This window comes from Rana temporaria, chromosome 4, assembly GCF_905171775.1.
Source record: "Rana temporaria chromosome 4, aRanTem1.1, whole genome shotgun sequence".
In the NCBI taxonomy this organism is placed as follows: domain Eukaryota; kingdom Metazoa; phylum Chordata; class Amphibia; order Anura; family Ranidae; genus Rana; species Rana temporaria.
The window spans coordinates 424,505,096-424,577,184 of NC_053492.1; the positions used below are offsets into that span (position 1 = coordinate 424,505,096).

The 72,089-nt window shown below is 45.8% G+C and overlaps 1 protein-coding gene across 1 annotated transcript; it reads right to left on the reverse strand.

The window, feature by feature from the left end:
* Window positions 1-21,798: 21,798 nt before the first annotated feature.
* FBXO28 (F-box protein 28) lies at window positions 21,799-59,889 on the reverse strand. The gene is made up of 5 exons (XM_040351389.1): window positions 59,695-59,889; window positions 44,754-44,863; window positions 35,594-35,732; window positions 25,215-25,410; window positions 21,799-22,778 (listed from the first exon to the last, which is right to left on the reverse strand). The coding sequence occupies exons 1-5, from the start codon at window positions 59,854-59,856 to the stop codon at window positions 22,387-22,389; spliced, it is 999 nt and encodes a 332-aa protein (XP_040207323.1). The 5' UTR covers window positions 59,857-59,889; the 3' UTR covers window positions 21,799-22,386.
* Between the last annotated feature and the right edge of the window lie 12,200 nt (window positions 59,890-72,089).

Sequence of the window (72,089 nt, forward strand, 5' to 3'; positions counted from 1 at the left end):
GTCTGATCCCTGATAAATCTGATCCCTGATGAGTCTGATCCCTGATGAGTCTGATCCCTGATGAGTCTGATCCCTGATGAGTCTGATCCCTGATGAGTCTGATCCCTGATGAGTCTGATCCCTGATGAGTCTGATCCCTGATGAGTCTGATCCCTGATGAGTCTGTCTCTGATGAGTCTGTCCCTGATGTTTTTCCTGGAGAGCAGTGGCTTCTTTGCTGCCCTTCTTGACACCAGGCCATCCTCCAAAAGTGAGATGCCCTCACACCTGCCTTCTGCCAATCCTGAGCAAGCTCTGCACTGGCGGTGCCCCGATCGCGCAGCTGAATAAACTGTAGGAGACGGGCTTGGCGCTTGCTGGACTTTCTTAGGTGACCTAAAACCTTCACAAATGCAGTGGACATGTTTGCTATGGGATTAAGTTCATTTTCATGGCAAAGAGGGACTTTGCAATTAATTGCAACTCATCTGATCACTCTTCATAACATTCTGGAGTATATGCAAATTGCCATCATAAAAAGTGAGGCAGCAGATTGTGAAAATGAATATTTGTGTCATTCTCAAAACATTTGGCCACAGCTGTACTCTTTTCAGAAAGGCAGTGTGCCAGGACAATACAAAATCATACAACAAACAAATGGTGCCAAAAGCACCATTGCTATTAGGAATAAATGGCACGGCAGAACCACAACATACAACACAGATGTTACACCTTTTGGGCTATAAACAAAAAAAAATAATTTACTTTCTGCTATAAAACATATCGAATAAAAAAAATAAGTAAAAAAAAAAAAAAAAAATCGAAATCCCTTCATCAGTTTAGGCCACTATTAGGTCGATTCAGGTACGGCCGTGCAATGTTAAGACGGCGTAGCCTAGCGTGTTTACACTACGCCGCCTTAAGTAAGAGAGGCAAGTACATGATTCTCAAAGCACTTACCTCCTTACTTAGGGCGGCGTAGTGTAATCGCGGCGGGCGTAAGGGCGCCTAATTCAAATTGGTTGGAGGGGGGCGTGTTTTATGGTAATGAGGCTTGATCTCATGTTTTTTTACATTTTTTGCTACTGCGCATGCGCCGTGCGCCTACATTTCCCAGTGCGCATTGCGGCTAAGTACGCCGTACGGGCCTATTGATTTCAACGTGGACGTAAACGACGTAACCCCCGATTCGTGGACGACTTACGCAAACGACGTAAAAAATTCGAACCTCGCGGCGGGAACAGCGGCCATACTTTAACATTGTTATTCCACCTCATAGGATATTGCCGCCTAAGGCCTTACGGAAACGACGTAATTCGACTGCGGCGGCCGGGCGTACGTTCGTGAATCGGCGTACAAGCTCATTTACATAATCTACGCCGGCCGCAATGGAAGCGCCACCTAGCGGCCATCCGAAAAATTGCAATCTAAGATAGGACGGCGCAAGCCAGCCTATCTTAGATATGTTTAAGCGTATCTCTGTTTGAGCATACGCTTAAACATACGGCGGCGTAGATTCGGAGTTAGGTCGGCTTCTCTACTGATAAGCCGGCCTAACTCTTTCTGAATCTACCTACATATATTCTGCTACATATTTTTGGTAAAAAAATTCCAAATAAGTGTATATTTATTGGTTTCCGCAAAAGTTATAGCGTCTACCATCTATTGGATTTTTTTTATATATATACTAGCAATGGTAGTGATCAGTGACTTACAGTGGGACTGGAATATTGTGGCGGACATATCAGATGCTGACTGGCACTTTTTTGGTGACCAGTGACACCAATACAGTGATCAGTGTACTAATGACACTGACAGGAAGGGGTAAACATCAGGGGTGATCAAAGGGTTAAATGTGTGCCTAACAAGTGCTTACTGACTGTGTGGGAGGTGATTCTACTAACAGATCCCTGTTCCTTCTTATCAGGAACACAGGATCAATGTCTTCCCTACTGACAGAACGGCAATCTGCCTTGTTTACATAGGCAGATTGTCGTTCTACCTCTGTATTATGTAATAGGCGGGCGGCGACGGACATCAAGCCTGCTGTACCCATGGCTTGGCTCCCGCTGTGTAACACCACAGCAGGAGTGGGTCACTAGCCACACACATGCGGGCCCCAGACCCGTAAATGTCGGATCACATACTAGGTACATGATCTGGCACAGAGCGACCGCCTTGCCCCAGTAAATGTACGGTGGGCGATCCGCAAACGGTTAAAGTGACTGTAACCTCAGGCATAAAATATAAACATGGCATATTTCTCTATGGCAGTGGTCTCCAAACTGCAGCCCGAGAGATGGGTGTGGCCCCTTTGCGTGATTTTATGCAGCCCTTGGGGTAATATTTCATCCTCTGACACCAACATCCCCAATCTGACACCCATGGAGGCGCACGATTCCATCCAAAGGCAACAACGATGGGGCAAAGTTCCTCCCAATGACACCAATGATGGGGCATAGTCCCTCCCAATGACACCAACGATGGGGCATAGTCCCTTGCAATGACACCAACGATGGGGCATAGTCCCTCCCAATGACACCAACGATGGGGCATAGTCCCTCCCAATGACACCATTGATGGGGCATTGTCCCTCCCAATGACACCAACGATGGGGCATAGTCCCTCCCAATGACACCAACGATGGGGCATAGTCCCTCCCAATGACACCAACGATGGGGCATAGTCCCTTCCAATGACACCAACGATGGGGCATAGTCCCTTCCAATGACACCAACGATGGGGCATAGTCCCTTCCAATGACACCAACGATGGGGCATAGTCCCTCCCAATGACACCAACGACGTTAAGACCCCTGATATCTCACCAAAGCCCCCCAACAGGGCTGATAAAAAAAAAATGCAATAAATAAAGACAATTAATTGTAAAAAAAAAACACACTGACACCATCATGTAAATCCCGGATCCTGTACAATCCTGGTGTTCACAAATGTCTGACACAATCAGGCCCTGCTGCAGCTGCTCTCCTTGTGACTTGCTGGAAAGTAATGGCCCATACACACGATCCGAATATCGTACGACTTTTTTTGCTTAATAGTCGCAAGTAAAATGAAATAGGTTATTAAAGTCACGAAAATTCTCGTACGACAGAAAAAAATCCACACAGTAATGCAAGGCTTTCTCCCTGGTGTGAAGAAAGCCTCTTGAGGGGGGGAGGGGGCGAGCAGGAGTGTCAGGACGCTCTCTACTTTGCAGATAGAGAAAGGAGCTGTGTGTTAGTGGGCGTCCTGACACTCCTGCCCACCCCCTCCCCCCTCAAGAGGCTTTCTCTACACCAGGGAGAAAGCCTTGCATTACTGTGTGGAGTTACAGACAGAAGAACAGGAAGTGAGGATTTCTCAGAAGAAATAAGGACATTTAAAAGCAAAATGGAAAGATGAGGTAAGTGAAGGAGGACTGCAATAAGGTAAAGGAAGCTATTTAGGGACTTTTTTTTTTTACCTTTACAACCCCTTTAAGGCCATAAAGCCAGAGGCCAAAACTAAAATATATTTACAGGCTGTGGAAATAATTATTGCTGTGTACACAAGAGTCTTGGCCAGAGGAGGTTTTGCTCCCAGAATATTTCACAAGAGCAATAATCTCAGTTTATACAATGCTTGCTTTGATTGTTTAGGCACCCGGCTATGAAGGAATGTAAATATGGGCTCTTCAGCTCCTGAGGATATTCATCATACTGAAGGTGAACTGGCTACAAACTGTCACTCCAGAAAAAAAAGCATCTTTTTAAAAGAATATTCCACTTTTGTAAAAAAAAAAAAAATGCACCTATTCATTTTTTTGCATTGCAGCCACAAGTTAATACTAGGGTTGTCCCGATACCGATACTAGTATCGGTATCGGGACCGATACCAAGCATTTGCCCGAGTACTTGTACTCGGGCAAATGCTCCCGATGCTTCACCCGATACCGCTGTATAGATTTTAAAGTAATTTCTCCGCTTCTCACTTCACCCCCCCCCCGTGGCTTTCAGCTGCTTTAAAATCAGCGGTGATCGGTGCTTGTAACTGCCCCACACACGATCACCGCTGACTGTCCCATGTCCTCCTCCAGCCCCCCCTCCGTTTTGCTGCAGTCTCTCTCCCTCCATGTCCCCCTCGGTGTTTGCGTCTCCCTCCGTGTCCCCCTCTGTGTTTGCCTCTCCCCCGTGTTCCCCTTGGTGTTTGCGTCTCACTCCGTGTTCCCTTAGTGTTTGCTTCTCCCCCGTGTTCCCCTCGGTGTTTGCGTCTCACTCCGTGTTCCCCTTAGTGTTTGCTTCTCCCCCATGTCCCCCTCGGTGTTTCTCTCCCCCTCCGTACTCCTCCTCCGCAGACTGTCCCGTGTCCTCCTCCAGCCCCCCTCTGTTTTGCTGCAGTCTCTCTCCCTCCGTGTCCCCCTCGGTGTTTGCTTCTCCCTCCGTGTCCCCCTCTGTGTTTGCCTCTCCCCCGTGTTCCCCTCGGTGTTTGCGTCTCACTCCGTGTTCCCCTCAGTGTTTGCTTCTCCCCCGTGTCCCCCTCGGTGTTTCTCTCCCCCTCCGTACTCCTCCTCCACCCCCTGGAACTGTCAGGATGGAGAGCGGAGGTAGGAGCCGGTAAATCCGGCTCCTTACTGTTCCGAATGGACAGAGTCCGTGATCACGGACTCTGACCATTCACATAACTGAAACATCGTAAACTGTGATTACAATGTTTCAGTTTATGAATGAAGAGAAGCGGCTGTCTTCTCTCCATTCATTTTCAGCACAGCTGAGGCTGCTGAGAAAGGGACTGGGGAATCTGTGTCCCTAGTCCCTTTCTCTGTCTTAAAGGGGAGATGTCAGAGGTCTGTTAAGACCCCTGATATCTCGCCAAAGCCCCCCAACAGGGCTGATTAAAAAAAAATGCAAAAAAATTGCAATAAATAATTTAAAAAATAAAATGTAAATAATATAAAAAAATTAAAAAAAAAACACTGACAATCCACTACCCCCCCCTAAAAAAAAAAAAAAAAAAAAATATCACTGTAAAAAATAAAAAGAAATCACTGTAAAAAAAAAAAAAATACTGTCACATGACATTAAAAAAAAGTATCGGTATTCGGTATCGGCGAGTACTTGAAAAAAAGTATCAGTACTTGTACTTGGTCTCAAAAAAGTGGTATCGGGACAACCCTAGAATACCATTGGAACAAGATAATCAGTATTATTTTATTTACCTGTCAGTGGTCAGAAAGTTATGGCCGATTGTATAATTGGCTTAGAGACAATTATTTTTATTAGCAGAAGCCGTCACATTAAAGGCCTATTCACACCATTTGGACAACCTTGCACCGTGCAATCTGCCTTGTTTACAATGGGATCAGATCAGACCGCTGTGTTGCAGTCGTGTGCATTGCATGGAGTAACCTACCCCCACCCCTTCCACCCACCACCATCACCTCCTGAAGAAAAAAAAAACAGTTCCACAATCATTGGCAGTTTGGCATTGGAAAAGTCACTTTAACTCCCTCTCCCTCCCCCACACACACACAAAAGAAAAGGCTAAAAATCATTTCACCACTTCACTTGCTGCAATTCCCTCTGCATATACATTGCTCAAAAAAAGGAACACTTTGAAAACATATCAGATCTCAACGGGCAAAAATCTCACGCTGGATATCTATACTGATATGGACTGGGCAATGTGTTAGGTATGAAAGGATGGCACATCATTTGATGGAAATGAAAATTATCCACCTACAGAGGGCTGAATTCAAAGACACCCCAAAAATCAAAGTGAAAAAATTATGCAGCAAGCTAGTCCATTTTGCTGAAATTTCATTGCAGCAACTCAAAATGGTCCTAAGTAGATTGTATGGCCCCCCAAGTGGTTGTATGCATGCCTGACAACATCAGAGCATGGTCCTAATGAGAGGACAGATGGTGTCGTGGGGTATTTCCTCCCAGATCTGGACCAGGGCATCGCTGAGCTCCTGAACAGACTGAGGTGCAACCTGGCGACCAGGGGTCAAGTCCTGGGGAAAAAAGTGTGGGAACTCCCACCCAAGATCCACTCCTCCACCAAAAATGATACGCTCATATGCATAATTACTAAACGCATGTTTTTTTTATATGGATTCATCGGGTAGTGTGCGTGTATTCCGTCACTTCCTTGATGCCGCAATGTCTCCTGGGAGCTTTTGTGATTGTTCCCAGGAGACATTACGGAGGTCTGCCGCGAGTTATCGCGGGATTTAGAAAGAACGTGCTTAAAGTTATTTCTAAATCCCGCGATAACTTACGGCAGACATCCGCAATGTCTCCTGGGAACAATGACAAAAGCTCCCAGGAGACATTGCGGCATCGAGGAAGTGACGGAATACCCGCACACTACCCGATGAATCCACATACAGGAAGCTGCCAGTAACATAAAGGATTACTAAGGTTCGCCTGCCCCTGACAGTGACTCGAGCTGGGCATCGCCGCTTAGTGAAGGATTGGCTCGGGCGGCTCGACTGCTCTCGGGTGCTCTAGTCCTGCAAAGGGAACTGCGTTCCTGCTGTGAAAAAAGTGCAGGGACGCCGTTCCCACGTGTTCCCGCAGGACTTGAGCCCTGCTGGCGACACCGAATGGACCTAAACATAATGTCCCAGAGGCAGGTCCGTCTTAATAGCATCATGGGCCCCTGGGCAAATAAATGCTCTGGGGCCCCTACAACGATGAAAGTGCAGGTAAACAGACATCAAGTAGGTAGGAGACAGACTGCCTCCCCTATGTATCTATCACTCAGTGCCATCATGGGGCACCCAATTTCGGGGAAGCATGGGCTCAAAGTGCAGGGGCCCCCCATGCAGCTGGGGCCCCTGTGCAGTACCCAGGTGTGCCCTCTCATTAAGACAGCCCTGCCCAGAGGTGTTCCTTTGTAATTAGTTCAGGTGAGCCTGGGGGCCATTCAATGGTATCAATTTCTTCATCCTCCAGGAACTGGCTGCATGCTCTCACCACATGAGGCCGGGCATTGTCGTGCACCAGGAGGAACCCAGGACCCACTGCACCAGCGTAGGGTCTGACAATGGGTCCAAGGATTTCATCCTGATACCTAATGGCAGTCAGGGTGCCATTGTGTAGCCTGTAGAGGTCTGTGTGTCCCTCCATGGATATGCCTCCCCAGACCATCACTGACCCACCACCAAACCGGTCATGTTGAACAATGATACAGGCAGCAAGTTCTCCGCGGCTTATCCATACCCTTTCACCTCTGATTTCATCTGTGAAAAGCATGGGGCACCAGTGGCAGACCTGCCAATTCTGGTGTTCAATGGAAAATGCCAATTGAGCTCCACAGTGTCTGGCAGTGAGCACAGAGCACACTAAAGGATGTCGGGCCCTCGGGCCACCCCCATGAAGTCTGTTTCTGATTGTTTGGTCAGAGACATTCACACCAGTGGCCTGGAGGTCATTTTGTAGGGCCCTGGCAGAGCTCATCCTGTTCCTCCTTGCACAAAGGAGCAGATACCAGTCCTGCTGATGGGTTAAGGACCTTCTACGGCTCTCCTAGAGTACCTGCCTGTCTCCTGGAATCTCCTCCATGCTCTTGAGACTTTGCTGGGAGACACGGCAAACCTTCTGGCAATGACACGTATTGATGTGCCATCCTGGAGGAGTTGGACTGTCTGTGCAACCTTTATAGGGTCTTAGTATCGCCTCGTGCTACCAGTAGTGACACTGACCCTAGCCAAATGCAAAACTAGTGAAAAACAGTCAGAAAAGAAAGATGAGTAGGGAAAAAAAATGTCAGACACCTCCACCTGCAAAAACATTCCTGTTTTGAAGGTCGTCTCATTGTTGCCCATCTAGTGCACCTGTTGTTAATTTCAATTAACAGCAAAGCAGCTGAAACTGATTAACAACCCTCTCTGTATATACCCCTCCCCCTCTGTATACACCCCTCCCCCCTCTGTATACACCCCTCCCCCTCTGCTACTTAACTGACCAGATCAATATCCCAGGAGATCTGATTCAAAAGTGTTCCTTTCATTTTTTTGAGCAGTGTACAAACATTCATCCCATTCACAACGGACTAAGGCTGGTCATACATTATACAATTTTCTTCTATAGATTTCCTTTAGCTTTACCAAAACTATATAATATGAAGTCAAATCTAAGCGCTTGCAATGTGTGTGTAATCAGGCAGACCCTTGTACCACAAAGTTGAAGGTAAATCTAAAGAAAATTGAATAAAAAAAATTGTATGGTGTATGGCCAGCTTTAGGGGATCTTCATCCATTGGGAATGGGCTGAATATGTGTTAGCATTGTAATAATTGTGATTGATTCACAGGGCATAGAGCCACTGTAGAATACATATCGGCCTAAACTGAGAAAAAATTTGCTTTTAAATAAAAAAAAATAGTGATATTTATTATAGCAAAAAAGTACAAAACAATGGCCCGGATTCACAAAGCACTTGCGCCGACGTGACTCGAGATACGCCGCGTAAGTGCAAATATGCGCCGTCGTATCTATGCGCCGGACTCAGAAACTAAGATACGCCTGGAAATAGGCTTCATCCGACCAACGTAACTTGCCTACGTCGGCGTAGAGTGGGCGCATATTTACGCTGGACGTATTTGGCGCTCCCATTGATTTCCTATTCACATATGCAAATGAGGGAGATACGTCGATTCACGAACGTACGTCCGTCCGACGCAGAGCGCGTAAAGTCCTACGTCCGGCGTAAAGTTATGCCCCATAAAGGAGGTGTAACTCAGCAGCATCTATGCAAAGGGCTGCACCAGGGAACACAAGCCGGCGTATTTTACGTAATTTACGTAGGACGTGAATATGTTACGGTCACGCCGTAGGCAGTGATCTGACGTATCTTAGGCAGTTGTTCCGACGTGATTGTGAGCATGCACACTGAGATGCGCCCACAGGACGGCGCCTGCACAGTTGGCGATACGTATCTGTCTGGCGCTCGGCCCATCATTTGCATGGGATCACGCCTCATTGGCATGGCTCACGCCCACTTCCACATACGCCAACTTACGCCTGAGAAACCCAGCGCAGATTTGGGAGGAAGTGCTTTGTGAATTCAGTGCTTGCCTCTCTGCGCTGCATCGGCGTAGTGTAAATGAGATACGCTACAGCGGCATAAATATGCGCCAGTGTCTGTGAATCCGGGCCATTGTGTTTATTCCAAAATGTTCACTCTTTTTTCGTTTATAGCGCAAAAAATCAAAACCGCAGAGATGATCAAATACCACCAAAAGAAAGCTCTATTTGTGAGGAAAAAAGGACGTCAATTTTGTTTGAGTGCAACGTCGCACGACCGCGCAATTGTCAGTTAAAGAGACACAGTGCCGTATCGCAAAAAGTGGCCCGGTCTTTGAGCAGCCAAATTGTCCGGGGCTGAAGTGGTTAAGAAGACAAATACAAAATGATATGTAAACCTTGCAAAGACACAACAACTGAAAGTTAAATATTTGATTTGTACATGGATCCAATCAAGACTGATTCATCAGGTTAGATTTCAATGTTTGCTTGGGCTTTGTAAAAGGCTGGGTCACTTGCCAGGATTGGGTATTCACAGTACGCAAATTTTCTTACATTTCCCTCTGAGGATCGCGTGACAGTTGTATTGAGCAGACAGTTGTTTGCATAGGCAGAATACATTTGCATACAAAATATACATTTTATAAGAACTTCACCAAATGGATGAAAAGACCAGTCCATCTAGATTGGGTAAAAATAGCAGAAAAGCACCTTTTCAAAATTGAGATGACAGAAAGGCAACAAATTGAGATGATAGATAAATAAAAAGTCCTTTTCTCTCTCCTTGCTTTGAGTGACAGGTTATTTCCATATCTAGCTTGGACATGTTTATCATATGTTATGTTTATCATAATATGAGGTGATCCACAGGTCACTGTATATTACCAGGATGTGTTATGTGGGGGAGGGGTGGATTTCTCACTTTTTATACTGTGGATCACCTCATATTTGGATAAACATAACATATGATAAACATGTCCAAGCTAGATATGTAAATAACCTGTCACTCAAAGCAAGAAGAGAGGAAAGGACTTTTTATTTAGACAGGTTTTTATCTGGAAGTCTGTTAATTTTCACTGAACAATAAAAGAGGATTGCTCAGAGCTGGATTAACTCTGTGTGGCAAGACTGGCACATATAATAGGAAATCGTGTACTCTACATTGTGACTTAAAAAAAAAAAATTGGGGTTTACATCCACTTTAAAGCAGTTCTGAAGGCAAAAGACGGTCCAACCCAGTGCTAGCAAGGTGTACCTAATAAAGTGGCCGGTGAGTGTGTGTAAAGTGCTGTGGAAATTGTCGTTGCAATAGAAGTACCTGTAATAAATGTGTGTAATCTGCACATGTAGTTAATTTTCTCCTAACTACAAGGTCATCTCCAGCAAATAGACTCACTTTTCAAGGAATGCAACAGGCAATGTAATGAATCACCACTCACCAGGGCTCGACTCCGATAGCTCCACAGACGTCTGACCTTCCAGGCAAACTCAGTCTATTTTATACTTGCAGTCAGATACAAATGGTGCGTGCCAAATACACAGGCAAACCTCCGATTGGTTCGAACAATCCTCTTCTTCTGGTCGAACATATAATGTAATCAGTACTGCGGTATTTGTGGATCTCTGTGGCAGCGTTACTTGGTTTGCAAGTGTTGTCTCGCAAAACTCAAGCTAATGGGGTGCGCAGTACCAAATTTGGCCAGAGCTGCGGGGGCGCCGGTGACACTCGGAAGGGTTTGGAGCCGTTCGAAAATACTCCAATTCCGAGTGTTTCCAAGCCTTTCCGCGATCAGCCGAGCTGTCCCAGAGTATTTCCAAGGCTCTCTGGCACCCCCCCCCCCAACTATGGCCACATGCGGTATTGCATGCCATAGAAGTCAATGCGGAACTAATTATTTTAGTTTCCATTGACTTCTATGGGGGAACTCGCTTTGATATGCAAGTGTTTTGGATTACAAGCATTCTCCTGGAACGGAATATGCTTGTTAATCCAAGATTCCACTGTATTTGTTTTCTATTACTTTAGTTTTCTTACTATTGTTTGTGATAGTATAGTACATTTTTTAAACTAACTGGAGATCTCGGTACCGGCAGCAGCTGCTGCCACAGCCGAGATATCCATCTTTAGCGTGAGCGGTCCTGTAAACTATAACGGTGGTCTCCGCGGCGGATTCGCCACAAGATCACCGTTATCACCGGAGCCATCAGTAGCGGCGGAGGCGATCGGGTCCTTTCACGTGCTGGGTGGGGATGCGAGTGAGGGCAAGATGGCCCCCACCCGTCCCCATAGCATAGCAGGGCGGAAGCGACGTCAAAACGTCAGTTCCGCCCATGCTTCTTAAAGCAACATTTTTTAAAGGTCATTTTTTTCAAATGACAAAATTTTCCTTTTTTGTTGCATTTTAGTCTAAATATGAGATCGGAGGTCTTTTTGACCCCAGATCTCATATTTAAGAGGACCTGTCATGCTTTTTTTCTATTACAAGGGATGTTTACATTGCTTATAATAGGAATAAAAGTGATAAAAAAAATTTCTTCAGTGTAAAAAATTTTAATAAATAAAACACAAAAAACATTTTTTTAAAGCGCCCCGTCCCGACGAGCTCACGCGCAGAAGCAAACGCATACGTGCGTAGCGCCCGCATATGAAAACAGTGTTCAAACCACACAAGTGAGGTGTTAGAGCGAGAGCAATAATTCTAGCCCTGGACAAAAGATGCAACCTATAGAATTTTTTAACTACTTGCCGACCTCCTTATGTAGATATACGTCAGCAGAATGGCACGGACAGGCACATGTACGTACCCGTACGTCCTCTGCTTGACGTGGGTCAGGGGTCCGATCGGGACCCCCCCCCCCCCCCCCGGTACATGCGGCGGTCGGTAAGCCTCGGGGAGCGATCCGGGACGACGGCGGGGCTATTCGTTTATAGCCACCCCGTCGCCATCGCTCCCCGGAGCGAAAGAACAGGGAGAGCCGTATGTAAACACGGCTTCCCCGTGCTTCACTATGGCGGCGCATCGATCGAGTCATCCCTTTTATTTAGGGAGACTCGATCGATGTCAGTCCTACAGCCACACCCCCCTACAGTAGTAAACACACACACAGTGAACCCTAAATGTTACAGCGCCCCCTGTGTTTAACTCCCAAACTGCAACTGTCATTTTCACAATAAACAATGCAATTTAAATTTAAATAAAAATGACAATGGTCCCAAAAATGTGTCAAAATTGTCCGAAGTGTCCGCCATAATGTCGCAGTCACGAAAAAAAAAAATCGCTGATCGCCGCCATTAGTAGTAAAAAAAATAAAAATGCAATAAAACTATCCCCTATTTTGTAAACGCTATAAATTTCGCGCAAACCAACCGATAAACGATTATTGCGATTTTTTTTTTACCAAAAATAGGTAGAAGAATACGTATAGGCCTAAACTGAGAAAAAAAAAATGTATATATGTTTTTGGGGGATATTTATTATAGCAAAAAGTAAAAAATATACTTTTTTTCAAAATTGTCGCTCTATTTTTGTTTATAGCGCAAAAACTAAAAACCGCAGATGTGATCAAATACCACAGCATAAACGTTGCCTATCGAGATTTTTAAGGGTAAAAGTTTGACGCAATTCCACGAGCGGGCGCAATTTTTAAGCGTGACATGTTGGGTATCATTTTACTCGGCGTAACATTATCTTTCACAATATATAAAAAAAATTGGGCCAAATTTATTGTTGTCTTATTTTTTTAATTAAAAAAATTGTTTTTTTTCCAAAAAAAAGTGCGCTTGCAAGACCGCTGCGCTAATACGGTGTGACAAAAAGTATTGCAATGACCGCCATTTTATTCTCTAGGACGTTAGAAAAATATATAATGTTTTGGGGTTTTAAGTAATTTTCTAGCAAAAAAAAATGTTTTAGTCTTGTAAATGCCAAATCAGAAAAACACCCAAGGTCCTTAAGTGGTTAATGCCATACAGCGCATGTGCAGAATAAGAATTCTGCAAAATCTCACAGCTTGGATACAGGATCTCCCTGAAGGCACTAGTGCCAATACCTTCCCATGGGTACCTGTGAAGCTGGGGCCACCTCACTGGTGCCTTCAGGGGAACAATAAAGTAGCTGAAAAAAAAAAAAGAAGAAAAAAAAACCTCAAAAAAGTAAAAGTCAAAAATGTTTTTTTTTTTTTTTTTAGATGATTTCACATCAACAAAGAGCTGCATGCTGATCTGATTTTTAGCAATGGGGGGGATTAAAGATCCACTTTTTGGGAAGGTTGGTGCTAGAGAGAGGGTATGTATTGCAGCGTTCCTTTATTTTATATATAACACCACTTGGGGCCCCATTTTTATTTGGAGTTAGGCTTTAACATTAAGACCCCTTTCACACTGGGGCATTTTTCATGCGCTTTAGCGGTAAAAAAAAGCGCCTGAAAGAAGCTGCATCTGCAATACAATATGTGAAAGCCCGAGTGCTTTCACACTGAGGCACTGCGCTGGCAGGGCGTCCAAAAAAATCCTGCAAGCAGCTTCTTTGCAGCGTTGAATACACCGCCCCTTCCCATTGAGGGAGCATTTATTTTATTTATTTTTAACGCCAAAGCGTCTGAAAAACGCCCCAGTGTGAAAGGGATCTTAGCGGCGCTTTACCAGCGTTTTTTGGGCGCTGGCAGTGTGAAAGGGCTCTGAAATCACATTGGGATTGTAGATTAGGTTTCTTTCAGGCGCTTTACAGGCTTTTTTTTTTTTTTAATGCCAAAACGCCTGAAAAACTTCCCAGTGTGAAAGGGGTCTTAGCATGAAAATGTGTCTATCAGGTTCTAAACATTCATCTAATGGCCCTTTATGTCTGGACTAAATGGTTGACTTTTTTTCTTCCTGGATTTTACAGTCAGGTTGACAAAAAATAAAAACCACCATGTAGTTTAACCAAGAAAATTTCTGTGCCACTTACTTGCGAACCCCTATTTAGCAGGCTTGCAGATAACGAGGACCTTCCCTGATGGTCTAGTCAGCATCCACTTCCTATACCTAATTCTAAAAACAGGACATTGGAGGCAGGTTCAGCTTTGTCCCCAGAAATCTCGCAGAGGTGATGGCAATGACAATAAGATCCATAAAGACATGAATGAGTGAGTTTGGGGGTGGAGAAACTTGACTGGCCTGTACAGAGTCCTGACTTTAACACAATAGAACACCTTTGGTATGACAGAACAGAGACTACAAGCCAGGCCTTCTCATTCACATCAGTGCCCGACCTCACAAATGCACTTCTGGTAGAATGGGAATGTTTGACCATAGACATGCTTCTAAACCTTGTGGACAGCCTTCCCAGAAGAGTTGAAGCGGTTATAGATGCAAAGGGTGGGCCAACTCAATACTGAACCCTACAGACTAAGACTAAGATGCCATTAAATTGTATGTGCGTGTAAGGCCAGGTTCACACCTATGCGAATTGAGTGCGGCTTAAACCGCATCCAATACGCAGAACATTTCTAAATACATTGTTTTCAATGAGGCTGGTTCACATATGTGCGATGCATTCGCACTGCGCAATGCAGTAAAACCGTGTGCGTCTTTTAGGCATTGCGGTGCGGCTCAGGTGCAAATTCAAGCCCATTATCTTCTATGGGTACGCATCTAATTCGCAGATGTGTTCAGTTCTCTTCAGGAATTTCTCTCATTCAGCTCAATACACTTCTCCCCCACTTTCCTCTCACCCGCAACTTCTCCCAGGTCTCCAAATTCGCATCTAAAATGTTGCTAATCTGCTTAACACTTCTCTTATCTCTCTGCAGAAATTCACACCGCACTAGTGTGATTCCGGCCTAAAAGGCAGGCGTCTCAATACTTTTGGTAATATAGCGCATCTTGGATAGGCACAGTGAAACCTGGGAAGTGGAATTCTTCATAAAGAGCACATAAAACAGACATGTCAATCACAAAATGGGAAGAAAAAAAAAAAAGGTATATTATATTTATTTATACGGATATTTATATATACTGTGTATACACAATTCAAGTCTAAGTGATGTTTTACAAAGACTGGCTTTTCAGACATCGGTAATGATAAACCAGTGCCCAGCGTCGAACTCAAATAAAGAGACGGGGTCACAAATACAATTCCTTCATTGTTTCGCTCCATGTAGAACCAGAGAAAGAATTTGAAAACCTCTAACAGTCCGACGTCTGGGTGTTACGGACCCGCTAACAGGAAAAGTAGGCACTGAGGAGTTAGGTTACCAGTAAGAAACGGAAAACATAAAACACTTAAAAAGGCCAAGCATATCAATACAAAGTATAAACCAGTGTCCCACCTTCTCTATGTAACCTGGTCAGGACATGCTTGGAAGGTAACAAGCCATTTGTAATGTAGTGGAGCTGCCGTCAGCAATGTGGGGGAGGGGGTGATTGGGGAAAAGTAAAGTGCACCTGTCATCTAGCTTCATTCATCACCTGACATGATTTAGACTCTTCTTACAGGCTCTTTGATGTACAGCAGGGATATGCAATTAGCGGACCTCCAGCTGTTGCAGAACTACAAGTCCCATGAGGCATAGCAAGACTGACAGCCACAAGCATGACACCCAGAGGCATGATGGGACATGTAGTTTTGCAACAGCTGGAGGTCCGCTAATTGCATATCCCTGATGTACAGGGTCAAATGTGAGGCAGACATTTTTTGATCCAAATAATTGCAACAAGCATGCTAGGAACGAGCGACATTACAAAGCACAGAACGACCCCATACACACCATCAGATTTTCTGCAGATTTACCAAAACCATGCTGTGCAAGGGTCTGCCTGATTGCATACCGTGCAATTGACGGCCGGCTATGGTGCGTCACGCTTCCCGAAGATAGCCGAAATAGGACTTGGCTCTTCACGGCGCCTGCACAGTCAGCTCCTAGTCTGTGCGCAGGCGCCGTGAAGAGCCGAGACCTACTCCGGCTATTTTCGGGAAGCGTGACGCGCCATAGCCGGCCGTCAATCATCTTCCCTCTGCATAGGAACGCCCATTCCCCGCGGGGAGTCTGAAACTTCACTACGGGATTAAACCGAGTACGGCGCCAAAAAAATAAAGGCATACTGTAGCTCACGCTAGTATGCTGCATTTCATGGTATAAACTTGTTTCTTAGGGTGAACCACCGCTTTAACTCCACTTCACGCCACATTAAAAATATGAAGGATCGGTTGTTGCAGAAGATTTGGGACTATGCCATTACACCACATCAGAACACAAAGGCACAAATGCAGGTAGCAGACCGACGGCACAAAGGTTGCCATATTACTGCAATAGTAGCATTTGGAACCCCAAATGGGTGATTTTCACAAGGTGCAATTTATCAGCATTATAATAAATTTGAACCCAACTGGTAGGTTGGTGAAAACTGTACTCAAGGATTATAAAATGTTACATCTGGCATGCAAAACCTTATGTGCTGTGCGCCACTTAGGCCTCTGACCACTTAACATCATCAGTCAAGGTCTGGTCACAATACAGTCACATATAAAAACACTCATTGGCATTTCCCCTTAAAAGGGGTTCTGAGCCCCCCCTTTTTTTGTAGCATAATCATGGGGATGGCTCTAAATGGGAAAAAAGTGACCGCCTAGACGGGTCCATTAATTTAACCATAGGGGCATTCCAGACATTCAAAAACATGGTTTGTACTGGAGTGGGTCGCTTCTACAAGGAACCTGACTAGTCTGTAACAAGGTCTGCCCTTAAATGTGACCACGGCAAATGTCGACGGAGCTGAGGTTAAAAAGTTTCTAATCATGCTATTTAAAGTAAAACTAGGAGGCAAAACATCCCCCCCCCCCCCATTTCAGATGAAATAAGGGAGGGTTATAACCAGTGTCAGATTATTGCCACGTGTGTTCCCCATTTGGGAGATTTCCATTTATTTCCCTTCCCAAACAGGAAGAAGTGATAGGAAATCCCTGCAAATTAAAGGAATTCCAGGGTGGCACCAGAACTAGTGTCCCCATTGGGAAGATTACCCTCTAGTACACAGGTGTCAAACACAAGGCCCGCGGGCCGAAACCGGCCCTCAAAGCAATTTCATGTGGCCCTCGCACCTCTCCTGCAGGAAAGCTCCAGACCCTGTACTTTTTGCTTTCAAGCAATGCATCCATCTTCCCAGCAGCAGCATAAGGAAAGGGGGGTGCACTGTGATGCAAGGGAGAGTGGGGGACTCAACTCCTGACAGTGGGGTGGCTCTTGACATCTAATGTAAAGGGGAGGGGATACGCTACACATCTAATCTTACAGATACAACCGGCCCTTTCGAGGGCAATCATAATGCTGATGCAGCCCACAATGAAATTAAAGTGGAGGTTCACCCTTTAAAAAAATTTCTGACATCACACAAAGTCGCGCCATCCTACCGACAGAATGCCTGTGTTTTTTTTTTTTCTTTTCTCAACACATACCTCTTAATCCCGATTTTCACCTCACGGCAATCCCGCGGGAGTTCCCAAGCACTGCCTGTGATTGACAGGCTTCCGAACGGCGCATACTGCGCGTCACAGGTTGCCGAGAGAACCCGAACGTCGGTGCGCAGGCGCCGTATAGAGCCGCACTGACGTTCGGGTTTTTTCGGCAACCTGTGACGCGCAGTATGCGCCGTTCGGAAGCCTGTCAATCACAGGCAGTGCTTGGGAACGCCCACTCCCGCGGGATTGCCATGAGGTGAAAATCGGGATTAAGAGGTATGTGCTGAGAAAAAAAAAACACTGGCATTCTGTCGGTAGGATGGCGCGACTCTGATGTCAGAATTTTTTTTGAGGGTGAACCTCCACTTTAAGTTCGACACCCTTGCTCTAGTACTTTTCTGAGAACAACCCAAAATGTGGGTAGTAAGCAGGTCAAATAGAAAGGTTAAATCTCCCCAACAGGGACACAGATAGCAATAAAAACCTGAAAACGTCCAGCATATCAAGGCCTTATTCGGAGCTAAAAAAAAACAAAAACGCTTATACAGGCGGCACATTTTTTCAGCCTGTAAAAGCACCTCTATGTAAGCCTGCGTGTCCATGTACACATTAGGTGTATTAGAAAAGAAGACGGCAGCCAGGGAAAAAAAGGCCACGACAAAAAGGTGCGTTTGAGAGGAACGCTCCAGAATACATTATTCTTCTAGCCAGTAGAATGCATGTACACACATGCATGTGAAATACACAGCTTTTAGTGCATCTTTTCTGCCAGGAGGGGATTTTTCAGTTGCCCTGTGGGCATGAGGGCGAATTTGGAGCAAAGTTTGCATGATATAACTTTAGGCCAATGATCATTCTTCAACAAAGATTCAGATACTATTTGACGATCCGTGATGTGCTGACCAATATGTGCATTTGATCCGTGCAACACGCACAAGCACAGGTCATGCGACAATTGGCAGAAAACAGGTTCTCTGGTAACAGGGGCCTACAAAATCCTGATTTTGAATGGCTGTTTCTCTCATCAATAGGCTGAGTGATAAACCCTCGCTCCCCCCAAGGGGCTCCCTATTTGGAGGTAGTGGGGTGTCACTCTATGACACCCTTCCCTCAAAACAATACTAAAACAAGAAATTTAGACAACAAACCCATTAAAAGGGCCAAGCCAACCCAAGTCAAATGGATCTTTGGAGGAAGCACTCACCTAGTCAGACTTGCCCGCTCTGACCCCAAAGACAACGGTAATGCGGAGCCAAGGAACATTGCCTAACTTTTTCTTCTTAAATCAAACCAAAACTCAACAGGCTTGGCTGGAGGATCATTTTAGATACATGGGCAAATCTGTGGAGTTTCATTAAGAATTACAGTTAAGCAGCTAAAGACACAGGTGTGTATAGCTTTACCCACCAAGGAATTTCCATCTACCGTAGAACACACACTTTTTTTCCCCTTAAAATCAGGGGAAAATTGTGGGTGCGCGTTATACGCCCATCTCTGAGGGAAGAGGAGCGAGTGCTGAATTACATAGAGCCGCAATCTCCTTCCGGTGTACACGGCGCTCCGTCACGCACAGCCACGCTTCCTGGCCCAGCATTGGACCACTGTACTGTATCATATAAGCAGGGGCAGAAGGCGTGGCTGTGAGTGACGGAGCACCGGGTACACAGGAAGGAGATTGCGGCTCTATGTAATTCAGCGGCGCTCGCTCCTCTTCTTCCCTCGGAGACAGCAGGGATAATCCAACACTGGTGGCAAAGGTAAGACTGCAGATGGGCACTGAACAGGCTGCATTTTGGTAACTTTATAGGCTGCAGATGGGCACTAAGCAGGCTGCAGAGGGCCACAGATCAGGCTGCACTAAAGCTGAAGATGAGCACTAACCATTATTTTGCTTCAAAGTGATTAAAAAAACAAAAACATTTTTCCTGAAACTTCCCTCTTAAATTGGGGTGCGTGTTATACGCCGGCGCGTGTTATACACCGATAAATACGGTAGCTACTTTTGAGATTCACTCTGCCCTGCCAGTGAGCACGGCCGGGTCCATGACCTCACTCTTCTCAAATGCAGATAAAGAAACAGAGCTTGGGCAAAGACTGACCCCAGCTTATAATTAGCAAGCTCTCTGTGTTACATCAACAACTCTGTGTAATGCAGTAGAAGTTGCCTGTCTTGAAGTGCTGTCCTTCCAAAGTTGGCCCCACAGTACAGGGGAGTACAGGAGGCCAATGTAAAGACAGACTGAGGTACCTTCTAAAAATGTTAAAGGATTGGTCTTTCAATATAACTTGCTTAAATTCTATTATATCTGTCTAGGATTCTGCTTTACATTGCAGAGTAGTGACAGACCCCAGCAAGCTTGTCAGTTTATAGATTTGATTATTTTCATGGACACAAAGAAGGAGTGAGCTTACTTTGAAAGAAAAATCAATCACACAGCAAAACACCTGCATGAGAAACCACAGATGGAAGCTTATCAAGCTAAAAACAAGGTTTGTGAGCGGTGGTGCAGAACCCTAGTTAGCCAAAGCAACTGGTGGACAGCAGGAGAGGTCTGGTGGGGTGGGGGGAGAATACCACTTCTTACGGATCACAAATGAGGGTCGGTACTTGTAAGGCATGAGGAGACCCTTCAGCTCAAAACATACTTCTACAATAGAGAAGCTCTTTGGGTGGTATGGACCCACTATTCTGTTGTTTAAGGCAATGGTTCCCAACCCTGTCCTCAAGTACCCCTAACAAGCCATGTTTTGGGAATTTCTCTTTTGCCATTGACCGATTTAAAGCACCTGTGCAAGATAAAGATTCATCCCCATTAAGAACGTCTGCTGATGACGAAACGCGTCAGACGGCGTACACTGACGTCACCGCGCTCAACAGAAGGAGAAGGGCTCCTTTAGTGATGGCTGGCATTTGTTTTATACGCTTTAAAACACTACTTGTTTGCAAGTACGTTTCTTTTTAGCTTTTAATAAATTTTTACGGAATCACACTATGGTCCGTTTCTTTCCATCCCTTTTTACCGAGGACCTTTTTCTATGAGCAAGTGAGCTTACCTTTGGATATCTGCCCATTAGATTCCCTATCAGTCCGTGGATGAAGTTTATATCTATATGCTTATGAATCTGGTTGTTCCGGTAAGCGGCTTTGTTGGGGGGTACTTGAGGACAAGGTTGAGAACCACTTGTCTGAGAGAATCACTGCCTTAATGCCTCTGCTGGGTGATAAAGGGATGAACCACAGGCGGATTGTCCTTTTTCTCCATATTTACCCATTACTGTAATCAATGAACTAGTGCTGTGCTTCTTTGGGACACTACTTTGATTGCAATACCAAAATCAGCCAGTCCAGTTGCAGACTGGCAGCTTACAGCGGGGGTTTCTTACAGATTTAAACTGCTTTGTGCAAGAATCCCTTTAAAGGCTGGCGTCTTGATGAAAAAGTTTTCCCGGCGGATAAGGACCCCCCTATACTGCGCAGGCGTCAACTGAGCCTCCGAAAATAGCCGAACATGTATAGCTGACAGCCTAGATAGCACCTGCGCACACCATGGTGGTGCTACACTTCCGACATCCAGGCTCATTCCTTACCATCCCCGTGGACATGGAGCATGTTAAAAAAAGAGCCAAGCGAGGACGTGAGGCCGACTAGCCACTTACAGCGAGGTCCACGTCGCCCTGGACCTGTTGCAATAACCATTTACATCAACATTGCAAAAGCACCCGCCCCTTGCAGAGTAGCACTAGCATTGCGCAGGAGCCGTATAGAGCTGACTCTTAGCTCTACACGTTCGGCTATTTTCGGAGCTCAGTCCACGCTTGTGCAGTACAGGGGGGTCCTTATCCGCCGGGGGGAACTTATTCGGCAGAACACCGGCTCCAGCCAAAAGTTTGCTTTCAGTAGTGCAAGGAACAGAATCTCCGGCAGGTTTTTAACACTGTGTTCGCACTGTGGTTACTTGCCCTTACTTCCTGTCCAAGTGACTGATGTCATAACAGGAAGTGAGGCAAAACCACAACAAAGACACATAGCTTTGAAACTTGACACACATTAACCCTTTCCCTAACTGAAGTGGACCTGAACCTTAAAAGTAAAAAATGTTTTATCCTATAGGAACATCTAGAAATGTTGTGCCCAAGCAACACCCTGAAAAAAAAAAAAATCTACCCTTTGTCTTGAATTCCTCCAGGTAAGCAAGTGTGCCTAGAGACTCATAGCTGTATATCTGTTGTGGGAGAACATCTAAGGCACTCCTGCCTCTGACTGCTAGACTCACCAGATTCAAAGTAAGATATGGTGTGGACACTACTGTGCTGTTCATTGTTCTCCTTGCTGGAGAGGAAGCTGTACCTGAAGACCTGATCATTACATCACCAGTTATCAAGGGGACAGCTCAGACATGAGGAAGCAAAGCCCTGCTCCTCTACCAAGCCAGGAATGGGGAAAAGATCAGATGCAAAGGGGCCACAAGCAACACTGGTTACTAGTCCTTTGCGCTCTGCTTGGGATTTTTGGACATAGCTTCCAAGGTACAGGTCCACATTGTTTCATCAAAACTAAACACAGAAGGTAACATTTTAGCTGGAGCTAGACTGAAGAAACATAAATAGCTGTAAAGCAAAATGAAGGACTCTCATTAAATATGGTAATGTCAGTCACTATATATAAAGCGTGTGGCTAGTGTTAAGAATAGTGAAGTGACATCTTCAGTTTCTGCAGTGTGTAAATCCTTTGAAAGAGGGGGGGGGGGGGGTGTAATATATTTCTGCTGTAACCTACCTCCCACTGGCTGCAAAATACCCAATTAAACTATAGCATAGCCTGCAAGGTGCTTGTTTTGTAGTGGCATTTAACCGCATGGAAGGGAAAAAGTGAAACCTATACCAAACACTGCTGATCGGTTACACCTTGGTTGCCAACCAGGGCCCAGTTTAAAAACCATGCCGCTAAACAGTCCAGTCGTGTTCACTTCCTGGTTCGAAGGCGCTTTGATTTCCTAGGACAGTCCGCAACTTCAGCTGCTTTCTTCCTTTTTTGCGGGGAGTCCTCCCGCGGGCTCGTTCCAGGGTTGCCTACAGCCCTATCCACGACCTCGCGCAGTTTGTGCTCCAGTTCAGCAAGTCGCACGTTCTGCTCTCCTATGATTTGGGTCTGTTCTAGCAGTTTCTGGTCCTGGTCTTGTAGCTGTTTCTGCTGCTCCTGTACCTTGGTGCGTAGCTCAGACAACTCCCGCCTGAGGACCGTCATACCAGCTCCGTTGGATTTAACCTGCTGTGCCAGTTTTGTCACCTCCTGTCTTGAGGGATTTTGCTTGGAGAGCAGCTGAATCGTGCTCAGTGTCGTAGAGGGGCCTGGAACTGCAGAAGTTACAGAAAACAGATGTTAATTGGTTATGAGGAATTATCAATCTCCTACCAATAAAACTTCACCTAATTAACGCACCGGTAGTTGGAAATGGTTTTATTTCTATGGGTCTCCTCAGCTGGAAGATTTAAGGAAGGAATCATTCTATATAACAGCTCCTGTTACCCTGGAGGTAAGGCTGGTCATACATTATATATATATTTCTTTTATTCGATTTCCTTTAGATTTATCTTCAGCTATGTTTAGCAAGGGCCTGTCTGATAGAGCTGCACAATTAATCGTTAATAAATAGTGATCTTGATTCAACCCCGACATCTCCAAAGCCGATTCTTTCATATGGAGAGACTCATCTGCTCACTCAGCTGTCAAAAGAAAATATCTGGGCAGTCTGCCAAGTTTTTAACAGGAAACATTGTAACCAATGCTTTCTTCTTCTGTGTGTCTAAAGAAATCTAGGCAGTCTGCCAAGTTTTTAACATGAAACATTGTAACCAACTTCTGTCTTCGATCAAACTTCTGTGTGTAAATGCAGATAGTTTAACCACTAGTCCAAATCTTTTTCCGACGCTTGTTTCTTAGGCCCCTTTCACACGGTCGGACCGTTCAGGTCCGCCTGTCAGTTTGGATGGCGAACCTGAACGTCCTCTCCATGCATGCCTACGGAGCGTCGGATGTCAGCGGAGACATGTAAGATGACGTGCAGAGTTGCCAATATTAAACAGAAATTAGCCTGTAGTCCTGGAAAAAAATATTCCGCATCAGAAAAAAGGCATTTTTTAATTATGAACAGTTTGGAGTAATTTAGATGGGACACATTTTGCCCTACCTCCTGCATCAAGTCATACAACCTTAGCATTAAAATAGACAAAGCTGAAAGGGGTTGTAAAGGTATAATTTTTTTTTCCCTAAATAGCTTCCTTTACCTTAGTGCAGTCCTCCTTCACTTACCTCATCCTTCCATTTTGCTTTCAAATGTTTTTATTTCTTCTGAGAAATCCTCACTTCCTGTTCTTTTGTCTGTAACTCCACACAGTAATGCGAGGCTTTCTCCCTGGTGTGGAGTGTCGTGCTGGCCCCCTCCCTTGAACTACAGGAGAATCAGGACACTATGTTGCAGATAGAGAAAGGAGCTGTGTGTTAGTGGGCGTCCTGACTCTCCTGTAATCCAAGGGAGGGGGCGAGCACGACACTCCACACCAGGGAGAAAGCCTTGCATTACTGTGTGGAGTTACAGACAGAAGAACAGGAAGTGAGGATTTCTCAGAAGAAATAAGGACATTTAAAAGCAAAAATCGAAGGATAAGGTAAGTGAAGGAGGACTGCACTAAGGTAAAGAAAGCTATTTAGGGAAAAAAAGAAAAAAAAAATTACCTTTACAACCCCTTGAACTCCAGGCAAACTAAAAAAAAAAAAAAAAAAAAGGGGCAGATGAAATTGCAGGAGCCGGCATCATCAGATGTTTTTTTACCTTAATGCATAGATTGCCTTAAAAGCGGGGGTTCACCCTAATTTTTTTTAGAATGGCGAGTTTTTAGAATGACAATTGGGTGTTGTTTTTTTAAAATTGTTGCCGTACATACCGTTTTATAGATATATGTTCACTGCAGCTTCCGGATATAATCTGCGGGACTGGGCGTTCCTAATTGATTGACATTGCTTCCGACCGTCACATACAGCGCGTCACAAGTTGCCGAGTAGCCGAACGACGCTGCGCAGGCGCCTTGAGCCGACTCGCAGTCCGGCTTCTTTCGGCAACTCGTGACGCGCTGTATGCGACGGTCGGAAGCATGTCAATCAATTAGGAACGCCCAGTCATATATATATATATATATATATATATATATATATATATATATATATATATATATATATATATATATATATATATATATATATATATATATATATATATATATATATATATATATATATATATATATATATAAATAATCGGCATGTACGGCAACAATTAAAAAAAAAAAAACACCCGATTGTCATTCTAAAAACTTGCCTGAATGTAATGTTAAAAAAAATTTTTTGGGCGAACCCCCGCTTTAAGTTCTCCCAGTAGTCCCTATGTTTTCTTGATATGACCTTACCTGAGCTGGTTCTAGGTGTTCTGGACCTACCTTGAGTTGATGTACTTTTGACTGTTTTATGACACTTTCACTGCATCAGAGCTGCCCTACTACAGTATTTTTACGAATATATACACAGTTTGTTAACCCTTGTCGGTCGTTAAAAAAAAAGGGGAAGGAAGAATTTGGATTCGCTATTTCAAAAAAATAAATAAAATAAAAAAACAAACAAAAAAAAAAAAAAAAGAACCCACCCTCAATGGCTGATGGCTGTCAAACCAGGGTGGACCCTCTGCCCCATTAAAACCCAAATTCCTCTCTCTGCTATTCAATCACAAAAAGACACAGTACCTGGAGGAGAGCCCATAAGTCGACCTGAAACTTCAGAACCCGGCAACTTCTTTTTAAGTATGGGAACTATCTTCTCGTCAAAATATTCCATTGCCATTGACGAAATATCCCGCAATTCCTGCAGAACCTCGTGAGCCCTCTGAGGGGATCTCGTAGAATTGACATACCGCAGCACACTGTATATTTCATCGATAACCTGAAAGGAGAACATACATCATTAGCGATGATTAGAGTTCCACGTTTTCTGCTGGTATAATGTGAGCAGACTGGCTAGTATGACATAAGAAATGCTAGAACTGACCTCTACTTAGTTGCCACTGCAGTGCAAGGACTCATACACACTGCATCAGAGGACATGGCTTTAAGCTTGCAGTACTGGACTCGTCCTCTAAACGACCATTAAAAAATAAACCAATGGCTCAGTGACAAAACTGACAGGTAGTCACAAATCTTTGTGTTGACTCCTGCTGTTTATTATATGCTTTTGGGCCCCAGCATCAGGAGCAGCATTTGGCAGAGGTGAGTGAGCCCTCTTTTGCCTCCTAAGTGTACACTTAAGCAGAGACTTACTAAAGCTGGAGTGTGCAAGATCTTGTGCAGCTCAGCACAGGAACCAATTAGCTTCCAGGTTGTTTTGCCAAAGCTTAATTGAACAAACTGAAGTTAGAAGCTGATTGGCTGCACCAGATTCCAGAGTACACCAATTTTAGTAAATCTATCTCTTAGGCTTTGGACAAATAGGGGGAGATTTACTAAAACTGGAGAGCGCAAAATCTGATGAAGCTGTGCATGGTAGCCAGTGTCTACCTTAGCCCAGGTTCACACTGGGTACGATTTGCGAAATATGTGAAATCGCATCTCAAATCGGCGGCATTTGCCGGCAATGACACCGTCCTAATCAGTGCGACGCCGCATCTGTGGCGCTGCACCAATTTCAAAAAGTAGTTCCTGTACTACTTTTTGCGAAACCTGCACAGATGTCTCTTAAATCGCGGCTGAAATCGGGACTGTCAGCGGGAGTAAAATCGTGCGAGTTCAGCTGAACTCGCACGGCTTCACTCCCGCAGCCCAGTGTGAACCAGGGCTGAAGCTTGTTCAATTAAGCTTTGCCGAGAAAAATCTGGAAGCCAATTGGTTTCTATGCCGAGCTGCACCAGATTTTGCACTCCAGTTTTAGTAAATCAACTCCTTAAAATATACCTAAAAGACTAAACTTTTTTTCCCTTTTAGTTTTGGATAGAGTAAAGAGGTTGTCTGTGCCCCCCACTGAGATTCACCCTCTATTTCTCACGTTTACCGTTATCGAAAGTAAAGTAAAAAGCTTTGGCCCTACTTCTCTTTTAAAGGGACCTGTAGTGAGTAAAATACAGCATGCGGTTTAAAATGCCAAATTTCCGAACTGCAAGAAATATTGCAATGAAAATAAGAAGCACTGACCACATATGGTTATTAGAAACAATTTTTCCTTCAGGATAGCAATCGTAGCTTAAAGCGGATGTGCCACGGGAAAAATATATTAAAAGCCAGCAGCTACAAATACTGCAGCTGCTGACTTTTAATATAAGGACACTTACCTGTCCTGGAGTCCAGCGGTGATCGCAGCAGATGACGAGCCGATCGCTCGTCACCCTGCTGCTCCCCCCTCCATCCTCGGTGAGGGAACCAGGAAGTGAAGCGCTCCGGCTTCACTGCCCGGTTCCCTACGGCGCATGCGCGAGTCGCGCTGCGCCCGCCGATTGGCTCCCGCTGTGTGCTGGGAGCCGAGTGTTCCCAGCATACAACGGGGGGACGGACGGGAAGGAAGGAAAAAACCCGTCCTTTGCCCGTATCGTAGGGCCGGAAGTGGGTTCAGACACCTGTCTGTAGACAGGTATCTGCACCCCCCTCCCCCCTGAAAGGTGTCAAATGTGACACCGGAGGGGGGAGGGTTCCGATCAGCGGGACTCCACTTTAGAGTGGAGATCCGCTTTAACAAGCTGTGCTTCAAGAGTGACACCTAGTGGTCATTAAAGTAAACAGCTAGTTATTACTAAAATACTGTCAAATTGACAGGAGGCGCCACCTGCTGTTCACAGTGAAGAGCCAGATGTGTTTGATAAACTCCTTGATCATATTGTTTCAGAGAAGAGTGATCATCTCATTTTGTTTCACCGCTATGAACACACCAATTAAAAGAACACTAAAGGCAAAATTGTTTTTGTTTAAAAATAACAAACATGTTATACTTACCTCCGCTGTGCAGCTCGTTTTGCACAGAATGGCCCCGTTCCGTGTCTTCTGGGGTCCCTCAGCGGCTGTCTCGGCTCCTCCTCGCAAAAGCTTTCCACGTTCATGCGAGCTCCCTCGCATGGTGGAAAGCTTTTGCGAGCGCGCTCCCGTGATACAGCGGAAGCCATAGCCGCCGACTATCACTCGGCCCCGCTCCCCGGCCCGCAGCGTCATCCGCTGTGATTGACAGCAGCGCCAGCCAATGACTGCGCTGCTTTCAATCCGCCCAGCCTAGCCAATCAACGGCCATGCTGGGAACCGGATAGGAAGACGAGAACGCGCACAAGACTTTCGAGTGGAGAGGCAAGTAAAACCCACAGGAAGATGTGCCCATTGCTGGGCCTTTTAAATGAACAACGACAAGCAAGTCATCATAACACTGTTTACCTTAAAGCAGCTTAATCACTATATATAAATAAATAAAATAAAAAAGCCTGCACAGGAAAGGCTTAAAACTGAACTCAGGCCGTACCTTAAAGTGTAAGTCCACCCTAAAACAAAAACCCCTGCATCTACAGACATCCACAATCTAACACCAACCTATCTAACCCTGTAAAGAAGAAAAAGAGATTTTTAATACAGCTTACCTGTAAAATCTTTTTCTTGGAGTACATCACGGGACACAGAGCGGCATTCATTACTATATGGGTTATATGGAGTACCTTCAGGTGTAGACACTGGCAATCTCAAACAGGAAATGCCCCTCCCTATATAACCCCCTCCCATAGGAGGAGTACCTCAGTTTTGTAGCAAGCAGTATGCCTCCCAAAATGGTCCTCAAAAAAGAGGGGTGGGAGCTCTGTGTCCCGTGATGTACTCCAAGAAAAAGATTTTACAGGTAAGCTGTATTAAAAATCTCTTTTTCTTTATCGTACATCACGGGACACAGAGCGGCATTCATTACTATATGGGATGTCCCAAAGCAATGCTTACAATGAGGGGAGGGAGAACATCTCCAAGACAAAAGGATTTAATTTAGAGATATACTCAAATCATAATAAATCCAACTTAGTTGAGAAAAATAATTTTAAATTTTAAATTTAACTCAAAAAAGAGGAGCCCCCGGAATCCGAGGGTCTCAAACTGCAGCCTGCAGCACTGCCTGCCCGAAGGCAGTATCAGTATTCCTTCTTACGTCCAACTTGTAGAATTTTGTAAACGTGTGGACAGAAGACCGGGTTGCCGCCTTGCAAACTTGAGCCATAGAGATCTGGTGGTGTGCTGCCCAGGAGGCGCCCATGGCTCTAGTAGAATGAGCCTTTAATGATACTGGAGGAGGCAACCCTTTCAAGCCGTAGGCCTGAGTGATTAATTGCTTAATCCACCTAGAAATGGTGGACTTTGCAGCTGCCTGCCCCTTCTTGGGCCCCTCCGGTAGAATGAACAGCACATCTGTTTTCCGGATCTTCTTTGTAGCTTTAAGATAGGCCTTCATGGCCCTGACAATATCCAAGGTATGCAGCAACCCTTCCTTTCTGGAAGTAGGTTTAGGGAAGAAGGATGGTAATACCAAATCCTGGTTTAAATGAAAACTGGATATGACCTTCGGTAGGAAGGAAGGATGAGGGCGGAGAACGACCCTGTCCTTATGAAAAACAAGATATGGTTCCTTACAGGATAAGGCCGCTAGCTCCGAAACTCTTCTTGCGGAAACTATGGCAACCAAAAATACTAACTTCCTTGTCAGTAGAACCAAAGGAATTTCAGCCAACGGCTCAAACGGTTGTTTCTGTAAACTTGACAGAACAAGATTTAAATCCCACGGACAAAGCGGGGATTTAACTGGAGGTCTAATACGTAAGACCCCTTGAAGGAAGGTCTTAACCAGCGAGTGGGTGGCCAGCGGCCGCTGAAACCACACTGACAGAGCAGAAATCTGTCCTTTGATTGTGCTTAATGCCAATCCTTTATCCACTCCTAGCTGGAGAAAACTTAATACTCTATCGATGGTAAATTTGCGAGAAAAGCCATCGCTTGGACTCACACCAGCCTACATAGGCCTTCCAGACCCTGTAATAAATCACCCTAGAGACCGGTTTCCTGGCTCTGATTAGGGTAGAGACTACTTTCTGAGACAGACCTCTACCCCTGAGAATCAGGGATTCAGCTTCCAGGCCGTCAAATTTAGATGCCGTAAGGCAGGGTGGAGGATCGGACCTTGCGATAGCAGGTCTGGCCGTAGAGGAAGAGTCCAAGGGTCTCCCACTACCATCTTTAGGATGAGTGAGTACCATGCCCTTCTGGGCCATGCTGGAGCTACCAGGATGACTGGTATGTGTTCCACCCGGATCCTGCGCAGCAGGCGGGGTAGTAACTGGAGCGGGGGAAACGCATAAAGAAGTTTGAACTGATGCCAAGGGCAAACCAACGCATCGGTTCCGCAGGCCATCGGATCCCTTGAGCGGGATATGAACCTGTCTAGTTTCTTGTTGAGTCTCGATGCCATGATATCCACGTCCGGCACTCCCCATCTTTGGCAGAGTGCTTGAAAGACTTGTGGATGCAGAGACCATTCCCCCGGCCATAGAGTCTGGCGGCTTAAGAAGTCAGCCTGAAAGTTGTCCACTCCTGGAATGAATATTGCCGATATGCAGGGCACATGCGCCTCTGCCCATAGGAGAATCAAGCTCACCTCTCTCTGAGCGGCTTGACTCCTGGTTCCCCCTTGGTGATTTATGTATGCCACGGCCGTGGCATTGTCTGATTGAATTCTCACCGGGAACCCCTGCAATTTTGACGTCCAAGCCCTGAGGGCTAGTCGAGCAGCTCTGAGCTCCAAGATGTTGATGGGCAACTGCTTCTCTGGCTTTGCCCAAGTACCTTGGCGAGTGCAACCATCCAAAATTGCTCCCCAGCCCGTCAGGCTGGCGTCTGTGGTCACTATCTTCCAAGCCACTGGGCTGAAAGACTTCCCCTTCAGTAGATTCTGAGGGTCTAACCACCAACACAGACTTTGTCGGACTCTTGATAAGAGCGGCAACGGGATATCCAAGGCCTGTGGCCTTCTGCTCCATGCTGACAGGATGGCTGCCTGTAGGATGCGAGTGTGGCTCTGGGCGTATGGTACCGCCTCGAACGTGGCCACCATCTTGCCTAGTAACCTCATACATAGGCGAATAGTCGGTTCTTTCTTGCTTAGAACCAGTAGGATTAATTCCTTGATGGCTTTTACCTTCCTCAGAGGTAGGAACACTCCTTGTTGTTCTGTGTCTAATCTCATGCCGAGATATTCCAACTGCCTTGTGGGCTGGAAAGCTGACTTTTCTCGATTTAGGACCCAGCCGAACCTCTCGAGGTATTGGACCGTGAGGGCCACTGCTCGCTCCAAGCCGGGAGACGAGTGGTCTATGACTAGGAGGTCGTCCAGGTATGCTAGGATCGTGACCCCTTGGATCCTTAGCTTGGCTAGGATCGGAGCTAGGACCTTCGTGAACACCCGGGGGGCCGTAGCCAACCCGAAGGGAAGCGCCACGAATTGGAAGTGACGCGAAGCCACCATGAAGCGTAGATATCTTTGATGTGGCTGATAAATTGGAACATGAAGGTAGGCATCCTTTATGTCTATGGACGCCATGAAGTCGTCCTTCTGGAGTGTGGCAGCTGCTGACCGCACGGATTCCATCCGAAATGAGCGGATCTTTAGATATGCATTTACCATCTTTAGGTCCAAAATTGGCCTGACATCTCCATTGGGGATGATGAATAGGTTGGAGTAGAAACCCAGCCCCTGTTTCAGGACTGGCCGGAATCCGAGGCGGATCGTTTGGAATCCTCGACTCCTGGAAATGAGGAGGAGGAAACCTTAGGAAATCTAATTTGTAGCCTGTGGCCACGGAAGACCGTACCCACTCGTCGGGAATGCTGGCTTCCCAAATCTCTGAAAAGAGTCGCAGCCTTCCCCCCACCTTCGTGGGTGGGGGCGCCCCTTCATAAGGTTGGCTTGGGGGCTGGTTTTGCTGGTTTGCGAAACCACTGCCTTTTGCCTCTAACAGCCTGTCCTTGTGATTTGCTGTTGAAGCCGAAGTTTGCTTTTGCAGGAGGCCGTCGATACTGCTTGGCATTAGAGGGCCCCTGCCCAGGGGAATACTGTCGTTTAAACGCAGGCCCCTGAACCTTCTTCTTAGTTGGCAAGAGAGTACTCTTGCCGTTTGAAATGGTCTGAATGTATTTATCTAGGTCTTCTCCGAAGAGTCGTCCTCCATGGAAGGGGAACCCTACCAGGAGCTTCTTGCATGGGGGCTCAGCCTCCCAGCTTTTTAACCATAAGAGTCTTCTCATATGGATAAGGGATAACGATAAACGTGACGCTTGCTGGATAGAATCCTTGATTGCGTCTACCGTAAAACATATGGCCTTAGGGACATCCGAAAATTCTTCTGCCTGCTGGGCAGGAATAAGTTTAAGCATCTGCTTAAATTGATCCGATAATGCTTGAGCGACCCCAATCGCAGCCACAGCTGGCTGTACTACTGCCCCTGCAGTAGTGAAGGAGTTCTTAAGTAGTGCTTCCAAGCGCTTATCAACTGGATCCTTGAACACCTGTATGTTTTCTACAGGGCATGTTAACGATTTGTTAACACATGAGATGGCTGCGTCCACTGCAGGAGTAGCCCATCTTTTGGAAAAATTTTCTTCCATAGGATATAGGACAGAGAACTTCTTAGGTGGTAAGAAGATCTTATCTGGCTTGTTCCAATCTTGGAACAAAACTCCCTCTAATAGAGGATGGATCGGAAACACAGCATTGCTTTGAGGCGCCCTCAGTGAGCCCAAAGCTGAAACCGTCGATACCTGGAGATCTGGTACTGGCAAGTTGAATGCCCTATGGACCAAGTCCGACAATCCTTGAATCCACCAGCTCTCCCTCAGGGAGACTGCCCCAGACTCCTCTGTATCCGGATCTTCGATCCCTGAACCTACTTGGTCCTTGTCCAAGAGGTCGTCCAATTCCCCTGAGGAAAGGACCTCCTCTTCTGAGGGTCCGCGCTCGGGCGACGGAGATCTATTCCGCTTACTGCCCCGCATAGCTGCGGCTATCATTTTACCCATGCTTTTCTGCATCTCTTTTAAAGAGGTGAGTAATACCTCCTCGTGACCATCTTAGGGTTGGACTGACCCGCGTCAGCTCCAGCCCCAGATCCCGATGGCCCCAAGGCTCCCTGTGGGGAAAGCAGCGGCATAGCATTGTCCGAGACCTCAGACTCTCTGGGGGAATCCCCACCTCTTGTACCCTTGTTTTTTGATGCCATGGTACAATACCGAGGTACACCTGCTACTTATTGGTACCTGGGACTTATAAATAGTTAAATGCCCAAACACCTGTTTGGGGGATAAAAAATGCTTCCTCTCCCCTAGATGACACTTTTTTTTTTTTTTTTTTTTTTTTTTTCAAAAAAAAATCTTTTTTTTTTTTTTTTTTTTTTTCAAATCTAGGAAAGAAAAAACATTCTGTCCCCCTGAGTAGTATTGCAAGAAAAACTATGAGATGGAAAAGAAACAGCCTATTCCTAGGCTTGAAAACAGTCTTTCTGAAGACTGCAATATTCTTTCTGGCCACTGTGTGTCCTCGGCGCCCCGTGCTTGCCGTTCTGGTCTTTCCTCCTCAGTTCCAAAGTATTGAATGAGCTATATGGAACAAACAAGGAAGGGCCGCCCCTTCCTTAAGCCACTGACCCGCCCTTCCCCCCCAGCAATCTCAAACAGGAAATGCCCCTCCCGACAGGGGGGGGGTGGGGTTGGGAGGAAGGGACCTCTCTGCTCCAGCAAACTGCAGCCTGGAACCATGAGGAGGTGGGCGTTTTGCCTGCTTTGCAGGCCGTGAGGAGGAAGACTGAATGGAGCATCGCCTGGAGGCTTGCAGGTAAGCACAGCTCTCTGACACACACATATACTTTTATATCACAGGCCCCACTCAATGCTTTTCCAACACTACAAGGGAGGTCACATCTTATGGGGAATAATACATATAGAGCCATCCTATCTTTATGATATGTGACTAGTTTGCCAGATGCAGTGCATAACTTTAGGCATGTCCCCTGTGACCCCCCAGAAAAAACCTGCTAAGAACCAAGTTCCGCAAGTTTTCCCCTCACTTACCTGCTCCATGCCGCAGGACTTTGCCAAGCAAGAGGCCCAATCTTCCCCCATCTCGGTGGGGATGTCTAGACCTTCAGGCCCTGGGTTCCTATGAAGGATCCACTGTCCTGGGCCCATATAGCACTCTGGCAACAGAAACATTAGGCACCCAAAGGTTTCTAAGTTCTGGGCCCAGGGTCCAGCTCTCTAAAAAGAAAAGCATTATGGGCTATACCCCAAGGGTTTGGGGTCCGGTTACTGACCACTTTAGCGCTGAGGCTTTTTTGGACAGAACCGGTTAGCTCACCTAATCCCAAGGATGTGGAGGCAAGCTAAACCATGACTAACACCTAAGACACTGGCGGAAAAACTGAGGTACTCCTCCTATGGGAGGGGGTTATATAGGGAGGGGCATTTCCTGTTTGAGATTGCCAGTGTCTACACCTGAAGGTACTCCATATAACCCATATAGTAATGAATGCCGCTCTGTGTCCCGTGATGTACGATAAAGAAAATCGGTCTATACACCCTATTTTGAAGCAGATACAATCTCCAGCGGTGGAAGCTCTGCAGAGGACATGGTTGTGAAATTAATAGGGAGTGATGTCACCCAGAAAAGTTACTAAGGGAATGCGGATCGCCTTGGGGGCACTCGAAAAGGAGGAGCCAGGAGCACCACCAGGGGAGCCCAGAAGAGCAGGATCAGGGCCCCTCTGTGGAAACCCACAGAGGAGGCAAGCATGACATGTTTGTTATTTTAAAAAAAAAAAAAAAAAAACCTTTACAACCCCTTTAACTCAGACCCTGCAACTTTCATGAGTGGCCCCACTCAGAATTGCAAAGCCTTTCCTCCTGCACATCCAAGGCCCCATTCATTCCAGTGGGACAGCAGTGCTCACGATGTCCTCAGAATCAGCCGATTGTGGCTAAAAGCCAATTTAAGAGCTAGTAGGGAACATGCAGGGAAATACGCATTTGCAGCACAGCGATGTCTTCACTGACATTTTTATAAGATACGGTTTAGGTTTGCAATGGCATGTGGTAAACAAAATGGAATTATATCCTTTCTAAATATCAAAACTGAACTCACAAAAATACAAGTCATTTGGCAAATCCCATATTTGCATTTTAGCTCTTTACCTGCAGTTCAGCTTTAAAGTGTTACTAAACCCAAAACTCTGCATTCACTATACAGCGAGGGAAAAAGTATTTGACCCCCCTGGCAATTTTGTACATTTGCCCACTGACAAAAATATCAGTCTATAATTTAATGGTAGGTTTATTTTAACAGTGAGAGACAGAACAAATATCTAGAAAAATGCATAAAAAAAAAAAAAAAAAAAAAAAAAAAAACTTATAAATTGATTTGCATTTTAATGAGTGAAATAAATATTTGATCCCTTCACAAAAGGTGACTTGGTACTTGATGGCAAAACCCTTGTTGGCAATCACAGAGATCAGACGTTTTTTGTAGTTGGTCTCCATGTTTACACACATCTCAGGAGGGATTTTGTCCCACTCCTTTTTGTAGATCTTCTCCAAGTCATTAAAGGGATTGTAAAGTCTCTTTTTTCCCTTAAAAATAACAAACATGTTATACTTACCTGCTCTGCTGCAGTGGATTTGCACAGAACAGCCCCGATCTTCCTCTTTTCGGGTCCCTTTTTTTGTGATTCTGACCCCTCCCTCTTGTTCAAGACCCCAACAGCAAGCAGCTTGCTATGGGGGCACCCAAGTCGATTGACAAATCCCTGTGTCCATTCAGACAGAGCCGTGACCCAGCCACGCCCCGTCCCCCTTCTGCATATACAGACTGATTTTATTGTTGTGGGTTTAGTAACACTTTAATTCCTTAGGGCAGTTTTGAGCACTATGGACAGCTGTACTATTCACTTCATATTCATCTGTGGATTTCTGCAATAAAAAAGCCAAATAACTCATTTTTGTTCTACAAAATTGTAGAATTTGACTGTCTTGCAAACAAAACAGTTGTAATGTGTTTATACAGAAATTGATTTATATAGCCAACTCCTCACCTTTCCAGGAATAAAACAACAAAGATTAGAGTCCACATATTTCATAAACGTCATGTTGAGTAAAGAAAGCCTAGTTTCAACCGCAGCCAGGATGTCAGCATGGCGTGCCAGTGAGTGATTCCGCCTCTCCGATTCCCTCCTGTGCAAAAGGTTACATGGTACAATCAGACGTAAATACGCAAGACTGAGGGGATCAATAGAATGGTCAAGGTGCCTTTTAGAGGTGCACAATTAATCGTAAGAAAATCGCGATCTTTATTCACCCCCCTGCGATCTCCAGGCTGGATGACCCGCGATTTTCGGGTGTGGCCATAGAAAGTCCCCAGCTTCGGCCTAGCTCTGGAGTGGCGGCCATCTTGGTACACCTGACGGCCGCTGTCTCGTCATCAAGTGACGTTTCGTCACTGCCATCTTGCTTCACCCCACACTCCTGCACAGTAATGAGTGAGAAGGGGGCAAGCGGACATCTCGTTACACCCAACAGGTATTTTCAACACAAAACGGAGCTTATGTGGTTAAAGTATATGTAAATCTGACAAACTGTTTACATGTTACAAGTTTAAAGGCCGCAGCAAACCTTACATGCTTGCTAATGTGACAGCACACCTGATTTTCACATTTAACTAAATGTGAAAATCAGAGGGGTGTTCTTTCACATGAACAACCATGTAAGGTCAGGAAGTTTGCTGCGGCTTTTAAAATTTAACATGTAAACAGTCAGTCAGATTTATATAAACTGTATTTAACCACATAAGCTTCGTTTTGTGTTGAAAATAACTTTAAAATAAATAAAATTGAGAATCGTGATCTTCATTCTATACAAAAGAATCGCGATTCTCATTTTTCACAGAATCGTGCAGCTCTATTGCCTTTACAGTTGAACTCCAGGTAGATACAAGATGACAAATTTGCCGCTCTGTAAAGATTCATTCTTTATAAAGAAAGCAGCGTAATTACCTGAATTTGACTTTGTATCACCATCTTGTAATCCCTGTATGGCAGAGTATAGGAGGGAGAAGCAGTACAAGAGGGCCTTCAGTTCATGTATGACATGAAGCATGCTGATCGAAGGAGAAAGCAGAATGAGATGAGCCCATCACCGTGCTGCTTCTCCCTTCACTGTCCAGTCCTAGTTGGTTAAATGATACTGGCCATGACTGAAGGTGAAAGACTAAGGACATCTAGTGGTGGAAAAGGAATACTACAGAGGACAGATTGAACAACAGTACAGTAAAGCAGAAACTAGTACTTTTTTTTTTCTATTCATTACAATATTCGGGAGTTAGTTACCTCCAAATAATATTTCAGATTTTATTAAAAAAAAATTCCCTCCCCCCAACATACACAGACATATACAAAAAACAAACAAAAAAAAAACACACACACACACACACACACACACACACACACACACACACCATATAGGAAGTCAAAAACAGCCACAAAATACACAAGAAGAAAAAATAAAACAAAACAAACACACCACCATTACAACAAAGCTCTAACCCTCAGAGGTACAGTGGGTAAAAATTAAATGCATTAAGGTGAAAAAACATCCGACGGTAGCGCCCCCCCCCCGAACTGCTTTTTTACTTGCCTCACCCCTCGAAAGTCCCGCGCGCGTCCCTGTGATCCTCTTCGGTTCCCAGCCTGGCCGTTGATTGGCTAGGCTGGACGGATTGATAGCAGAGCAGCCATTGGCTGGCGCTGCTGTCAATCACATCCGATGACGCGGCGCGCCGGACCATGCGATACATTCGGCGGCTATGCCTGCCGCTGTATCACGGGAGCGCGCCCGCAAAAGCTTTCCACCATGCAAGCTCGCTCGCATGAAGGTGGAAAGCTCTTGCGAGGAGGAGCCGAGACAGCCACCGAGGGACCCCAGAAGACAGGGTTCGGGGACACTCTGTGCAAAACGAGCTGCACAGTTGAGGCAAGTATAACATGTTTGTTATTTTACAAAACTTTAGTGTTCCTTAAAGATATAGGCCACAACCTGGTGACAGTTCTTTTCATTTCAGCAGACGGCCGGCTTTCTCATGAAACCAGACCGAGAGGCTCCCGAAGTGGCAGGAGCCACCACCACCCCCCGCTTCTTGGGCCTTTAGTTACAGACATTTCACCCAAATAACAATCCGACAGTGCGGCCGTCTGCTCCCATAGGTGATCAAAGAGTTAAACACGCATTGATAGACTATGGCCTAGGAGGACCGGAGCGACGTCATGATGTCACTTCCGGTCCAGGCTGGAAGATAACAAAAATTAAAGCAAAAGGATTAAAACGATTTTTTTTGAAAGGTAAAAGAGATTTGGGGTCTTTTTGACGCCAGATGTCTCCATAAAGAGGACCCGTCATCTTTATTTCTATTACAAGGGATGTTTACTTTCCTTGTAGTAGTAATAAAAGTGATAAAAAAAAAAAAAAAAAAGTAAGCGCCTCCATCCCTCCGTGCTTGCGCACAAAAGCGAACACGTACGCACGCCTGCATATGTAAATGGTATTTGAACCACACATGCGGTACCGCCGCGAACGTTAGAGCGAGAGCATCAATTCTGGCACTAGACCTCCTCTGTAAAGCTAAGCAGGTATCCTGTAAAAGGCGTTTAAATCGTTGTCTATGGAGATATCCGTCGTTTGTCGCCATTCCACGAGTGTGCGCAATTATAAAGCATGACATGTTAGGTATCCATTTACTCGGCGTAACATCTCACACATTATACAGAAAGAAAAAAAAAAAAGTTGTGGTAACTATTGTGTGTTTTTTCCAAAACAAATTGCGTTTGCAAAAACGCTTTGCAAATACCATGCAACATAAAAAACTCCAACGGTCGCCATTTTATTTCCTAGGGTTTCTAAAAACATGCTTATTGTTTGGGGGTTAAAAGTAATTTTCTAGCAAAAAAATAGGATTTTTATAACAGCTTACCTGTAAAATCCTTTTCTTGGAGTACATCACGGGACACAGAGCTGCATAGCCATTACATGTGGGTTATAGAGTCTACCTTCAGGTGATGGACACTGGTGTAATGAATTAAACAGGAAGTTCCCTCCCTATATAACCCCTCCCCTACTGGGGAGTACCTCAGTTTTTGTAGCAAAGCAATAAGTGTCCCAATATCCCCAAACAAGAGGGGTGGGAGCTCTGTGTCCCGTGATGTACTCCAAGAAAAGGATTTTACAGGTAAGCTGTTATAAAAATCCTATTTTCTTTATCGTACATCACGGGACACAGAGCTGCATAGCCATTACATGTGGGATGTCCCAAAGCAATGCTTACTGAGGGGAGGGAGACACCAACAACGCAGACCGCCATCAGACGTGAGGACCTATAATGCTGCCTGCAGCATACTGCGCCAAAAAGCTGCATCCTCTTGCCGTCTTATGTTCACCTGATAGGAGTTAGTGAACGTAAGCACAGATGACCAAGTTGCTGCCTTGAAAATCTGCGTCATAAAGGCTTGGAAATGCATTGCGCATAAAGCGCTTACCATCCTGGTAGGGAGCACCCCCACAAAAAAAACAGGGGGAATCCTACTCTAACCACAAGCCTGAATAATAACCTGATGAATCAACCTTAAAAACAGTTGATTTTAGACGCTGCCTGCCCTTTCCTGGGGCCTCCTGGTAGCGCAACAACATCAGTTTTCCGTATCCGAGCAGCCGCTTCAGATAGGCCTAGACCCTTCTTACTCCAACGAGAGAGAGAGTGTAACCATTTTAATAGCTGACCTGAACACTGCCTGCCCATCTAGGGTCTTCTGGCAGCCCAATAAAAACGTCAGCTTTCTATATCTGAAACCTTCAGATAGGTATTTAACTGCTCTCATCTCAATTGAGAGAAAAGCAATAACCTTTCCTTCCGTGAAACAAGGTTTTGAAAAAAGGGAAGGTAAGAATATCTAGATTCAAATGAATACTAGATCCTTCTAGTAAATAAGGTTGGGTGAGGATGAAAATCACTCTACTTGTAAGAATAATTGAGTATGGCTCTATACCAAGAAAGTTGCCAATACTGAAACTCTCTTGGAGGCTACCACAACCAAGAACACCAATTCCTTGTTAAAGGATGAAGAGAAATATGGTGCATCGGCCCAAGGAGCTGACCCTGTAAGCCGACAAAACTAGAGCCAATCCTCCGAGCACAAGGGCGACCCAACTGCTGGACTTATGCACGTTACCCCTTGTATAACAGCCCGGACCAAAGAGTGTGAAGCAAGCGACCTTTGGAAGCAAGGCCGAGATCGGATCCTTGATGTAACTTAAGGCTAGCTCCGTCTCCTTTCCAAATGTAGGAAGGCAGGAATTTTACCTTTGACAAACTTCCACGGATGCCACCATCTGGTTTCACACCAGGAACATGGGCCTTCCAGACCATAGGATATCTGGTCCTGGAGGCCAGCTCTCTTGTATGAATCAAGGGAATTGCCGCTGATTCTGAAAGCCCCGATCCTCGAGAATGTGGGCTATAATAGCCAGACCATTAATTCACCTGTTGCAAGGCAGGATGTAATACCCCCTGCAAAGTAGGCCTGGACAAGATGTAAGGGACTGTGGGTCCTCTACTACCACCCTTACTGTTCCTGCACCGAGAGGTCGTCAGGGTTATGCCGGATTAATCAGGCCAGCTTCCGTTCTCCTCTAATGTTGCATAGAAGCCACAAAAGTCGCGGCACTGGGGGGAGAGACACAACCAGTGACAACTGGTCCCCCCCGGATTACAAACACATCTGCCCCGCATGCGGGTTGATCCTTTATCCTTGACCCCAAGCTGTTCAATCTCTTGTTGAGCCTGGACGCCAATACATCTTATGTACAGGGTACTATTTCTGTGACATTTGGTCAGGAAAACAGTCGGGGTGTAGAGGTCATTCTCCCGGAGACACTTGTTGACGGCTCCAGCGAATCGTCTGCCAATTCTGCATTTCATGAAATGACGAATGCCAATAGGCAAGGCACAAGCTCCTCCTTGGTAAATTAAGTAAATCACTAGTATGGCATAGTCTGATTGTACTCTGACAGAACCAACCTGCCACCTGAACGTTCAGGCCCCTAAGCCAGATGCTCCATCGGTAGCTCTAGCTGACAGATAAGGCTCCCTTGGAGCTTGACTACTTCCCCTGGGCCATGGTCTCTTCCTGACCTGGCAAACCCTTTTAGTTAAGAATCACCAAGAGGAATTCCAGCATATCTCTGGGACCGGGTTCTTTGGATAATGCTAGGTCAAGATCCACTCTTTCTAGGCCGACAAAATACTGTTTATAACAGCCCTGAATAAAAGTTAGTATAGGGAACTGTCTTGAATGAAGCCAGCATCTTCCCTAGTGCCTTAATCAAAAGGCCAAAAGTAAGGAACTGTTCCTTGCCGTGACCACATAGACCAGTTTTCTTATAGCGATGGTCTTGTCGGAGGCAAAAAAACTCTCCTTTTTGGACTGTGCCAAACATACCCAGCTTCTTGTCAAATGAAAGAATGTATCTTTAGAGTTCCAGATACTTGACCATGCTGGACACCCTTAGGTCCAGCCATGCTACTGACTGACCCATCAGCAGGAGTTTGCTTCGGTATGTCATTACTGCTATACCCTGGGCCTACAGACCTGCTAGAGGCGGGCCCTAGCACCCTGACAACCCAGGCACGGAGGCTAACCCAAAAGGGCAAGACCACCAACTGGAGATAGTGCTGTTCCCCTGCGAAACGCAGACAACCTCTGCAGACCCAAGTAAATAAACACATATGCAACTGGCTCCCCATGTGTGTATGTGGCAAGTGTTAAAGCCATATGCCTCAATGGAAGTGTGTGTACATGGCAGCGTGTGTTCCTGGAAGCATGAATTCATATAAATATGTTTTAAGCAAAACATGCATATAGCATGTGTGCTCTGGAACAAGCATCTTGCAAGCAAGCATGCGCTATAAACGTGTTATGCAACAATGTGCAACATGAACCCATGCAGACACGTATTTCTATGCAAACACAAGGAATCCTGTATTGCTTAATTAGGCCGACATGTGCAACTTTAAAGTAATCATGCATCCTTATGTGATACAGCATCTTCCATGCGATCAACATCTTATGCATTTTAAGCACTACTGTGCGGACAAGAACCCTTGTGTGACCAAGGACTCTTGTGTGACCAAGCACCCCTGTGCGATCCAGCATCCTTATGCACTCAAGTGTCTTAATGCGACTTTAGGCATTTCTGTGAAACAAGCCTCTCTATGTGATCAAGTATCCTTGGGTAATCCAGGACGCTGTTGATCCGACAACCATGTGTGATCCAGCTTCTTTTTGCATTCAAGCATCTTTAAGCGATCTTTAGGCATTCTTGTAGAAACAAGCCTCTCTGTGCGACCAAAATATCCTCGAGTAATCAAGGACTTGGGTGATCGGGTAATCATGTGCGATTCAGCATTTTTATGCCTTCAAGCCTCTTTATGCGATTCTAGGCATTTCTGTGGAAACAAGCCTCTTTGTGTGACCAAATATCCTTGGGGAATCAAGGACTTGGGTGATCAAGTAATCATGTGTGATTCCAGCATTTTTATGCATACAAGCATCTTTATGCGATCTTAGGCACTTCTGTGGAAACAAGCCTCTCTGTGTGACCAAATATCCTTGGGTAATCCAGGACGCGGATGATCAGGTAACCATGTGTGATGCAGCATCTTTTTTGCATCCAAGCAACTTTATGCGATTTTAGGCATTTCTGTGGAAACAAACCACTTCTGTGTGACCAAACATCCTTGGGTAATCAAGGATTTGGGTGATCAGGTAACCATGTGTGATCCAGCATTTTTATACATACAAACGTCTTTATGCGATTTTAGGCCTTTCTGTGGAAACAAGTCTCTCTGTGTGACCCAATATCCTTGGGTAATCCAGGACTTGAGTGATCAGGTAACTAGCATCTTTATGCACTCAAGCATTTCTATGCAACTCTAACAAACATGCAACACCATACAGACAGAAACATGTATCCTTATGCGATCCACAATAAAACATGCTCTGTTACTTGTTTTTATCCCACATGCATTCCAAACTCATGTATCTTATGCAACATGCGGATTGGTAAAGAGGAAGTTATCCTCTGTAGATGTGCGTTTCCTCAATTAAGAGACATTAGCAATGTGTACCAGCAACTGTGCATCCCTCAGATGTGCATTTGGTTAGCCTGAAGCCGACACCAGGCTGAGGACCATATGGAGGTCTTACTAGCCACCTATAGGAAAACCTCTCTTTACACTCTAAGGAGAAGATAGAGGCTTTGGCCAAGTAGGCAAAAAGAAGTTATATGCATCATGAATCTCTGAAAAGACTGCAGGTGCAATCAGAACCTGTAGATTTTTGATAGCTTCTCCTCATTAGGCTGCAGCTCCTGTCTCCTGTCCTCTGACAGTGAACCTTCATCCCCAGCTCTTCTAATCCCTTTGTTTAAGGATTAAAGCAGGAAAAGGGACACACCCTGCTTTTTTTTTTTTTGCTTCTTGTGAGGATGCTGCGAACATAGCAGTTAACCTCTTGTAGAACAACAAATGTGATGCAAAAAACAAAACACATGCAGAGTGGCTGCAATGTTGGGGGAGGCTGCATTGATTGCCTGACAGGTCTGATGGCTCAATCTGTGAGCTGTCTCTACAGGGGAGAATAAGGGGCCACCAGGTTCAGGTGGCGATTCCTTTTTATATTCCTACCCCTGACCTTATTCAATGGGGAGACCAAAGTCCTAAGCTAAAAGCAGAGGAGCTTAACCCAGGTGCATCAACAGCTGAACTTAGTCTGGCAGCAACAATGCCTGCTAATCTGCACAGCTAGATGCGGAGTAGGCGTCTTAGATGAATCTGTATCCAACTCACACAAGGTGCTTGCGTTTGTGTCCCCCTAGCTTTACAGAGCTCTGACGTCTGGGCCTTTTTGAAGAGCCCTCTCTGCGACTGCACTGAGCCGGTGAGCATGTGCGACATGGTAGAGCCTGAAGCTGAGGAAGTGGGACGCACAACAGACCAGCTAACACTTAAGCTTCCGTCTTTGGAAAGCATGGTAAGCGAAAACATCAGGCATGTCTTTTACTGCCCATAGTAGTGGAAAAACAGATAAGACTTGCAGCTACTCATGGAAGACAATGCTTTGCATAGGATTAAGGGCATTTTTTTTTTTTTTTTTTATGTACCAGCCCCTTCAAGGGGAGATATATGGGTACTACAGCCATCCTGTCTGAACAGACATAGTGGCCCAGGCTACATGCCGGCTAGGGGAGGTATATGGGTGCCCTGAGCCATCCCGTCCCAGAAGACATCGTGGTTTACATTGCCCATGCATAAAAACATAATATAGGCGAGACCCATAGTCCCCTACAGAAGACCTACTGTCGAACCAAGTCCCGTAGGTCCCTCTCTTACCTTTCCACGCTGCAGGGTATTGCCAAGCAAGAGGCCCAATCTTCCCCCTTCACCGTGGGTATAGTCCTAGACCTTCAGGGACCGGGGTCCATGGCAGGAACACCACACCCCTGGACCTATATAGCACCCTGGCAGCAGAAAAAACATTTGGTCCTTAGAAGGCACAAAGTTCTGGAACCCAGGATCCAGCCCTCCGCAGAGAGGCATTATAGGCTAAACCTCGTTCTTCGTACCGAGGCCCGGGTACCGCCCACTTTGGCCATGAAGCACCTTGGACGGATCCGGATTTATGGAGGCTTTTTACATCCAGCATGGATCCCTCCAGTGGAGCTCCTAAGAGCACATGTTAACTCGTGACCAACACCTTAGACACTGATGAAAAAACTGAGGTACTCCCAGTAGGGGAGGGGTTATATAGGGAGGGAACTTCCTGTTTAATTGATTACACCAGTGTCCAGCACCTGAAGGTAGACTCTATAACCCACATGTAATGGCTATGCAGCTCTGTGTCCCGTGATGTACGATAAAGAAATAAGATTTAAACTTGGAAACAAAGTGCTAGAAAGAGCCTGGTCAGCAAGTGGTTACAATTTTAAACCGAGGGGTGAAGATTCAAAGCTTCCACGGACGAAGTAAGTGAGCAATAAGCACATTGGGATGGTCTGGCCAGAAAAATACATAAGAAAAGGCTTCTATTTATTAGGAAAAGTGAACTTTTGCCTGAAAAGGTCATATTGCGAAACAATGCAGAAAGTACTCACCTGGGCAGCTGTGCTTTGACCTGTTTTTGACATAGGCTGTGGTAGCGTTCCACCCGCAGGAATCCTTGGTTGAGTAGGCGCTGACACTCTAGATCCATACGCTTACACACCTAGAACACAAAGACCACAAGTAAGCTTACCAGAGCTGAAATCCTTTGAATTTCTCTGAAGTTTCACAGCTACAAAAGACGACATTTTAGATGCCAAAACAGCACAGAGCCTCCATAAATAGAAATCTTTGTATTTTCTCTTTCAATTACAAATCGAAAATAAAAAGGCGGATTGAGGGTCAGGAGGAGCTGTAGGGGAGGGGGGGGTCACTGTAGAGTAATGGGTGGAGCCAAACTGACAGGGCCCCCCCAAATAAGCAGTTTGTTATGCTTTGTAATGAATGAAAAACAGTAAAATGACTGGTACCGATGACTCATTGTGTTCATTCAAGAAAGGAAGGGACTGGTAAATATGACATATTTACCGAACACTTCCCCCATTCTCCATCCCGAAGGATGCTAGTGTTTGCTTGCAGCTGCCAGCGGGAAGGAGCAGAGGGAAGCTGGCTGCACATCGGGGGGCCTTGGCATCAGAGGGAAAAGTATGGTACACAGGGCGGGGGATCGGTGCGGTGAGGACAGTTACTGGAACTGATGCCTTGTATGGATCTCTCTGAAGCAGCTGAATGCCAGTCAGAGGGAGGAAAAAAAAAAGTTTTGCTTTCTTGGACTTTGTGCAAAAATACTGGGGAGGTCATCGGCTGCCACTGTACCTTTAACCACTTAGCGCAAATTGCCACCGTACGCCAGTAATTTGATGCCAAATACCGTTATGGTAGCAGATAGCTGCCATAACCCTGGTATTTTCAACAACGGCCAGCGGCTGGCTTTCAGAAAAAAGTGGTCTCTGCAGCGGTTTCGCCGCAAGATCACTTTTATCAGGGGGCGGGAGAGGTGCGAGTGAGGGAAAGATGGCCTCATAACATTGAATGGCGGAAGCGAAGTCAAACATCACTTCCGCCCAATGGTCTTAAAAAGGGGAATTTTATTTATTTTTGCAAAAATGTCATTATTTTTTATTGCATTTTAGTGTACATGTGAGATCCGAGGACTTTTTGACCCCAGATCTCATATTAAAGAGGACCTGTCATGCTTTTTTTCTATGACAAGGGATGTTTACATTCCTTGTAATAGGAATAAAAGTGACCCACAAAATTGCTTTTATTTTTTAAATTGACAGTGTAAAAATAAAATGTAAAGCACCCCACCCCACCGAGCGAGCGCATATGCAAGTCGCGCCTGCACATCGTCAGAGTAAAAAAATTCTAGCGCTAGGCCTCCTCTAATTCTAAACATGCAACCTGTAGACATTTTTAAAGTGATACTAAAGCTTTTTTTTTTTTTTTTTTTTAAACAAACATATCATACTTGCCTCCACTGTGCAGCTTGTTTTGCACAGAGTGGCCCCGAACATCATCTTCTGGGGTCCCTCGGCAGCTCCTCCCTGCATTAGATAACCCCCTAGGAGAACCGCTCTCCTGAGGGGGTTACCTTCCGAGCACGATCCTGAGTCATTCATTCGGCGTCTATAGACACTGAGTGTATGACTAGGCCCCGCGTCATTAGATTTGTTTGACAGCAGCAGGAGCCAATGGCTGCGCTGCTATCAATCTATCCAATCAAAGCCGGGACTCAGTGGAAAGAAGGATGATGGGGACGGGCTGAGGAGATGAAGGGGCTCAGGTAAGTAAAACGGGAGGGGCTAGGAGGCGGGTAACTGCCAGATGTTTTTTCACCTTAATGCATTCTAAAAAAAACACGAGCCTTTACAACCCCTTTGAATATCGCCTATGGAGATTTTTAAGGGTAAAAGTTTGTCGCCATTCCATGAGCGGGTGCAATTTTGAAGCGTGACATGTTGGGTATCAATTTACTCGGCATAGCATTATCTTTCACAATATAGAAAAAAATTCGGCCATCTTATTTTTTTTCTTATTTGTCTTATTTTTTAAGTAAAAAAAAAAAAAAAAGTATTTTTTCCAAAAAATTGCGCTTGTAAGACCGCTGCACAAATACTTTGTGACAAAGTATTACAACGACCGCCATTTTATTCTCTAGGGTGTCTGAAAAGAATATGTTTGTGGGATCCAAGTAATTTTCTAGCAAAAAAAATAAAAAATTATTTTAACTTCAAAGAAGTGTCAAAAAGAGTCTCGGTCCTTAAAGCGGAGGTTCACCCTAAAAGAATTCTATACCATCCCGTCCAGCATACTTGCGTCAGCTACAGTATGCTTTTTTTTTTTTGCGCTGCATTTACCGTTTAATCCCTCAGTTTCTTTTCAGACTCCCGCGGGAAGTAGGCATTTCTATGAAGAGGGGAACATGATTGACGTCCGGCTATGGCGTGTCACGCGTTCCGAAAATAGCCGAAATAGGACTCGCCTGTATACGGCGCCTGAGCAGTCATCTCCTAGTCCGTGCGCAGGCGCCGTATAGCGCCGTGAAGAGCCGAGACCTAGTCCGGCTATTTTCGAAATGCGTGACGCGCCATAGCCGGACGTCAATCATGTTCCCCTCTTCATAGGAACGCCTACTTTTTTTTTTTTGCGCTGTATTTACCGTTTAATCCTTCAGTTTCTTTTCAGACTCCCGCGGGGGTCTGAAAAGAAACTGAAGGATTAAACAGTAAATACAGCGCAAAAAAAAAAAAAAGGAAAAGCATACTGTAGCTGACGCAAGTATGCTGGATGGGATGGTACATAGATGTTTTTTAGGGTGAACCTCTGCTTTAAGTGGTTAAGAAGGATGGTGACATGTCTACTCACAATTTATTCATGATATATTTTATTACAAGAAGGGGGCTTCCATAGTTTAGAGTTAAAGACCATAATTGGCGCGGGGGGGGGGGGGGGGGGGGGCTTGAAGACACGACAACATAGCCTAACGTGTTTGCAGCTGTGATTTTTGCTTTGTGGACTAAACAAGAAAAGCCACATCAGTTTGTAGACTCATCTTTCAAGGCAAAAAAAGAAGATTAGCAGATGTTTGCCATCTGAAACCTATAGGCTGCTATACTGGCAGATGTTCTTTAGAAAGATCCGGCTCGTTCTCAGACCAAGTGACCGACTCCGACATCTGTCATACTTGCCATAACGGAATCAGCAAAGCGCTGCATCAGCTGTACTATGAATGAAGCCATTGTGCAGCTAGGAGACAGGGAGGTGAGAGAAGAGCCGTACCTACTGCAGATCCAATCAATCTCCGGCTAAGGGCAGAGGGATCACCGATTCCATCAACCTCTACAGTCACCAGAGGATTAATACATCAGGGAAGATGCACCTCTCTATGGAAGAAGAGCCAGGCTCTGTGTGCACTTTACAGCAATTTAGTACTTTCCATGAAATCATATCATCTGGGCTGAAGAATAGGAAATCACTATTCAATAGGAACATATGACCCTGCCTGCATTATAAAGCATTGCAATTTAGAACTAATGAAAGCTTTTCTCTGCTAAGCTATAGATCAGACTTGCTTTAAGCTTAGTAACCTCAGTATATCTCCCTGAGACTCAACCGACAGAGCGGCCCTCTCCATTATTAAGGGCCAACACAATGACAGCAACTGAACAACCACACCAGCTTCCGGAGGAGAAAACTGAGCTGAAAGCAAAAGAATAACAAAGCTGGGTGAAAATACAGTGCAATTCTTAAAGCGGAGGTTCACCCTAAAAACATTGTTCTAACATTACATTGTGCTCACTTCCAACATTGACAGTATGCTTTTTTTTTTATTTTGCTGTACATACCGTCGTATAGCTATTCCCCCGCCCCCCCCCCCGGCTTCCGGGTAGTGGCACGCGGGGGTGGGCGTTCCTATGCAGAGGCTAAGTGATTAACGTGATGACAAAAACTTCCCCCCGGCGCATCACCAGTTTCCGTAAGAAGCCGAACGTCGGTGCCCAGGCGCCGTATAGAGCCGACTCGCAGTTCGGCTTCTTTCAGAAACTCGTGACGCGCCTTATGCACCGGGGGGGGGGGGGGGGGGGGAGTTTTTGTCATCACGTCAATCACTTAGCCTCTGCATAGGAACGCCCACTCCCGTGGGAGCCACTACTGGGGGGGGGGGGGCATATAGCTATACCACGGTATGTACAGCCAAAAAAATCAGCATACTGTCAATGTTGGAAGTATGCACAATGTAATGTTAAAAACATTTTTCTAGGGTGAACCTCCGCTTTAACCACGTGACCTCTGGAAGATTTACCCCCTTTCATGACCAGGCCATTTTTTGCAAAAAATAAAGCACTGAATTACTTTGACAATTACGCCGTTGTATACCCAAATGTCCCTCCCCCCCCCCCCCCCCCCCCCCCAAATAGAGCTCTCTTTTGGTGGCATTTGATAACCTGTGTTTTAAAAAACACATCCAATAATAAAAAAATTATATAAATAAATAGAAAAAAAAAAGAGTTATATATCATTTTTTGTATGCTATAAAACGCATCAAATTAAAAAAAATCTTCATAAATTTAGTCCAATGTGTATTCTAGGGCCGAAACAACTAATCGATTATGAAAATAATCGTTAGTTGCAGCCCTAGTATATTCTGCTGCAAATTTTGGGTAAAAAAGTATATACAACTAAATACCAATAAGCGTATATTGATTGGTTTGCACAAACGTTATAGCATCTACAGACTATGGCACAAATGTCAAACTGGCAGCCCTGTAGCTGTTACAAGTCCCATGAGGCATTGCAAGGCTGACAGTTACAAGCATGACTCCGACAGGCAGAGGAATGATGGGAGTTCTGCAACAGCTGGAGGGCCGCCAGTTTGACATCCCTGGACTATGGGATACATGTATTTATTTACTAGTAATGTCGATGATCACCGACTTATAGCAAGACTGCGATATTGCGGTGGACTGACACTTTCAGTGTAGAGTCTCAGCATAAAATGGTGCTGTGATGAAGTAACTCCTGTGTACATGCATGGGAGTTGCATCATCTTGTCCCGGCCAATCAAGATGGCTGACAAACCCAAACCCAGAAGATTACAAGGTGGCGATGGGAAAAAAAAAAAAATACATTTATATATGCATCAGGAAAAAAAAAGAAAAAAAGCCAGACGCACATACTGCTAATAAAACAAGAGATTAAAATCATCTAATCCACTTTGAAATTGCCTGAAGCTAAGAAGCTGGCACAGTGCTATAACATGAAGCTGGCACAGTGCTAGAACATGATACCATCTTTAAAGTGCATTTCCACTTTTGCTGCCAAATTGGGAGAACACCTATTTTGTTATTCATTAAATGTTCCCATTCACATAGCAGAACTTAAAAAATGAATAAATACTGGACATCCTTTTATGTGCATAAATCGCCTCATTAGCTTTCCCCTTTTAAATTTAAAGTTCAACTTTTGAAAAAAAAAAAAACGATATTTTTTTTTTTCAGCTAAAAGCAGATTGCAGGTGCAATGTTAGGCTCCTGCAGACTCTCAGGATACCCCAAGCCTAAGTAAGATCAATGGACTATAAAAGCGCTCACTAGTGCCCCTGCAGCAGGACAGAGCTCTGCATTGTTTACATATGGAGAGCTTCTCCCTGTGTCTCTCCTCTGCGATCAACGGGTGCCGGCGATCATTCATTGGCCAACGCCCGCTGATCGGCTTCTGCTGTGACTAATCACAGAAAAAGCGGCGCACAGACCTCCTACATCAGTGATGGCGAACCTCGGCACCCCAGATGTTTTGGAACTACATTTCCCATGATGCTAAACTTCACTGCAGAGTTCATGAGCATCATGCGAAATGTAGTTCAAAAACATCTGGGGTGCCAAGGCTCGCCATAACTGCCCTACATGCAAGCGGAGAATCACGTGTATGCAATTTTGCATAGACTTGACTAGGCATGATGGGAATTGTAGTTCCTGAACAACTGGAGGGCCGTAGTTTGAAGACCCATTTTTTAGTTACACAATTGTTAAAAATAGCTTGGATAAACTTGCTATAAAGAAACAACCAGAAAAGCAAGAAATATTTTTAGGTACCGTATTTAATCGGGGTATTGCGCGCTCCGGCGTATAGCGCGCACCCCTTAATGTTGACCCTAAAATCCTGAAAATTTTTTTATTACATTTTACTACTTACAGTTTTGGTGTCTTGCCCGGCGTCCATCGGCAGCCTCGTCTGGTCCGGCGTCCTCCGAGCTTCTCCTGCGCCGTCTCTGTGTCGAATCCCCGCTTCCCGCGCTCAGTTTGAAGCCTCCACCGACATATACCGAGCGCAGTACACTCGGGTATATTCGACCACGCTCGGCTTCTCACGCATAAACATCACAGAGCGTGACTACGAGCGAAGCCGAGCCTGGCCAAATGTACTGCGCTCAGTATATTTCGGCGCAGGCATTCAATCTAAACGCAGGAAGCGGATATCGGCATATATCGCGCACCCACGATTTTGCCCCGATTTTCAGGGCAAAAAAGTGCACGGTATATGCCGATAAATACGGTATGTGGTGTGAATGGAAGAGCACAAACATAGGTAGGGGTTCTCAAGTTTGACTTCAAAAATGAAAATTGTACATTCACACCTGCGAAAGCACCCTGCCGGCAATTGCTTGCAAGAACCAAAGCAGGGGTTCCTGCAATTAGCTGCAAGTAGGCAGCCACCCTGAAAGCAATGGGAGGCTGCCGTCTCTCGCAGCTAATCGCACCCACTCGCATTTAATTGCTGGCAGGGTGCATTTGCAAGTGTGAACATATCCTTAAAAATGACGATTATGTAGGTGTATTGCAGCCCCCAACCTCACCAAAGCCCACTGCAAGGGTTAACCGCCTTACTTATTGAAATAAAATAATTACAATGCAAATATCCAAACAACTGTCTGGCATAAAAGTAGTACAATAATGGGATTGCGTACTGCATTACATCCTAATGCCGCGTACACACAAATGCGTTTTTTGTCTTGTAAAAAAACGTTGTTTTTTTCTCATGAAAGAAAAATGACGTTTTTTAAACTTCATTTTAAAAAACGACGTTGCCTATACACCATCGTTTTTTCAAAATGCTCTAGCAAAGCGCGGTTACGTTCATGCTCAGGTTTAAAAACGTTGTTTTAAACGTCGTTTTACCCACACACACACACACACACTATCATTTTAAATGACACACAAAACGACATTTTGAAAAACGACAAAAAAAAATTGAAGCATGTTCTGAAAAACGACCAAAAAAAATTCGAACATGCTTCAGTTTTTTATGTCGTTTTTCAAAATGTCGTTTTTTGTGTCATTTAAAAATGATAGTGTGTGGGTAAAACGTTGTTTTTTGTCTTCTGAAAAACGACCAAAAAAATATTCAAAGACAAAAAACAAAGTTTTGCCCACACAAGATCATTTTAAATGACGTTTTTTAAAACGTTGTTTTATTTCATCACAAAAAACGACCGTGTGTACGCGGCATAAGGCTCCGTTCACACTAATGCGTTTTTTGATGCATTATGCAGAAAAGCAGGGAATTTTTTTTAACATGGGTTCCTATGGAACATGTTCACATCAATGCTTTTTTGTGCCTCTGCGTTTTTGGAAAGGGTCGGGGACTTTTTTTCCCCTGCAAAAAGCAGCGTTTTGCATGTAATAAAATTCAAATGGACCTGCATTAAAAATGCAAGTACCGCGTTTTTAACCACGATTTGCAATTTTTTGTATCCTGTTTATGGTTGGTTGTTAAAGGAAATGTAAAAAAAAAATCGTGTCGAAAAACGCAGCAAGCACCGCAAAAACACTCAAAAGCAACATGCATAGGTGTGAATGGAGCCTTAGAAGGAAGATGGTTATTTCAGACCCCTCTGCAGCGGTAGCAGAGGACCCTTCAAAGGTGTCCCTGTTCAGCAATAGAAGCAACGACAGCCTGCTGTGTATCCTTCCAGAGATGCTTCAAGGACAGAGGCTACCAGGGAGTCTCATAACTGAAGGAGGCGTCTGCTATCCATCTAGATGAGGAAATTCTCCCACACTGTAATGCTAAAAGGATAAAAATGAGGGGGGGGGGGGGGGTAGTAATTGCAGGGATAACATTCATACACTATTATTATTCTCACCTTATAATGCATGCCATTCTATTAATGGAGATTAACCACTTAAGACCCGGACCTTTAGGCAGGTAAAGGACCCAGACAGTTTTTGCGATTCGGTACTGCGTCGCTTTAACTGACAATTGGGCGGTCGTGCAAAGTGGCTCCCAAACAAAACTGGCGTCCTTTATTGAAAAAAATGCAATATTTACTTTTTGCTATAATAAATATCCCGCACAAATATATATTAAAAAAAAATCCTCAGTTAAGGCCGATATGTATTCTTAAAAAAAAAAAAAAAAAAAAAAAATCGAAAGAAGCGTTTATCGATTGGTTTGTGCAAAATTGATAGCGTTTACAAAATAGGGATAGTGGATAGTTTCATTGCATTTTTCTAAAAAAATATTTTTTTACTACTAATGGCGGCGATCAGCGTTTTTTTTTCGTGACTGCGACATTATGGCGGACACATTTTTGGGACCATTGCCATTTTCACAGCAAAAAATGCATTAAAAATGCATTGTTTACTGTGAAAATGACAATTGTAGTTTGGGAGTTAACCACTAGGGGGCGCTGAAGTGGTTAAGTGTGACCTCATCTGTGTTCCTAACTGTAGGAGGGTGGGGCTGGACGTGTGACGTCATTGTGTGTTCCCCGATATATGGAAACACGATCAATCAATGACAGCGCCACAGGGAAGAACGGGGAAGCTGTGTTTACACACAGCTCTCCCCGTTCTTCAGCTCCGGGGACCGATCGTGGGACTCCAGCGGCGATCGGGTCCGGAGCTTCGGACCGGGGGGCGCGCGCCCGCGACCCATGGCTGGGCACTTAGAGGACGTACATGTACGTGCCCAGCCGTGCCATTCTGCCAACGTATATCTGCAGGAGGTGGTCCTTAAGTGGTTAATCTCTGGGGCTGGAGGAATAGAATTCGTTATGCTATACGCTAAACAAAACCTTGCCTGTGGGTTTGCAGGCTCCAGCCATTTGAATGGCTGAGTCGTGATGATGTCACTCCAGCACATCTGCTGTTTGATGTCACCGGCTGCCAGGCAAGTGAATATCTCCTAAACGGTGCATGTTTAGGAAGTATTTATTCTTCCTACAGGCAAGTTATGTTTTACTAAAAGCTTACCTGTAGGGAAAAAAAAAAAAAAAAAAAAAAAAATCACAAAGTGGAGTTTACTACCACTTTAACCTCTTCAAGACCATGCTATAGTCAAATGATGGCTATAGCGCTGTCGCACATTTCTGGGAGGGTGTCTTGACGTCCTCCCATGATTTTGCTTCCCGCACGCCCTCTGCGGCACACATTGGCAGCGATATGTGATCGCCATCTCCTTCCGACACAGATGATCACAGATCTGGGTAAAGAGCCAATCACAGAGGCTCTTTACTATGTGACCAGCTGTGTCCAATCACAGCTGATCATAGCGTAAACATGATTTACTGGTTATCGGCAGTCTTCTCCTCATGCTAACACTGCGTGAGGAGAGCCGATCCAGCAAGCAGCAATCCACCCAAGGGACATCCACGCTGATAATCAGCAAACCAATTATCAGTGCCCATCAGCACCGCCCCCCCATCACTGCAGCCCACCAGTGAAGAAGGAAAATGTACTTGTTTACAAAAACAGAAACTAAGAATCTTTTATTTTTCAAAATGTTATTTAGCAAAAAAAAAAAAAAACCCCAGTGGCTATTAAATATCACCAAAAGAAGGTCTTAAAAAAAATATCATACGGGTACAGTATTGCATGACCATGCAACTGTCAAAAGTTCACAAAAAAACAAAACACGCTGCCCATTGATTTCAATGGGCAAGGGCACTCCTAAGGCATTGCAAAGATGCGGCTAGCAGGACTTTTTTTTTTTTAACGTCCCGCAAGCACACCGATCCAGTGTGAAATCCCTCAGGCTTTCACACTGGACTGACATGAGAGGCGATTTGTAGGCGCTATTTTTAGCGCTATAACGCCTGTAAAGCAACTCAGTGTAAAAGCAGCCGAAGAGTAAATAACATCCCTTGTGTTTTTGTTTTTTAAAAGGCAGGCTTTAAAAAGGTAAACTACACTGCTTGGGGTAGATTTGGATTAGAAAGATCTTTAGCAGCCTGGCGGTGGAGGAAGGAGGAGGGGGGCCAAACTTCCGGGGCAGCGAAGGGAGGGGGGGGAGCAAACAAGCGGAGCATCCACTTTTGAGTGGAACGCCGCTTTAAGTCCCTATAGATCACTTCAGGCTGTAAAACATTATAAATCAGTACACTGTAATGTGTCTTATCCGGCTCTGCACATGCTCAGTTGCGCTCTATTCTTAGCACTGTGCCTAAATTCAGAGGTGGATTTCACTGGAAGAATTCAACAGGTATTTGTGGAACTTCGCAGGAAGACTAAAGAAAACTAAGTGCAGATGTACTTACTGTAGAACATTTTTATTTTTTGTAAAGACCATAGTTCTATTTTAAAGTGGTGTTCCACCGCAATTTTTTTTCTTTAAGTCAGCAGCAACAAACACTGTAACTTCTGACTTTTAATAAGGAAACTTACCTGTCCAGGGAGCCCGCAATGTCGACGCCCTGAGGCTGATCCATCCATTGGATGCCGCCATTCGAAGGGAAACCGGCAGTGGAGCTTTGCGGCTTCACTGCTCGTTTCCTTCTGCGCATGTGCGGCGCCTTGTGAATGGCCGGGTGTCTTCTGGAACACACACAGGTCCCAAAAGACAGCAGGCCCCATTTCCCAGGAGCACAGGCGAGGGAAGTAGAGAACTAGAAGCTCAGCGGAATAGGAAATGGCAGATTGGGATGACTGCCTAGCAACAGGGCATTCTGGTAAGTAAAAAAAAAAAAATTCGCAAATGTTTTTTTTTTTAAGATGTTAATGTAAATTGTTTTTAGGGTGGACTGCCGCTTTAACCACTTAAGACCCGGACCAAAATGCAGCTAAAGGACCTTGCCCCTTTTTGCGATTCGGCACTGCATCGATTTAACTGACAATTGCGCGGTCGTGCGACGTGGCTCCCAAACAAAATTGGCGTCCTTTTTTTCCCACAAATAGAGCTTTCTTTTGGTGGTATTTGATCACCTCTGCGGTTTTAATTTTTTACGCTATAAACAAAAATAGAGCGACAATTTTGAAAAAAAAAAATGCAATATTTTTTACTTTTTGCTATAATAAATATCCCCCAAAAATATATTAAAAACATTTTTTTTCCTCAGTTTAGGCCCATACGTATTCTTCTACATATTTTTGGTAAAAAAAAAAAAAAAAAAAAATCTCAAAAAAATTGCAATAAGCGTTTATCGGATGGTTTGCGCAAAAATTATAGCGTTTACAAAATAGGGGATAGTTTTATTGCATTTTTATGATTTTTTTTTACTACTAATGGCGGCGATCAGCGATTTTTTTCGTGACTGCGTCATTATGGCGGACACTTCGAACAATTTTGACACATTTTTGGGACCATTCTCATTTTCACAGAACAAAATGCATTTAAAAAGCATTGTTTACTGTGGAATGACAGTTGCAGTTTGGGAGTTAACCACAGGGGGCGCTGAAGGAGTTATGTTTCACTTAATGTGTGTTTACAACTGTAGGGGGTGTGGCTGTAGGAGTGATGTCATCGATTGTGTCCCCCTATAAAAAGGGATGACACGATCGATGCAGCCGCCACAGTGAAGAACGGGGAAGCCGTGTTTACACGCGGCTCTCCCCGTTCTTCAGCGCCGGGGACCGATCGCGGGACCCCAGCGGCGATCGGGTCCCGGAGCTTCGGACCGGGTCGCGGGAGCGCACCCGCGACCCACGGCTGGGTACATGTACTGTACGTACATGTGCCCAGCCGTGCCATTCTGCTGACATATATGTGCAGGAGGCGGTCCTTAAGTGGTTAAAGTAAGCCTGTAACGAGTGGACTATCATTGCTGACCTCCTGAAAATGCTGGTTGCCTGGATGTTTATAATGAGAAAAGCCATCATAAACATCAGTGGTCCCCAACCTTTTTGGCACCCGCTGCGTGGAAGAAAATTGTGCCAAGGTTACGGAGGGTGTAAACAATTTTTCGCGGGCAATGGCTGGTGTTGGCACTTCAAACATCACGGCACCATGCTTGATGTGCTGTCAGGGTGATTTGAAGCGCATTATTTCTATTATTACATTGTAGTATTAAATGAAATAGATTACCCATCACCAGATGCGGAATGTCACTTGCCACATCACCTGTCAAAATGTGGATTGTCACCAAATGTGGAATGTCACTTTCCATGCCACACTGCCTGTCACCAGATGCAGAGTGCCCCTTGTGCTATGTGAGGCAGACAACTGCAGGGGTGAACTACAAGTCCAAACACACCCCACCTGTACTCCCACACACAGCTCATCTGTCACTGATGATGTGGGACCGCCCCTCTGTATCAGGGTGTCTCCCACCTCATGCTGCAGCCGGTTTCACCTGGCAGAGGAAGGGTCCAGGACTCATTCAGCTGTCACTGTCTGGCTCCGCCCTCGGCCATTCCCGATTAGCTGCCCGGGGGAGGGAGGAATCTGCATCACTGACCAAGGAATCTGTTTTCTCACAGAGAAGCTGCAGGAGATCGGTGGGGCGGGGCGGGCAGTGAGAGATGATGTCATCTCTCTGCTCCCCGTCGCACCTCCGACACTGAGACATTACACTGGCTGTGAGGGCGGAAGAGCGGCGATGTGGAGGGGGGGGGGGCCGTGAGAGATGATATCATCTCTGCTTGCCCACCCTCTCCTTCCATCCACCCAGCTCTCTCATGCCGGCTGCCCAGCAGGTGTCTCTTCCTGGCAGGCCGCCCGCACCACAGCTGCAAAAGGGCCACGGCCCAAGGGGTTGACGACCCCTGATGCACATGCCTGTTCCTGGTTATTGTGGAAGAATCAGAACACCCGCCACATGAAATTTTATAGGAAAGGTCAGCAATGGTCTCTATTATGACAGGTTAACTATAAAAAAAAAAAAAATAATAATAAATATGTAGGCTGCCATTGCTGATCTAAAAAAAAAAAAAAAAAAAAAAAAAAAAAAAAATCTTATTTGTTCCAAGTCGCTGACCTGGAACAACAGCGCAGCCGGTGAAGACTTCTTTCATGTCAGTGTAAGGATTGAAAACACTGAGTCAAGACAGCCGAGTATTTTCACGTGGTCAGCAATGGCAACCCCTGTATTTCTCTCACCACAGATGTTCTGCGAAGCAGAACTATACCCGCCTATCGGTTTCAGCCAAGTAAGCTGCCATCTTCAACTGCCATGATGCTGCACCAGTGATCAGTTATGACGCCGGCCATTAGAAGATTTGACAGTTTGTTTTAGAGCACAACCAGTTTAAGTGTTTTTTTAAATCATTGATGGGTTTAGTTCCGCTGTAAAAGGTGCGGTCATCTCACCTATTCAGACAAAGTGATGGTGACTTTGTAAAGGGTTCGCCCTGCACCAGTTATACTCACCTCAGCACAGGCTCCGCCAGGCCATACCGCCTGCAGGAAGGGCACAGGCTCGCCCCCTTGGTCTATACCGCCTGCAGGAAGGGCACAGGCTCACCCCCTTGGTCTATACTGCCTGCAGGGAGGGCACAGGCTCACCCCCCGGTCCATACCGCTTGCAGGAAGGGCACAGACTCGCCCCCTTGGTCTATACCGCCTGCATTGAGGGCACAGGCTCGCCCCCTTAGTCCATACCACCTGCAGGAAGGGCACAGGCTCGCCCCCTTAGTCCATACCGCCTGCAGGAAAAGCACAGGCTCGCCCCCTTAGTCCATACCGCCTGCAGGAAGGGCACAGGCTCGCCCCCTTAGTCCATACCGCCTGCAGGAAGGGCACAGGCTCGCCCCCTTAGTCCATACCGCCTGCAGGAAGGGCACAGGCTCGCCCCCTTAGTCCATACCGCCTGCAGGAAGGGCACAGGCTCGCCCCCTTAGTCCATACCACCTGCAGGAAGGGCACATGCTCGCCCCCTTAGTCCATACCACCTGCAGGGAGGGCACAGGCTCACCCCCCGGTCCATACCGCCTGCAGGGAGGGCACAGGCTCGCCCCCTTAGTCCATACCGCCTGCAGGGAGGGCACAGGCTCGCCCCCTTAGTCCATACCACCTGCAGGGAGGGCACAGGCTCGCCCTGTTGGTCCATACCACCTGCAGGGAGGGCACAGGCTGCCCCCAGACTATACCACCAGACGGGGCGGGGGCACAGGCCCCACCCGGTCCATACCACCTGCAGGAAGGGCAGAGGCTCCCCCCAGACTATACCACCAGGTGGGGCAGGGGCACAGACTCCCCCTAGTCCATACCGCCTGCGAGGGCACGTGGTATAGACATAGTAGGGGGAAAAGGTGTCTGTGTGTTGAAGTGGGAAGGAAAGGAGTGAAAGGTAGAGGGAGGGGGAAAATGTAAGGTGCACAGAGCTGGGAAAATATATTCTCCTCTATGGCAAGTGTAAAAGGGGGGGGGGGGTAATATGGAGAGGGTGGGGGGTTTGCCCCTGTCAGCAGTAGTTGGGGGTATAAGTATTGCCCCCTGTCAGTTGTAAAGGGAGGGGTTGGAAGGGGTAATATGGAGAGGGTGGGGGGTATAATAAGTATTGCCCCCTGTCAGTTGTAAAGGGAGGGGTTGGAAGGGGTAATGTACAGCACAGCAGGTTGGGGGGTGATCACTGCCTCATAGGAGGTTTAGGGGTCATTGGGGGAGGGTATTTTTGAGGGGTGGTATGAATTGCCCCCTGACAGATGTAGGGGGTATCAGTGAAGGGATGCAGCAGGCAGAGCTCCTGGGTGGGTAGATGGGTAGGTAGGTAGATAGGTGGGGGAGTATTGAAGTGTAAAGCACGCACAGCGCCCCCTCCCGGCTCCCCTCTCTCACCAGGCGCAGTTGGCTGATCTGGTCGTAGCTCAGGAAGTTCAGGATGTTCTCGATGGCCACAATGGGGAGGTCGAGCAGCGTGCTGCACTCCGTGGATCCCCCGGGGGACGAGGAGCCCCCCGTACCGCACTCACTCCCCCTCTCCTCCCCGGCTGCCGACATCTTTTTTTTTTCTCCAGAGCAAACACCCGCCCCCCGACTGACGTCACTTCCGCCACTGAGGAGACCGTCGTCCTAATACAGAAGGGGCGGGGCTACGCTGTGTCTGAGTGTAGAACACACTACCCTGTATGTTGGGGGGGCTCGTCCCTGTATGAGGGGAGTGGTATATGGAAGTCTATGTAAACACGAGACCAATAAAGTCACATATGGCAGATTATCCGTCCTCACATGTGGTGGCTGCTTCAGTTACGTTCTTCCAGGCAGTTTTCCTCTTTATTTTCCTGCCAGTAACACACTTCCTGTTCCGGGGTGACAACACTCTGTGCAGTGTATCTATGGAGGAGCAACGTTGTCACCCTAGGACAGGAAGTGTATTAAGACTACAAAACACCTCCACCTCTCCCCATCTTCATGACATAGGGGGAGGTGTTCTGTGGAGCCCTCTTGCCATGTTTTTCAGGGCCTCACTATCCCACCCGCTGACCTGAAACCTGCATGGATAGAGGGGAGGGAGACCAAAGAACGTCCATTCGCTGATCTTCCCTAGCAACGAAGAACCCGAAAGTGACACAAATGTCATCACTTAAGTTTCTGCTCTCACTTTCCCCAGCTGCTGTGACTGAGTAAGAAGCCAATGGAGCGCAAGGAGACATAGACCCCTGATGTCCTCTTAGGGTCAGTTCACAGCAATTGTGGTACAAAATCGCATATTTTCCCGCAATGGAATGCACTGCCAGCTTGCGGCTGCAGACGTGTGCGGGTGTCATTCATTCTTAAAGCGGAGGTTCACCCAAAAAAAATAATTTTTAACATTACATTCAGCCGAGTTGTCCTAATGACAATCGGCTGTTTATTTTTTTATTTTTTCCCGTACATACTGTATTTTCACCGCCGCTTCCGGGTATGTCTTCTGCGGGACTGGGCGTTCCTAATTGATTGACAGGCTTCCGACCGTCGCATACAGCGCGCCACGAGTTGCCGAAAGAAGCCGAACGTCGGTGCGCAGGCGCCGTATAGAGCCGCACCGACGTTCGGCTTCTTTCGGCAACTCGTGATGCGCTGTATGCGACGGTCGGAAGCCTGTCAATCAATTAGGAAAGCCCAGTCCTGCAGAAGACATACCCGGAAGCAGCGGTGAAAATACGGTATGTACGAAAAAAAACAGCCGATTGTCATTATGACAACTCGGCTGAATGAAATGTTAAAAATAGATTTTTGGGTGAACCCCCGCTTTAATTACACCCCCACACAAAACACACAGTAACATAGAACAATGTGCTTTGGTGTGGAGCATTTTTAAAAGTTGTGCTTGTCGTACTTTTTGCTCATTCAGCAGCCCATTGAAAATAATTGACCTTTCCTGGTGGAAACCTGTAGGCAGGTGCAATCTACTTTCTCCACTGCAGGTGGCGCTCCTCTGCAGCAGCACTGCAGTTTAAGAGGAAGCCAAGAAGAACACAGTGGGGTAGATTCACATAGATTAGCGGATCTTTAGATCCACGTAATCTATCTGATTTCCAATCCGCCGGCGCAATTTTGCGAAGGCAAGTGCAGTATTCATAAAGCACTTACCTCCAAACTTGCGCCGGCGGATCGTAACTCCCACGGCGGAATTCAAATTCCGCGGCTAGGGGGAGTGTACAATTTAAATCAGGCGTGTCCACGCGCCGATTTAACTGCACATGCGCCGCCAGCGATATTTCCCAGTGCGCATGCTCCAAATGATGTTGCTATTGTTTTCGGCGTGAACGTAAATTACGGCCATCCGTATTCGCGACCGACTTACGCAAACGACGTAAAAATTCAAAACTCGGCGCGGGAACGACGGCCATACTTAACATTAGCTACCCCTTGTATAGCAGGGGTAACTATCCGCCGGAAAAAGCCGAACGCAAACGACGTAAAAAAAAAGCGATGGGCGTGCGTTCGTTTCTGAATCGGCGTAACTCCTCATTTGCATATTCGTCACGAGTAAAACACGAAACGCCACCTAGCGGTCAGCGGAAGATTGCAGCCTAAGATCCGACGGTGTAAGTCACTTACACCAGTCGGATCTAAGGGAGATCTATGCGTAACTGATTCTTATGAATCAGTCGCATAGATCCGACCGTCGGATCTCAGAGATACGACGGCGTATCTCTTTGTGAATCTCCCCCAGTTACTCTATAGGTGTCACTGATTGGCTCTGATAGGTGGTACTGATAGTCAGCACTGATTGGCGGCACTGATTGGCAGCACTGATGGGCACTTATTGTCAGCACTGATGGTTACTGATTGTCAGCACTGATGGGCACTGATTGGCAGCACTGGTGGGCACTGTTGGGACTGCACTGATAATCAGGACACTGACCCCAACAGATATCCCTGAGCTGGCTCAACTTGAGCAGCGCATTCCCCTTTTTCCATAATCCCCCCCTTTTTTTCTTCTTTCCCTTCTCTGGCTCTTTCTTACCTGCTTACCCCCCCCCCCTTTTTTTTTCCTTGTTTTTCCGTTTGTACTGAAAAAGTTATACGAGATATAAGCTTGTCAAGGTTCCTTGGGCGAAAGGAACTCTACGGCTACTGTTTGGATGGACCTTGTATTTGCTGGTCGATCTGCAGTGCGGCGCATTTTTTTACATCGTTTGCGTTTGGCTTTTTCCGGCATATAGTTACCCCTGCTATATGGTGGCGTACTCAATGTTAAGTATGGCCGTCGTTCCCGCCTCAAATTTTGAATTTTTTACGTCGTTTGCGTAAGTCGTTCGAGAATAGAGATTTGCATAGAATGACATCACCGTCGTAAGCATTGACTTTTTTCTTGGTTTAATTTCGAGCATGCGCACTGGGATACCCCCACGGACGGCGCATGCGCCGTTCAAAAAAAACGTTGTTTACGTCGGGTCACGACGTATTTACATAAAACACGCCCCCATCACATCGATTTGAATTGCGCACCCTTACGCCGCCAAAGATACACTACGCCGCCGTAAGTTACGGCGTGCATTCTTTGAGGATTCGAAAAAAAAAATAAGTTACGGCGGCGTAGTGTATCTTAGATACGCTACGCCCGGCGGAAATATGCGCCGATGTACGTGAATCTGCCCCTTTGTTTTTAATTACTGTACCTCAATCAGGGAAAAAAATATGAGATTTGGCCACTAGATGGCGCTTCCAATCAATGGGGATAGTTCTACAGCACAGAATTATGACAGATTTTGTTATAGCTGTGTGAATGGGTGTCAAATTTGTTCAGTACATTTTTTTATGCATAGACCCCTTTATTTTTTTAAATATGCTATTTATTTTTATCTTAAAGTGGTTGTAAACCCCACTTTTTGATTTTTACCTACAGGTAAGCCTATAATAAGGCTTACCTGTAGGTATAAAGAATATCTCCTAAACCTGTACGGTTTAGGAGATATTCCCCCCGCAATGCGCCGCTGATTGCAGCGGCGGATGCGCAGCGGGGATCCTCAGCTAAAGGACCGGCAGCCGCCGGACCTTGCCGAATTGAAGTCTCCCGCGCGCATTTACAGGGTAAACAACCCCTTTAAATTCTACTTTATACATGTCTGCAGTTTTTTTTAATAAATTACAGATACTTACCATATATAGCGCCATCAATTTACACAACTCTTTACATATCTATAAAACATTCACATCAGTCCCTGCCCTCCAGGAGCTTACAATCTAAGGTCCTCAACTCACATTCATACTGTATTTATCGGCGTATAATGCGCACTTTTTTCCCCTGTCTCTGAGCGCCGCCGCCGACATATACCGAGCGCAGTACACTCGGGTACATTCGGCTAGGCTCGGCCACGCTCACGGTCACGCCCTGCGAGAGGGGCCGAGCGTGGCCGAGCCTAGCTGAGTGTACCCGAGTGTACTGTGCTCGGTATATGTCGGCGGCGGCGCTCGGAGACAGCGCGGGAGAAGAGGGGAGGACACCATGAAGGCCGAAGACAGACGCCGGACCGGACAAGGCCGCCGGGCAAGACACCAAAGAGGGACATTTAAAGTGTAAGTAATTTTTTTTTTTCAGGAAATTTCCCTCCTAGAACTGGGTACGCGCTATACGCCGGTGTGCGCTATACCCAGGTAAATACGGTATATAACAAGGGAATGGGAAAAAGGAATATGGGACTTTAAATGAAGCCATGGCCTCGTAAGGCCGCGCACTTCTATCCCAAACAACATGGTACAAAAAAGAGCGCAAAAGGGTGGGAATTTGAATGAAGCACACAGCAGCATCTGAGTAATTTGATGGACATGCCTTGATTTTAGCTAGGTTGTTTTTATTGGCCCAGATTCAGCATAGCTTGCGCGATATTTGCGAGGGAGCAGGGCAACGATTTTGCCCTGCACCCCCGCAAATATTTTGCGCTGCCCTCGATTCACGGAGCAGTAGCTGCGAGGGCGCGCCGGCAAATTTGCCCGGCGTAAGCGCGCGCAAGTTAAATGATCCCGCCGGGGGCGGGAATCATTTAAATTAGGCGCGCTCCCGCGTCGAGCGTACAGTGCATGCTCCGTCGGGAAACTTTCCCGACGTGCATTGCGGCAAATGACGTCGCAAGGACGTCATTTGCTTCAAAGTGAACGTGAATGGCGTCCAGCGCCATTCACGAAGCACTTACGCAAACGCCGTGAAATTCAAATTTCACGGCGCGGGAAGGCCGGCTATACTTTAGCATTGGCTGCCCCTGCAATTAGAAAGGGCAGCCTTGCGCTAAAGTTGCCGTACGGAAACTCCGTACCTGGCTTGCACGGGGGCCGCGCAAGTTTGTGAATCAGTTGGTAGTATGCAATTTGCATACTACACGCTGATCACAATGGGAGCGCCCCCTAGCGGCAAGCACAAGAATGCAGCCTAAAATCTGCGAGGCATAAGTGCCTTATGCCGCGCAGATTTTAGGCTGCAGTCGGTGTAACGAGGTTCCTGAATCAGGAGCACTCGTTACACCGGAGCAAGTAAGCAATTGCGCCGTGTAACTTATGGTTACACGGGCGCAATTGCTTCTTGAATCTGGGCCATTGTGTTTTTTTTTTGTGCTTTTGTTTCTGTTTGTTTTTTTGTGCTATGCAATCGAGTCTGGGTATGCCCAATAGGCTCTGTTATGTACTGTTAACTTCGAAACCTTCAATAATAAATAAAAAAATAGATGGACATGTAGAAAAATATTTATTGTTACAAAACACTGATATACACACATAATATATATAGGGAAGTAGGGGAGTGAATCCCACATGGTAACCATGATAATAATATAGATATCAATTGCATAACATAATAAATCACCAGAATCCACTGAAATTGATATATATACAAATATAATTACAAGGTATTGTCTGTATGGCCCATGACTTTGCTATTCCCGGTCAAGATAGATATAAGTAATAATAATAAATTCAGTTGGCCACATAATTGGTACAGTACACGGCATATATTGGCTCTACGCGTTTTGTGCTGTAGAACCATTCATCAGGAGCAGGCACGTGGTAGATCTATTATAAAAAATATATAAATTGGAAAAAGATTGGGTCAAAATATTCTGTCACAGGAGAGAAAATCATGTGATGGTGGTGTAATGCTAGGAATCGCGGGCCACCCAGGGATCAATTCGTTTTGGTGGTTGTGCTGTGGTCTTGTCGGGCCGCCTGTCTCTTATTATGTTCGGAGGCTGCGATGCGCACTTCGGGCCTCCTCCCTCCCTCCGCTGTTTATGCTTGAGGGGGGGCAGATTCCACCGTCACTTTGCATGGACGTCGCGCCTTCTACTCCGGATGTGCGGCGTCTCTTGTGACGCTGCCATGTCAGGCACCTGGGGTGGGTTTCCACACTCGCGGCCCATCGAGAGACTGCAATGTTGCCGAATTCCGGGCGAATCTCCGCCCAGGTGATGGCCCCTCCGCCATCTTGGAAAAAGATTGGGTCAAAATATTCTGTCATATACCAATATGGAAGAGGGGGGACCCCTCTAACACATGTTACTTACAGAAATAATGTGCTGGTGGTGTAATGCTAGGAATGGCGGGCCACCCAAGGATAGCATCGCAGCCTCCGAACATGATAAGAGACAGGCGGCCCGACAAGACCACAGCACAGCCACCAAAACGAATTGATCCATGGGTGACACGCGATTCCTAGCATTACACGAGCAGTACATATTTTTCTGTAAGTAACAAGTGATAGGGGGGTCCCCTCTCTCCCATATTGGTATATGACTAAATATTTTGACCCAATCTTTTTCCAATTTATATATTTTTCATTATAGATCTACCACGTGCCTGCTCCTGACAGGTGGTTATACAGCACGAAACGCGTAGAGCCAATTCATGACATGTACTGTACAAATTATGTGGCCAACTGAATTTTTATATAATCATGTTTATTTATATCTACTATCTTGACTGGGAATAGCAAGGCCATGGGCCATACAGGCAATACCTTGTAATTATATTTGTATATCCAGTGCTTTAACTGGGCCGGAACGCTGCGGTACTCAGTACCGCCACTTCCAAAAATGGCCCTGGAGAGTACCAGCACCTCTCCGTGCACCCAGTACGTGGGTTTACAGTACCGGAACGCAGCCGGTGGGCTTGTCGAGATGCGGGCCGGTAATGTGTGTCAGACAGGCAGCGCAGTCACAATAGAAACTGTATGCCGCCCCGCCGGAGCCGACTCACTGCTGCCGAGTGCGCTCCTGGCTCCCTTTCCTCTGTCCTGTCACACCTGTCCTGTGCGTTTCCTCGACCCCCCCCCCCCATGGAGGAGAGTTGGTTCATTCCCCGGCGTGCGCCGCGTGACGTCACGCCGGAGGCGAGGTGAGAGGTGAGAGGAGGACTCGCGCAGGGAGCTGTGTCGGCGGCAAGGAAAGAATCCCAAGTCACGAGGAGCCTCAGCTGAGCCTGCGTCTACAGTTCCTAGTGCTGCTACTGTCTGGATCCTGGACTCAGGAGTGCAACAGAAGAAAGTAAGAAAAGAATTGACTGTATTGGAGGGAGGGGGGGTTGGACTGAGGTGACCATCAGTTTTTTAATAAAAAAATGGCAGAAAAAAATATTTTGAGTTATTTTGAGCTTGCCTTCTCTAACTAAAAAAAACCCCCATTAATTGCAACCTCACTGTGCCACCAAACGCAGCCACTGTGCCCATCAAACGCAGCCACTGTGCCCATCAAACGCAGCCACTGTGCCATCAATTGTCACCACTCTGCCCATCACACGCAGCCACTGTGCCACCAAACGCAGCCACTGTGCCATCACATGCAGCCACTGTGCGAACACACGCAGCCACAGTGCCATCAATTGTCGCCACTGTGCCATCACATGCAGTCACTGTGCCAACTCACACTGCCACTGTGCCATCAATTGTCGCCACTGTGCCATCACATGCAGCCACTGTGCCCATCAAACGCAGCCACTGTGCCATCACACGCAGCCACTGTGCCATCACACGCAGCCACTGTGCCATCACACGCAGCCACTGTGCCACCACACGCAGCCACTGTGCCACCATCAATTGTCGCCACTGTGCCCATCTAATGCAGCCACTGTGCCCATCAAATGCAGCCACTGTGCCCATCACACGCAGCCAAGGGTATTTTCATGTTCAGTATTGGGGGGGGGGGAGCACCGGCGCCTAATAGAGTACCGGCACCTCTTTTGGCCCACTTAAAGCACTGTGTATATCTATCAATTTCGGTGGATTCTGGTGATTTACTAAGTTATGCATTTGATATCCATATTATTATCATGGTTACTATCTGGGATTCACTTCCATACTTTCCTATATATATATATATATATATATATGTATATATATATATATATATATACAGTATATATATATATATATGTTATGGTCCGGATTCACGTAGCACTTACGCCAACATATCTCGAGATACGCCGCGTAAGTGTAAATGTGCGCCGTCGTATCTGTGTGCCGTGCCCACATAACTAGATACGCCTGAAAATAGGCTTCCTACAACCGACGTAACTTTCCTACGCCGTCGTATCGTAGGCGCATATTTACGCAAGGGGCGCTGCCATTGAGTTACGATTTGAATATGCAAATGAGTGAGATACGCCGATTCACGAACGTACTTGCGGCCGGCGCATTAAGATACGCGGTTTACGTAAGGCTTACGTCCGGCGTATAGTTATTCCCCATCTATGAGGCGCAACTCATGCAAAGGTATGGACCAGGGAACAGCCGTCGTATTTTACGTTGTTTACGTAGCAGTACGTGAATAGGGATGGGCGTAGGTTACGTTCACGTCGTAGGCAGTGATTTGACGTATCTTAAGGAGTATTTCCGACGTGATTCTGAGCATGCGCACTGGGATGCGTCCACAGGACGGCGCATGCGCCGTTCGTTCGGCCCATCATTTGCATGGGGTCACGCTTCATTTAAATGGATCACGCCCACTTCCACCTACTTTGAATTAGGCCGGCTTACGCCTACGAATTTACGTTACGCCGGCGCAACGTTGGGAGCATTTGCTTTGTGAATACTGTGCTCGCCGCTCTGCGCTACGTCGGCGTAGCGTATATTCGATACGCTACACCGGCATAACTATGCGCCGCTCTCTGTGAATCCGGGCCTAATTACTCAGTTGCCGCTGTGTGCTTCATTTAAAGCGGATGTCCGCTGAAAAAAAAATATTAAAAGCCAGCAGCTACAAATACTGCAGCTGCTGACTTTTAATATTAGGACACTTACCTGTCCTGGAGTCCAGCGCCGTCCGCAGCAGAGGACGAGCGATCGCTCGTCACTCTGCTGCCCCCCCCCCCCGCCATCCTCGATGAGGGAACCAGGAAGTGAAGCGCTCCGGCTTCACTGCCCGGTTCCCTACGGCACATGCGCGAGTCGCGCTACGCCTGCCGATTGGCTCCCGCTGTGTACTGGGAGCCGAGTTTTCCCAGAACACAACGAGGGGGGGGGGAGGTGACGTCATGCCCGCAGAGTGCCCGAGACTGTGTGGCCGAAAGTGGGTGCAAATACCTGTCTTTAGACAGGTATCTGCACCCCCTCCCCCCTGAAAGGTGTCAAATGTGACACCAGAGGGGGAGAGGGTTCCGATCAGGGGAAGTTCCACTTTAGGGTGGAGCTCCGCTTTAAAGTCCCACCCTTTTTTGTCACATTCATACATACACATACCAGGACCAATTTAGACATTCTATCTAGAGCCAATTAACCTACCAGCATGCCTAAATAATATATGCCGTTCTCTGATTGAGTTTGTTTTCTGTAGGCTGTTTCAAATATTTGACAACATATTTTTGTTACATAAATGTATTTTTTGTAAAAAACATCCAAACTATTCCAGTTGCCCAAAAACATTGCAATCACGCAGAGCGTACTGAACCTGAAAACCTATAGAACGGTGTGCCAGTGTGATAAATGAATGTTTGGACACATCGTCTCATGGGATGTATTAGAGATTCATTACATCAGCTGCATGAAAATAGAATTTCCTATCTGACACATCAAACTAATTAGGAGCCCTCGAGGAAGTTAAGCGCAGTACACATTCCTATGGGAGGGTGGGAACAAGGTTTACATGCAAATGATTTCTAAATATAAAGTGCTCATTTTTGTGAAAATATTTCAGAATGTACATTCGTCAGTTGCCTGCGTAATCAAACACGGGACTGACACACGCTAACACATTGATTGCAGAAGATGGAAAAATAATAGACACAGAAGAGAGTAATAATTAAAAATGAGGCAGATATATGTTTTGTGTTATTTCTTTTTTTTTTTCATAAAAAAAAAAAAAAACCTCAATGTGATCATGGTGAGCACTAATTTTGCATATGTAAGTTTTAGTGTTGAGCGGAATACGCCATATTCGATTTCGCGATATATCACAAATATATAGCCGAATATTCGTGAAATATTCGCTAAAATCAAATATTCGTGATATTTTATAATATTTTTTTTTTTTGTGATTGGCTCTGATGCAAGAAGGGCGGAGAAAGTATTCTCGAATATTCGGAAATAGAATATTCGGAATATTTTATCGAAATTTCGCAAATGCGAATGCGAAATTGATTGCGAGATTTTGACAACTCTGATTGGCTCTGATGCAAAAAAAGGGTGGAGAAAGTATTCGCGAATATTCTATTTCCGAATATTCGCGAATACTTTCTCCACCCTTCTTTTGCATCAGAGCCAATCAGAGTTCTCCTACCACAGTTGTCAAAATATTTCACAACATTTTTTTTTTTGATAAAATATTCCGAATATTCTATTTCCGAATATTCGAGAATACTTTCTCCGCCCTTCTTTTGCATCAGAGCCAATCACCAAAAAAAAAAAAAAATCGCAAAATCGCATTAGCGAAATTTCGCAATTTTTTTTTTTTTATAAAATATCACGAATATTCGGAATAGCGAATATTGGCCGCGAAATTCGAGATATTCGCGAATACTCGAATATGCCATATTCGAGCCGAATATTCGCAATACGAATATTTGTGAGCAACACTAGTAAGTTTTAAAGTGCAGCATCACAACCTGAAAATGCTATTTAATTCGTAATTTCATCATTTTTATTTTCTGGATAATTTGTACAAACCAGAGGTTATCATGCAGAATGTGTCAAATAACACTTATATTGGAAGAATGGTAAATACAGAGGCCCAGATTCACGTATAGTGGCGTAAAATTGTGAGGGCGTAACGCATCTGATTTACTTCACGCCTCTGCAACTTACACGGGCAAGTGCTGTATTCTCAAAGCACTTGCTCCGTAAGTTGCGGCGGCGTAGCGTAAATCGGCCGGCATAAGCCCGCCTAATTCAAATTAGGATCAGGGGGTGTGTTTTATGTAAAACTACTGTGACCCGACGTGATTGACGTTTTTGCGGAACGGCGCATGCGCCGTCCGTGGAATTTCCCAGTGTGCATTGCTCCAAAGTACGCTGCAAGGACATCATTGGTTTCGACGTGAACGCAAATGACGTCCAGCCCCATTTACGGACGACTTACGCAAACGACGTAACTTTTTCAAATCTCGACGCGGGAATGACGGCCATACTTAACATTGGCTGCGCCTCATATAGCAGGGGCAACTATACGCCGGGAAAAGCCTAACGTAAACGTCGTAACTTTACTGCGTCGGCCGCGCGTACGTTCGGGAATTCGCGTATCTAGCTAATTTGCATACTCGACGCGTAATTCGACGGAAGCGCCACCTAGCGGTAAAAAAAAATGCAGTTAAGATCCTACGGCGTAAGAGACTTACGCCTGTCGGATCTAATGGATATCTATGCGTAACTGATTCTAAGAATCAGGCGCATAGATACGATGGCGCAGCTCAGAGATACGACGGCGTATCTGGAGATACGCCGTCGTATCTCGGTTGTGAATCTGGGCCAGTATGTGCGGTTCATCTAGTCAAAGCAAACTTGCCCATCCATCCATGTCTCCATGCTTTATTTTGTTGAGAAAAACACCCCCTAGCAATTCTAATAGCAGCCATCTTTGGTAAGGGCAGATGATTCACAAAGCATTTACTTCCTGGAATCCACATGTCCTTAGCTCAAGCATTCAAGCAGGATAAAAAAAAAAATACCCATGAAGACTCCTGGGATGTATGACATCATTTTGGCCTAGGCCAAATATTAGGAAGTAACTGAAGAAATAAAAAAAATATAAAAACGCAAAAGGTTAAAACAAGTAAATATAATATGTAGTAAATCCAAAATCCATCCAAATACCAACCAAATTGTCCTTGTTCCTCCCAAGACCTCCTGCTCTCTAGCTCCCTCGTCACCTCCTCCTATACTCGCGTCCAGGACTTCTTCAGAACCTCTCCCATCCTTTGGAATCCCCTGCCCTAATCTGCCTGACTATCTCCAACTTTATCTACTCGATGCCCGCCAGCACCCACCGACCAATTTAGCACAGAAACAGAATGGCGATCTGTCTATGTAAACAAGGCAGATGGCCATTCTATCAGTTGTGGAGACATGGATCCTGTGTTCTTGCAAAGCACACAGTTAACCCTTTGATCGCCCATGATGCTTTGCATATTTTTAGCACTGATCACTCTATTAGTATCACTGGTCCCCAAAAAGTGTCCAAAGTGTCAGTTAAGCTGCTTTTACACTGGGGCGGGGGCGGTGGCGGCGGTAAAGCTCCAAACCCAGCTAGTGGCCAAAAAAGGGTTAAAAACCACCCGCAAAGCACTGCTGCAGCAGCGCTTTGCCGGCGGTTCGGCCGCACTGCCCATTAATTTCA

Coding starts and splice junctions, on each gene's coding strand:
- FBXO28 (XM_040351389.1), bottom strand. CDS start 59,856: ATGTCGGCAGCCGGGGAGGAGAGGGGGAGTGAGTGCGGTACGGGGGGC. Junction 25,411..35,593: donor GTTGTTTTATTCCTGGAAAG/GTGAGGAGTTGG, acceptor TTCTCCTTTCAG/GTTATCGATGAAATATACAG. Junction 22,779..25,214: donor ACTTATGGGCTCTCCTCCAG/GTACTGTGTCTT, acceptor TAACTTCTGCAG/TTCCAGGCCCCTCTACGACA.